General features: G+C 48.9%; 2 protein-coding genes across 2 annotated transcripts; one reads left to right on the top strand and one right to left on the bottom strand.

Moving 5' to 3' along the window:
* Positions 1-2,066: 2,066 nt before the first annotated feature.
* Positions 2,067-17,743, top strand: cdh15 (cadherin 15, type 1, M-cadherin (myotubule)). Its single transcript, XM_076996521.1, has 14 exons — positions 2,067-2,214; positions 10,066-10,227; positions 10,475-10,630; positions 11,050-11,194; positions 11,454-11,635; positions 11,913-12,041; positions 12,137-12,322; positions 12,659-12,903; positions 13,162-13,304; positions 14,466-14,699; positions 15,001-15,243; positions 15,448-15,593; positions 15,976-16,170; positions 16,311-17,743. Exons 1-14 carry the CDS (start codon positions 2,167-2,169, stop codon positions 16,509-16,511), a joined length of 2,415 nt encoding a protein of 804 aa, XP_076852636.1. The 5' UTR covers positions 2,067-2,166; the 3' UTR covers positions 16,512-17,743.
* Positions 17,744-18,768: 1,025 nt separating this feature from the next.
* Positions 18,769-25,146, bottom strand: spg7 (SPG7 matrix AAA peptidase subunit, paraplegin). The gene is made up of 17 exons (XM_076996541.1): positions 24,531-25,146; positions 24,343-24,445; positions 23,836-23,919; positions 23,473-23,714; positions 22,989-23,128; positions 22,784-22,886; positions 22,559-22,684; positions 22,226-22,388; positions 21,815-21,988; positions 21,592-21,716; positions 21,392-21,494; positions 21,088-21,198; positions 20,866-20,981; positions 20,534-20,690; positions 20,172-20,335; positions 19,958-20,035; positions 18,769-19,606 (listed from the first exon to the last, which is right to left on the bottom strand). Exons 1-17 carry the CDS (start codon positions 24,747-24,749, stop codon positions 19,391-19,393), a joined length of 2,424 nt encoding a protein of 807 aa, XP_076852656.1. The 5' UTR covers positions 24,750-25,146; the 3' UTR covers positions 18,769-19,390.
* Positions 25,147-70,827: the final 45,681 nt, after the last annotated feature.

The following is a 70,827-nucleotide window of genomic DNA, read 5'->3' on the forward strand; positions in this document are numbered from 1 at the left end:
GAATTCCATAGTGCTTTAGTGCTATAATGTTGTAGCCCTTTACGGCTGTAATGCTCTAGCAGTGCAATGATTTAATACTGAAATGACATAGTTGTAGTACTGTAATGCCGTAACGTCATTGTACCATAATGCTGCATTGGTGCAGTATCATTTATCCACAAGCTCCGAGATTTAACCTCTGACCTATCACATGGAAAAGTCGTGTGTGTGGTGATGCCACCGACCCCACACCACACCTCTCACTCAACAGAGGGAAAAATAGAGAGAAAAGATCAACCGTCTGGAGGCCCTCAAAGCCACACAGGAGGGAGCACAGTCGCCCCCTCCCCACCACATCAAAGGCCCCGTTAGTACCCAGGGTCACACGGCATGGCAGCTTCCATCACCATGCTTCATACATCCATAATGAGGCTTGGAGTTGTTATACTCATCGCTTACAAAGACCCGACCCCAGAAACAAATGCTCGTTACTCGTTTGCCTTTCGCTGCCGTAGTGAATCTGTCTACGGCGGGTCTCATATTGCGCAAAAGTATGCACATGTGTGCAGTGTGTGTTTACGAGTGTGTGCTAAGGAACCTCGCAAATACAAATCACGAAGAAGCAAAAGGCGTGAGGGACCCTGGGAGACAGGCGTGCATCCCAGCATGCATCTGAATGCATGGACAGTATGTCTCTGTGTGAGACAAACTACAACAGAAAAGAGCTACCCTGTAGGGACCGTGTCCCACCAGAAGCCGGGTTGATCTGGGAGCACTTCATGTGATTTAGGTAGAGGTCCTTCATTAGATGGCATCTGTTTAGATCTTCGTCTCGAGTCACACCATCTTAATTCATCTATGGAAATAACACAAATAATAATTATCAAACTGGTTTCTGCAAATATGATCATGCCTTCATGTATTATCCCGAAATTCTCAAAATTCTCTCATTGGCACTACTGCACCGTAAGCCCTGGTTATCCCGTCTAACATTGGAGCACTTATCAACATTTAAATGTCGGCTAATCATCAATCAATCATCTTCTAGAATTCAAAGCTACTTAGACACATGTTTGCTCAGCTTTGGCCTGTAATAGCAGAGTAGAATCCCATTGGGCTCGCATGTTGCTCTAATGATGCACTTTTTAAAAACCGCTTTACAATTGATGAACACTAAGTTTAAATGCATTGTTTCAATTTTAAAAACGTCAGTCGTGCAACGCCAAATAAATTTATGAAGGTTACGTAAGAAAACCAAAAAGTTATTTTCTTCAATGAAAGAAGAATAACACGTGCTTCTATTTTAACTTTGGAATCCAAAAATAAATCAGTTTATCTTAGCAGCATTTCAGGTGCATTTCAAATGCTTTATTGACATGCTTAAACCTGTAGAGTGATGCTGAGTATTCAGTTATCTGCTTTGTCATAATTCTGATTAGATGGCAGTGTGGACCAGAGATCTATCCAGATCATGTGGATATAAAGAACCCTTACGTGGAGTCGTTTGGGAAAGACAAATAACCACACAGTCTGGAACCACAGGTGCTGCTTGGCAATGAGGAGGTCACAGACAAAAGGGGAGATGTGTGACCAAGAGCATTCTGACCTCTGACCTTCCGCAGGGCACTCGGCACTGCGGCCAGCTGCTCCGTCTCTCTCCGGGTTCTTCAGCGCCGTTTTCTTCTCTTCCTCTCTTTTCTCCTCAAGCTCTTCCACACATCTCCGGTTTGCTAGCTGTTGCGTCTTGTGTTTTGCGGGACATCTTTTACAACACCACCGAGGAGGGGTTGCAAATAATAATTTTTGAAAAAACAAACAATAAAAACATCAGTTCTCAACAATGAGACAGGAATTGTTCATTCACAGAGGTTTTAACTTCCTCCGTGACCAGGGTTCATTGCATGGCCTCTTCTTCCTAGCCTTGAAACTCTGGGATCTGTCAAAGCTTGGGGAGCAGGGGGGGGGGGGGTGTGGTGGGGGGGTAGGATTACAGCCTCATCAGGCAAGCCCAGAAACTGCACATGTGCTGTCACTCATCTCCCTCTACACACGGTCCAGAGAGAGAGAGAGAGAGAGAGACAGAGGCACTCAGGAAGGTTTCCTCATCTTGTTCAGAGAAGCGTCTTTGAGAAGTACTTCAGTCCACGTAAAGCCGGGGGCATACAGTCAGGACAGAACGCTGTACAGATGGTGGTGCTGGTGGGACTGTTGGTGCTGGTGGCGTTTATGGGACAGGTAAGAGACCTTCACCTGCCTTTAAGAGAGTTACCCAGGGGTCCGGTCTTGGGCCTCATGCTTCAGGAAGCTCTACATTTCATTTTGGTTTTGCAAAACACTTTGTGAACTTGAATGCATGCATTTTTAATTTGATTCAGGTTTGAAGTGTCAAACCTGAATGAAATTAAAAATGCACTTTATGGAATTTCAACATTGATTGTAATCTTTACTCAAGTGATTTTCAGATATTTGCAATTGCTGCTCAACTTTCTTACTTTGCTAAGTAAATCCAGCAGTCAGAAAACAGTACTACCTAACGTTATTAATAGGAAACCTGTCTGGCGATACTGACTGTAGAGAGTGCCCTTAGCCTGTGACCCAGGTCACATCTGCTTAGCTCATCTATATACATCAGGGATCGTGTTCAGTAATAGATTGTTAACTTCCTTTGTTTTGAGTTACCCGGATCGACCCTGGTCATTAGTAGAGTACAGCCTCAAACAGTGCACGTGGTCGGTCTAAACATGCGACGCTACTGATTAATTGGATGTTGAAAGCTAATCAGCGATAGGAAAGGCAGACTTCAGATTCATGCTTTTATTCTCATATTGTGGTTTGTTGGCCTTCCAGAATGTCACCATTCCCGCTTTGAAAAAAAATAAATAAACAACAGAAAAAAAGCAGAAATATCAAACATGGGAACATAAATCACAATCACTAATTCACGTTGTTTGTGATCGTAATGAAAAACAGAATAAACAAACGTTTTGACCCTGGGATGCTCTTAGAATTAAAGCCTCCTTCGTTTCTGGAATGAAGATGAGGACATTAACGTTTACGATTGCATCTTTATTGTATCAACAATCAAAATCGGATGTGTTTATCAAGACAATGTTTCATTTTTGATTCCTTGGTAGAAAGTCAAATGCCTGATTTTAATGTACCAGTGAAGAATGATATTCCGGTTAGTCCTTATCAATGCCATTATAGGGTCCTGTAGTCTCCGTGTGATCTGTGGAATTTGCTTAGTGCATATAATGTCAGCAACAGTGCAAAAAGGAATGTGGCCAAAATACATCAAAGCATTCCACCAGTGGGCATGGTGCTATTTGACCCCTCTACATCTTCAAGACATCATTTACATTACTGACCTGTTCTCAGCTTCATTTGTTTTTGTTTTTTTTTTGTAATTTATACATATTAATAATAATAATAATAATAATAATATTCTTATCATCTCATGGTTGGTCATATCAGTCATCTACTCCGCCTTTATGCATTCTTTGATTATGAGGTGTTTTTCGGTCCTGGTTGGGGTATCGGTGTGACACCTTGTTGGAAACCAGCAATTACCCAGTCAGAAACCAGCAGCGTACAACATTGGTCACCAGGCTCCAAGCACGGACTCTTGGGAACGCCGTAAGCTCTGATCCCTGGAGAAGGTGCCATTTCCATGGGAACAGCCCGGGCCGGGGGCTTTGAGAGGCCCTCTGTGCCTCCAGAGTCTCAGCTGTTTTACGGCCAACTCTGACGGCCAGCAGCTGTTCCCAGATGCGCGTTCTCCGTGTGTGCTACGCGGTAAATCCCTGCTGCGGAAAGAGAGGGCCAGCGCCCAGAGACCGTGAAATCACCGACAAATCGCTTCTTAAAGCAGCCGGTGTTGAGCTCATGCTTGTTGGAAACAATCACTCTGGCCAGCTGGAGGGTATCTGATTCATGGGCAAATCCCCCTTCCTCCCAGTTCCTCCCTGGCCGTCCTTCACGTGCTGTGCCAGATATCAAAGGACAGTCAGTATGTCTCTGCTGCTGGGGCAAGGCAGGAAGCTTTAACTGTGACCTACAGTACATCTTTAAAGAGATATATAGAGATATATAGAGATACGTAGAGATAAATAGAGATATGTAGGCCATGTTTGCTGTTCAATTGAAAAAGACACAAAGAAGAACTAAAATAATTTATCAGGAAAGGTTAACTGATCAGGAAAGGTAAATGGCATTTTAGTTATTTCCTGTGATCCTTCCGGGTGTAAGATCAGGGATATATCAGATATGTAGCTTTAGTACTGCCTTACAGACTGAGACCTGCTTCTGCTCTGGCTAAATAGGTGTGAAGAGGGAAATTAGTTGCTTACTAAATTACACCATTTATGAAAAAAACAGTATAGGATTTTGTGGGTAAATGAATAGTATATTGTTTATGTGGAAATGAAAACAGACAAAACTTCTTTACAGTCATGCAGATATGTGATCATTTGATAATATTTGTTTCTGTCTATTCTATACTTTTCTAATTGATTCTACACTATCACTATTCTAATCTATTCAACACCATTCTAATCTATTCTACACTGGTCTAATTTATTCAACACTATCACTATTCTAATCTATTCTACACAATGTAAATCTATTGTATATTATACTAATCTATTCTACACTATTCTAAATTCTAAATTGAATTCACTAATCTAAATTGGCCTATTCTGCATTCCATAACTGTAGCAAACCATAGTACACTAGTCACGCCCCGCCCCGCACCCATGGACAGATGCCCTCAACATATGTGTCTTCTTTGGAATGTCTTACTACTTTTACCCCGCTACCCTTTGCTTAAAAGAGGGTTAGAAATTAGGTTACATATTTGTACGCTCTACAGATTTCCAGAAGCTCAGTTAAACGCAGACATTCTTGGGTGTTTGTGATCTTGTCCAAAGCATATTTTGCATGCTGGGAACAGTGAATAGCGAACAGTAGGCAGAATGTGCTTTGGTAGTTACCACCACCAAAGCTGTGGTTCCCAGCGCCGATACCGGGGACGGTGTCCTCTACACATGTCCATGTTCGGCCTAAACTGACGCCCTCAAACGTTCCTCTCACACTTAGCCAGACGACGAGCTAATAGGCACAGCTGTCCGATGACAGGAGACGCTCCTGTTGAGTGATCCTGATCTTGGGATTTAACTTGCTGAGAAATGCTACTTTATGATACACGTATGCGATTCGGCTCATTGGTTAAGAATCACAAACAGATGTGCACATGGTGGGGACGGAAAGGTCCAAAGCGTAGAAATCACTCAGCTAGAGTGAGTTTCTCTAGGAAGGAGCCTTTATACACCGCGTCCCCTGGGTCACGAAGCGTCCAACATAAACACTGTGATTCGTATGCTGTGTATGGAAATACCACTGAATCATGGTGAGAAAAGCCGAAACAGATCATCACATTATTAGACGTGCATCTACACTGTTTAGAGACACTGCTGGTACATGCTGAATTACATCCTAAATATCAGAGCTCAGAAATTCACCTAGAAAGAGATTTCTTTGAATTCCAGAGGATGTCATATAATGGACAGACATGTGTTTGCCTTGACCACAATTCTTGTCACCTTTCAAGTGTAGTGTGTGCCGTGTACGATTAATCTTTACCAGAAACCCCCAGGAAATGTGTAGTTTCAGAGGTCAGATTCGACTTCATTTTGTGATGCCCATTGTTGCTGAGAAATGTACTAATCTGCTGAACACGCAGGGTCTGGCTGCAGAAATGTATTTGAAGGATAGAATATCATGAATGTCATAAAGGTTAGGGTGAACTTTCTGCTGACTGGCAAGTGCAAACCGACCAGATGCGATCATATTCAGGTCCACAGTAAAATCTTCCAGTAAACGGGCATCCAAATGACCCCCTCCCCCGACAACCTCACCTACAACTGTTCAAACGCTGCTGCTGGTCACAGGGTCAGAGCACAGGCAGCAGTGTGTGTGTAAAACTGGCTCCACAAAGCACTAAAGTCCTGAGCAGAATGAACATGTGTGGGCTGTCACCGGGCCCCAAACTCTGCGAGGTCCATTCACGAGACTGCAAAGTAACCAAGAGATACACTGCTAAAGACATTAGGAGCCTCGGCTGGCGGCCACCCAGACACTGACCAGTGCCTGAGCATGGGACCCAGTGGCCTTGATTCAACCCTGTCAGTTGTGGGTGCAACATGTATCTAAAGAAAACATTTCAACCAATTACTATATATATATATAAATTACTATATATATATAATATATAAAACCTCTTTTCTGGAAAATATTATCATACTAACTACACTGTATGAGATTCGGTGTAGTCATTAAAACTTGTAATTGCTAATCCCAACCGTCCCTGAAAAACACATAGCTAAAAATAGTTAAACAATAAACATAAAGTTTTAGAAGGTTCGTCACAAGTATAAATATGAAGGTCAGATCTTTTTTTGTTCACTGGCAATAGCTCTGACTGCTTCTGATGAAGGGACTGGGAGGTCTGGGAGTGTGATCTGCCTCATGTGGGTGGAGGCCATCGGCAGACGGGGTGTACGAGAGGCCAGGAGTACGGCGGAATGCAGCAGGCGCTAAGATTAGCCGCTCGGGCTGAGACCGCGGGCGTCTGGCAGGCCTGCCATTCCATAGCGGGCTGTTCTCCTGCCGGAGTGCCAGCAGGTCCCCTCTAGCGCCATCAGCCACAGACGAACCAATCAGCTGCCACCCGCGGCCACGGCTCTGGGTTTGTTCCTTTGGACTGGAGCTGAATTAGGGTGAGACTCTTAATAGTGGCGGGAGTTTTACAGTCACACGTCTTTGATTAGGCTGGATGATCACACTTACACCCTATACGGCTGTATGTGCAGTTTGCCCAGAACATCTGCCACGTTAAGAGCTGGTTCTCAGGAGGTTGCCCCAGTACCACACCGTGCCAGATAGAGAAATGGAGCTATAGCATAAGTTAAGTTTGGAAGACTTCTGAAACTCCTTCCTCTTAGCTAATATAACCGGCATGCCAGTAGCAATATAACCTTTCTGTAGCATGTGGTCACCCTCCAAACATATTCTCCACGACACCACTTCATTCTTGTTTTCTGGGGGGGGCGGAGGGACTGCATACAGGCTTCTGGTGCACAGCAGAAGTCACCCTGACCTCCACCTTGACCTCCACCCTAAGTTCTCACGGTTCTTTCCCCCTTCCAAAGCTTTGCATCCACTCCTCAAACAACAATCGTTTGATTAAAAAGAAATATGGTGTGAGGGCAGCGTCTGTTCGAAATATGAGGGACTATTGTGTTTGAATTGAGTGCACAGGATTTTCAGTCAGATGAAGACGGACCTGTGAGAGAACCTGTCTGTGGGGGAGGGTGGAGTGACTCTTCCCTGTAGCAGCTTCTGAGTCTGACCTGGGAAGTCAGTCAGGTGCAGCATGGGACAGAATTGTGTGTGTGTGTGTGTGTGTGTGTGTGTGTGTGTGTGTGTGTGTGTGTGTGTGTGGCAGGGCGTGGGAGGGGAGTGGAGTTCACTGCTCCCGGAGACAGCTGTGCTGTATGAGAACGAATTTGTGTGTGGGTGACTGAGCAGAGATATATGTGACATGCATGTGAGAACGTATGAACGTGTGTGTGTGTGTGTGTGTGTGAATGCATGATTATAAAGCGTGTGTGTGTGTGTGTGTGTGTGTGTGTGTGTGTGTGTGTGTGTGTGAATGCATGAATATAAAGCATCTGTGTGTGTGTGTGTGTGTGTGTGTGTGTGTGTGTGTGTGTGTGTGTGAAGGGGGGTATGCTGTGAAGAAAAGAAAGGAACACCAATAGAGAGGGAGTGTTCCTCTCTCAGAATTCACTGGAGGCTGCTGGGTTGCACATCTGCAGAACTCTTTTTTTAAAGAAGAATTTAAAAATGTTTTTAATTATATTTTACATAAAGTATATATTAGGCCATTTCTTCATAAATAAAGCTGTTATTAAGGCTGAGCAAAAACAGACTCTGTGGGGCATGTATAGACCATGTTTAACAAATATATTTATTAGGCTTACCTACAGGACCAGCAACAGTTGCCTTCAATGCCTGCATGGCCAGAGAATTTTCTTAGAAATAAAATGTATGTTATGTTCATGGGCATAAAAGAACTGAACTGACATCAGTAGTTCTGAAGTAGCCCGGTATACCTTCCTGAAGAAATTCACTTTTGTTATGAATATGCCATTTTAAGAAGGTGTATGTGCAAACCACATGGGAATCTAGTCTAACACACATTTCCACACAGACTCTGGTAATTTCATATCTATAATTATATCAGATTTATTTTTAAATTCTGTTTGATAAGACTTCTAAGCCAAAAAAGTAATTTAATCAGCGCGTAGGTGGTAGTCGGTGAGCATAAGACCCATAAGATTCATTTGGTTACATGCATGCTGTACACAGACAAAATAGATCAAAATCAGAAAAGAAGTTTCAGCTCTACTGGGGTATTTTTAGGCCTCGTTAAGGCATCATACAAAAGATCATATACACCTCGTATAAATTTCACAATTCCTCTCTAGCCATTGGCCTCTCAGAAGCAGCAGGGATGCAGTCTGACCAATGGCAGAATGCAGCTCCTATACATTAGCCACCAGTTGTGCCACCAGCTGTGTGAGGACGTGGGACCCATCAAGAATGGAAACGCAAAGACAGCCACAGTGTGTGAGAACTAACTACAGGAAACATCAGTGTAAAAGGAAAGCCAAAGTGCCAAAGTTCAGACATGTTAGGAATCCCAGACACACACTTTTTTTTTTTTTTTTTTTTTTTTTTTTTTTAAATATTCTTGTTTGTTTTTGGATTTTTCTCCCAAATTTAGTCACATCCAGTCCCCCCCCCTTCGGAAATGTCTCGCCTGTGAGGCGACAGCTGGCGTCCAGGGAGGGTGAGGGCCGTCACCTGCTCCTGTTCTGTAGAGCGATCCTGAGAGTTGGACGTGAGATCTGTGGAGAGCGCGAGTGTTCTTGGGGAGCGATTTATAATCGCAGTCAGGAAACCAAAATATCCTTCAAAAGCCAGACGGTCGAGACCAATGCTAGACATCTTTGGACAAGGCACAGGCTAGGGAAAAGGGCAGAACACCGGCAAAACCAAAACAAGGGAGCACATGGAAAGGAAAACCACGCTGTGGCCATGGAATCCATGACGCCAGGGGAGAGTCAGCTGTGACAGCTTCCTCTAAAGAACAAGCAGCCAATCGCCACATGCTTTCAAACTGCGTCTCCTCCCACATCAGGAGCAGAGTAACATAGGCTGTGTTCGAAATAGATTACTACATACTGGATACTGCATACTGGACTCGGTATATACTGGATACTGCATACTGGTCCTCGTAGTAGTATGCAGTACAGTTTCCAGTATGCGACAAAAGCAAAGCACACTACGGGGTCACGTGATCGTAGCGTTGCATGATGGGATGCAGTACACCACGAAGATAGCTCTGTTCGCGTACTGGAATATTTTGCGGAAGTAGTAGGTCATCCGGGTATGTTTCACGTACTGGAAATTATCATTTTGGTCACATACTGCGTACGGCATACTGATTTGGGGCTCGATCAGTACGCCAGTAGTATGTAGTAGACTATTTCGAACACAGCCATGTTCTCAATAGCACTATCTGCCCCGTTCTGACGCAGAAGCTCGGAGAGCCGTGATTGGCAGAGGAGAAGACGCCTCCCCTCCCTGAGAGGACAGCCAATCCACTCTCACACCCCCCCCCCCCCCCTCAGGAATAATGCTTTTCAGAGATAAGCATTAGTGTGCTAACATCGAGGAGACTCATTTTCCTTACTACATTTTTTTCCATACTATATTTAAGGTCATGCATGTAGACTGTAGACAAAATTCTGAAAACGCATTTGAATTCAGCATGAATACATGTAATAAACAGACATTTTTTGCAGGAAGCAAAATCACGCTTGACCAGCGTTATCGCCATCCATCACTTTTTTTCCTTTTAAATGTAACCAGCAAAATGAATCCCCTGAAGTCAAGGGTGAAACACCGAGCCCGTGGCTGTAGTGACTGATCAGTGTCATACACATGAACTCACTACAGACTCTGAGTGGCCCCCAGCCGAGGCGAGATGGGTTGAACCCAGATGTGCTGAATCCGTGGCGACCAAAGCGTGCCGGTCTGGGTAGGATGAAGAGGGACTGGATCATTCCACCCATCCGGGTGTCGGAAAACAGCAAACACGTCCCCGAGTACCTGGTGCAGGTAATTCACCTCCATGGGACACAATGTATATTGTACATTTAAACTTGCCAAAAAACAAAACAGAAAACATGAAAAGTAGAACTGAGCCTCATTCCAGCATTGTGTCATATTCTGTAAATATCGTTTTTTTTTCACATATTGCACAAGTTTACGTCTACAAACACCTACAAACACATGCAGGTTGTTCTCGTCACGCATTCCTCCAACATTCCGATGTCCTTAACACATTCCACATCTTGTCCTGCAGATTAAATCAGACAAGGTTTTCACTGGAGAAGTGATCTACATGCTGGAGGGCCCCGGGGTCAACCAGGAGCCCAAAGACCTCTTCGAAATAGATGATACAACAGGATGGATAAAGAGCAAGGTGCCCCTGGACAGAGAGAAACACAAGAGCTTCACGGTAAATTGAGAGCCAAGATGTTTCTCCGACCTCCAGAGGTGTAAAAAGGCCACGTAACGTGGCAGCATCTTGTGAACAGATGCTTCACGTCATGTGGTATTTTTATCATGGTAAAGTGTTTTAGACGTAAATGTAATACTGTACTTCAAAGTCTCACATTCCGAACGATGAACTCAATTCAGTAAAGTGGTTGATTAATTTGATTCGTCATTGTGTATGAAATTAAACGACATGTAATGAAATGAGAAGTTACATTTATAGGTAGCGTCTTTCGATATACCCAATGTCACTTTACAATTAACACAGTAATACTGATATGTGAGACATTGGTATCTCATTTGAGCTCGGATCTAATCTGTGAACCTAATCTCTGAACCTATTCTGTGAACCTAATCTGTGAATCTAATCTGTGTGCTCAGCTCAAAGCCTTCGCTCTGTCCCCGAGCGGAGAGCGTCTGGAAAACCCCACCACCATAGAAATCCACATACTGGATCAAAACGACAACAGACCACACTTCATCCAGGAGGAGTTTACAGGCACCGTGTCTGAATTCTCCATCCCAGGTATCAAAACAAATGATAACAGATCGAAGGGGGCGACTCTAAGAGGCAAGGCACACATAATACTGCCTTTTTGTTTTGTTTTGGGGTTTTTTTTTTTTTTAGTAAAACTGCTTTTTGAAAACTCCCTCTTGTTAAGGTCTTGTTAAAGTGCTAAACAAACAAAACTGTAAAGCAGCCTAACTTGGCTCGTAACTTGGCCTGCTCTGAAGCTGTCCTCGTCCCTCTCTGCTGTTTAACAATGCTGTTGTTCGTTGCTCAGGAACGTCGGTGCTCACCGTGTCGGCGACGGACGCCGACGACCCCTCGACAGACAACGCGGCGCTCAGCTACTCTATCGTAGCACAGGACAGCGTCCCGCCTCTCAGCGTCAACAAGACAATGTTTGGCATCAATAATGAAACAGGAGTTATCTATACCCGAGACGTGGGCTTGGACCGAGATGTACGTTGATGTTATTATTTTTAGCAGTAGTAGTATTTAGTTTACTGTTTTTTATAGTATATATTATATAACATTTCAAATACAGATGGTTAGTGCTATTCAGAGGCTTTGATATGCATAAGTTTAGGAACATTTAGGGGGAAAAAAACCCTCTGTCTGACTAAAATCTGTAAGTATGGCTTAATGGCTTAATGAAAAGTGGGTCTGTGCTTCATTGGTCTGGGGACATGCTGTATGAGTGGACACCACTGAAGTCTCCATCTTGTTTTGTCCTCAGGTAGTGCAGTCCTTCCGGCTAACACTGCAGGTGGCGGACATGTCTGGACAGGGCCTGACCAGCACGGGACGAGCCGTCATCCACATACGTGACATTAACAACCACGCCCCGGAGTTCCGTCCCAGCACGGTACCCGCACTGGCCAGCCTGCTGGGGGGGTGTGGGGGGGGTGAGGTCCATGCTGCATCACCATGACCCGAGCTCTCGTTTCTCTCGTGTCGCAGTACAATATGGTAGCTATGGAGAACAAGGTGGGTGAGGACCTGGGCAGAGTGAACGCTACAGACAAGGACGAGAGGAATGGAGAGAACTGGAGGATCACTTATTCCATAACGAGAGGGGATCCCGCTGGGAACTTCGCCGTCCGAACCGACCCCATCACCAACGAGGGGATTATCTCCGTACAGAGGGTCAGTTACATGCAGCGTTGACCACAGCAATTCGGGTATAAATGCATCGTTACAGTAAAAAATGTCCTATTGTGTAATACGTTAAACAACTGACACTGGCTTAATGGCTTAGGCCGAGGCCTTTGACAGGACACATACTGTCAGTCAGCGCTGTATCCAGCTCACAGCGAAGTACTCCACAAAGTTACTTTGTCTCCATCTATTGGTCATTCAAAGAACTGCAGGTTTCAAAATTTTAACTTCCTTGGTCCTCCCAAAAACACTAAAAGACTAAGCACAGCGAGTATTTGATTATCAATTCTGAGGACTACAATTCCCAATGTCCCTCTCTTTCAGCCTCTGGACTTTGAGTCTCGGGCTGAATACCGACTCACAGTGAGAGCAGAGAACAACGTTCCTCTCAGTATCCGAGCGGTGAGCGAAGAGGCCAGCACTGCCACGGTCAACATCAGAGTTCTGAATGAAAACGAGGCACCTCGGTTCTACAGTAACCCCATAGAGGTGGCCATTCCAGAGTCCACAGTCCCGGGCACTGTCCTGGTGTCGGACATCGCCCACGATCCTGACAACGCCAAGCTCAGGTACGCTACCTCAGACCTGCTGCACAATACTGTAATGTCTTCAAAATTTTCAACCAACAGAACTGTTAATTTAAGTGAATTTTTTAAACATATATGTCAAAGTCCGTGTGATAGAAATAGCCTTTATTGGAGAGGTTGACATTTATTTGAATTTTGAATTTTGCTGATTGAACAACAATCAAGATTCCTGACATGCCATTTTGAAGAACGCCTGATGTAATATGAGAGCTTCATAAGAACTGTCATATTTTCATCCAGGTTTGAAATCATCCAGGATCCAGAGAGATGGCTGGTAATCAACCACGAGACAGGAGAGGTGCAGGCCAGGAAGACCTTCAACATCCGCTCTCCATATGTGAGGAACAACAAGTACATGGCAGTAGTGAAGGTCACCGACCTGGGTGAGCATCCTGGGGAACAGGCCACGTCCCAAAGCGCACGCTGTCTTCACGCTGTTTATTAATTAGGTAGAAGACAGAAGTTTTAATATATTTACCAGCAGTACCAATGGAAATACACGAAGGAAGCATGTTTGTGTTGTGTGTGTGTGTGTGTGTGTGTGTGTGTGTGTGTGTGTGTGTGTGTGTGTGTGTGTGTGTGTGTGTGTGTGTGTGTGTGTGTTTGTGTGTTTGAGAGAGAGAGAGAGAGATGAGGACATTTTAATAACATCACATTTCTTTAAATGATTACTAAAACCTCTGAACTTGAATATAAAGATACAGTTGTAGTGAAACGGGTTGTAAACCCTTTGGAAAGAGACTTCTGCTTAAATGGCAAAAACACACACCAAAATCCACAAAAAGCCTTTTACAAATACCATAAACGAAAAGATGGAAGCACAAGATATATAAACCTCCAGGATAATGGAATGTTAGTCATGGGAGCTGTGACTTAATCAATTCAGGTGTGGTTTTGACATGCCCCAACATATCAAATACCACAGAAACCTTTAGCTACCCTCGATATCTCAAAATTCTGTTCATGTGCAGTATGACCAGATCAAAAGAGTTTTCAGTGCATCTTTTTGATGAGAAGCCTTCTCTCAAGAGTGTGTCAGATAGAGGCTGTTCTGTCAGAAATGTGTGTCCAACAGAGATCAGATCAGGGACTTGTTTGAGCCCAAGCTCAAACAAACAGCAAATAAGTCGGGGCTAACAGGAAAGGTTCTGTAGGCATCTTTTCACATTTGAAGAAAGGCCCGTGTTCTTACCATTGTGTAACCCCTTATATAGGTTGTGCAACACATCAATTGACCCAAGAAATTCTACATTTCTCATGATTCCAAAAAGGGTTACTAGTGTCTTATAGGACCTGTAATTAACTCAGAGACACCCATACATCCTCAACATGACTGCAAACACAACAGGGGGAAATGACATTGACATACTAGACAAATACAGTACATGTCACTGACATTGAAATTGAACTAATAATCAAGAAGCGTCACTATTCTTCAGAACAGACTCCTTAATTACTTTAATGATTTTGTTTCAATTCAATATAAGTCTGTATTCTACTGAACTGACCTTCATCACTCATGTGACCTAAACCACGTCTCTCAGACGCAGGCGGAGTTTCTGCCAGTGCCTCTCTGGTGATCACACTCTGGGAGACCAACGACTTCCCCCCGGTCCTGGTTCCTCTGGCCGGCATCGTCTGCAGCGACAGAACCCCGGGCCACATGGGTCTGCTGCTCAGTGCCATAGACCAAGACCTGGCCCCTCACGCTGACCCTTTCACCTTTGACCTTGTTGATACAGATATGGCTGCCAACTGGACCATCATACCATTTAATGGTAAGCAAACACATACAAAAATTACATGGCATGGATGTTCTGTGGACATCTTTACAACTGTAGTCTTTACAACCTTTGAAAGAAGCGTATTTAAGATGAAAAATGTAAAAATGGTTAATAGCAAATGATTGCGTTGATAACCATTATTAAACCGACTTGTGTTATATAGCCATCATTGCCATGTTAGCATTTTAAATATTCTATGTGAACAGTATCTCACGTCTTTACGTCTGTGAGTGTGTCTCTCTCTCTCTCTCATCTCTTCCCAATTCTCTCTCTCTCTCCCTCTCCATCTCTCTAGAGACCCATGCGGTGCTGCAGCCACTGGTAGAGAACTTCTGGGGTGAGTTCTCTGTGCCCATCACGGTGTCGGACTCAGGATCCCCGGCCCGCTCCTCCAACGCCCTGGTCAACGTGACGGTGTGTCCGTGTGACAGGGCGGGAGGGTGTACCACCATGGCGGCCGCCGCTATTTTCGGGACACGAGTGGGCATCAGCTTCATTGCACTCATAATCATCATGGCCAGCGCTGCTCTTCTGATCTGTGAGTGTTCATGGGGCCCCCGCTCCAGGAGAAACATCTCAAACATGTCAAAAGTGCTTGAACTGGAGTTGAAACTAAACCCAAAGCAGCACTGTAGCAGCATGTCTTGGCTGATGTGATTTGTGGAGTTTAATTTTGTGTGTGTGTGTGTGTGTGTGTGTGTGTGTGTGTGTGTGTGTGTGTGTGTGTGTGTGTGTTCCTTAGTGCTACTCCTCTTTGCTGTGGCCATGAGGAGTTGCAACAGGCACAGCGGGAGGAAAGGAGGCGTCCTACTGATCGGCGAATCAGAGGATGACGTGCGAGACAATGTCTTCAATTACGACGAGCAGGGCGGTGGGGAGGAGGACGAGGTGAGAGTGTGATCACACTGCTGTGAAACAAAAGGATGAGTGCAAATGACACACCCCCAGGAGAGGGCTTTTTGTGACTTAATATATAGACTGCGAGTAAACACCAGTCAGTGTGAAATAGAGTCAGCCATGTGTAAGCGGGTGGGGGCGGAGCAGGGGTGGAGCTGGGGCAGGGTGGGCGGGGCTGAGGGCTTCTTGCAGGAGGCGGGGCATGGGGAGTGCTGGGGAAATGAGTGGGACCTCACCCCCCTACTTTGAAGTACATGGATCACATTTGTCAAGTTGTTTTTGTTGTTTTGTCTTTATATATGTATTACACAAATGCAAATGCGATAGTTTCAAAACAGTGCTTCTCCAAAATGAGTGATATTTTGCCTTCCAGAATGCATTCAACATTGATCTCCTGAGGTCTCCCAGTGACATGGCCCCTCCCCCTGGACTTTTCAACCAACCAGGCAGTGGCCTGCCCAAACGGAAACAGCCACTCAGGAAAGACGCGCCGTATGACCTCCCCTCGCCTAGGTGCCCACGGAGACGACCAGCGGATCCCAGCGACATCGAAGACTTCATCAATGACGTGAGTGAGGACAAAACCAGCATGACTAGCTGTAGCTTTTCACCGTGTTGCTCGGTGAACGTGTTACGGGACGTTCCTGCCATCACCGCACTTCCACCACGTCAGTAACAGGCGGTTTGTCTCTTCCTCCGTCGCCATAGGGCTTGGACGCTGCCGACAATGACCTCAACGTGCCACCGTACGACACGGCCCTGATCTACGACTACGAAGGAGACGGTTCCCTGGCCGGCAGCCTGAGCTCCATCGCCTCCATTGGCTCGGACGAGGACCAGGACTACGACTACCTCAACGACTGGGGACCGCGCTTCAAGAAACTGGCCAACATGTACGACCCACGCTAGTGACCAGAGCCCTCCAGTCATGACCCTACAGCTTGCAGTCAAGTTTTGCTGTGATCGTTACCAAAACCTCCAGGAATGTCTTCGTTTCTACATTCCCAATCCAGGGGTTGATATGGGCGAGGATGGGAAGTGTCTGTAGACCATTCATCAGGGTGATGGTAGCTATATTCAGTATTGATCTTCTGAGGTCTCCCAGTAACATGGGCCCTCCTCCTGAATCCTTCAGCCAACCAGGCTCTGGCCTGCACTAATGGAAGTAGTCACTCAGGAAATATAATCCTGGTTTTGATCTCATTACATTCTCCTCGTGTGTTTTCCTGAAAAAGGTCTCCATTGGTATGCAGGAGGCTTTTTGAGTTGTTGTACTCTGCCTGTGCGGTCTCAGATCAGTGAGCTGTTTTACTGGGCTTAAGTGGTTGGGACACTGTACATGTAAACCTCATCTTCCCCCTGAAACAAGGCTGAGGCTGGAAAAGTGCCTCAGGAAATACTAAATGAGAGTCATGGCCTGGTCTTCCAACAAACTATATTACATAAAACAATCCTGAAGCTGTTGCATCATGAGTCCTAATTTGAGTATAATCTCTATGTATGTCCATTTCTAGTATTAGCTCAGGAGAACCCAAACACTTAATCCAAATCATGAAGGCCTTGACAAATTACCAGTAGCACTTTATACTCGCAAAGCCAGTGAAGAGAACCACATGCAATTTGCAAACATCTGTATTTATGAGCATATGAGTCATGAATGGAATATAAAACACTTAGGTGACCTTCAGATGACCTTATTGGAAGATCATTAAATGTAAGATACAAAGACCGTGACTGACAGCTGTCGCTCAACCAGGAACACAGAGCCTCTCTTCAAAGGGTCACGTAACGTCTCCATACCGTTGTGATGTTTTAGGGAGAGTGGAGCTTCACCCTAACGTCACCGGTTCAATATGGAAGATATGCCCCGCAGGAACACAGGAGTGCCTCTCGTTCCGAGATGAGTGGGAAGAGCGTGAATTGTTCGCAAGTTAATTACAGGCTTTCATGATTGCTTTGGCAGGATGTAGGAAACATCAATGAACACAGGGGGATGTGGCATGTGTAGGAATAGCAAAAACTCAAAATGTGCAGTTAGCTGGAGACGCCCATTTAAGTATTGAGAGGCCTGACAAATGGAACATTGTAAGTTGAAATGTATGATCGGTTCGTGGTTTTTTTTATGTGTACAATTGCTTTGTGTGTATATATATATATATATATATATATATATATATATATATATATATATATATATATATATATATATATTAGTGCTGTCAATTCCAGGTGCCGCGATTAAAAGTCCTCACCAGGATTTTGCTCAGGCTTCCTGGATTGTGTTGATTCCACTAATTTTACCTGGATTGCTAATTAGAAAATCTAGCAAGCTTGAGCAAAATCCTGGTGAGGACTTTTAATCGCAGCACCTGGAATTGAATATTGAATAAAATATATATATATATATAATTTATATGTAATATATATATATTACATATAAACATTTTACTTTCTAATTGAGCCAAAGATTCAATCTAAATCTTTACCCAAAGATGACTTGATGCCTTAAATCACTATTCTCATGTGTAAACAAGTGCCCAGAGGTCAAAAGGCCTTTAAACAGTTTATGACCCATTTTTGCTTTTAATAACATTTTAGTCAAAGATTCAGCTCCAGTTGCCTTTATTATAATTTTGAGTTTGAGCCTCTTAATGTTTGTTTTATAAGTACTATTTATTTCATACAAAACTGTTGATGCATTTTGTAAAACTTTTTGATTAAAAATAAAAAGAGCAGAATGATCCTGTCGCACTTTCTGAAAGCTCACCCCCGTTACACTGGTAACCAGCTCACCCCCGTTACACTGGTAACCAGCTCACCCCCGTTACACTGGTAACCAGCTCACCCCCGTTACACTGGTAACCAGCTCTCCCCAGTTACACTGGTAACCAGCTCACCCCCGTTACACTGGTAACCAGCTCACCTCCGTTACACTGGTAACCAGCTCACCCCCGTTACACTGGTAACCAGCTCACCCCAGTTACACTGGTAACCAGCTCACCCCAGTTACACTGGTAACCAGCTCACCCCCGTTACACTGGTAACCAGCTCACCCCCGTTACACTGGTAACCAGCTCTCCCCAGTTACACTGGTAACCAGCTCTCCCCAGTTACACTGGTAACCAGCTCTCACCCGTTACAATGATAAGCCAAAAAACAGAAAAAATAACCAAAATATGAATTTATTTAGCAGTTTCCAAAATTACTTCAACATCAACATGGTCTGACTGCACATGCTCCACCTCACTCTGTTAACAGAAACACTACAGTCTCATATCTGTAGTACTTATTTCTAAATGGGTCAAACCCTGTCATGTTTAATAATGAGCCTAATCACAGAAGATCAGTATCATAAGACACACCAAGTCAAAAACAAAGCCCACGCCTCTATATGCATAAATGAAGACTTAATAAATCACAGTTTAAAAAGTCAAGCTGGCTGTTCCTGTAATTACTATGCTGCTGCTCTCATGTGAAGAGAGACACATCTGGGATTCACGCAAGCTTAGCTGGGACATTCTCCACAGATAGATGTTCATCACTTTGTTGATATGATTTGCAGCTGCAGCAGTGTGGTTGAGAAGGGGATGAACACTCGCTAAAACAGAAGGAGCCTATTGGGTCTTTGGGTCTGAACTTTTTTGGAGAAGTAACCAATAAGCTTCCACCTAATATGCAAAAAAATAAAACCCTGGTGCTTTTGGCTTGAGGCTCACACGCAGTGCTACACAGGTACACATTACCCATAAGTCCTAGCACTTTGATTAGCCGTGTGTTTACTCTGGGCTTCACACTGGCCCCAGGACATCCTCCTCTTCCTCGCTCTTCCTCTGGGGTTTGGGGGGTCTGCCAGGTTCCTCCTCGCCCGTGTCCTGTTGATCCCTCTCGGCTTCGATCCAGCTCTGGGGGGCGATCATCTTCTTGGGCCCGTGTGGAGGGGGGCCCAGGAGAGCCTCGATGTCATCATAGTTCACCACCTCCCGCTCCAGTAGGGTGTTGGCCAACTACAAACAGACAGCAAGAAGGGGCAATGACTCCTCCTCTTAGGGGCGGGCCCCTTAAATCTACACCCACCCACTCTGAGTCTTTCTTTGCTTCTCTCCACTTGACAAACAGGGAAATCAACTTTCCGTGCAGCTGCTTTGTGAAAAGAGAGCAAGAGCAAAATAAGGAGGACCATAATGTCCATGTAGATGGAGAGAATATGTGATTTAATTGCTCACTGTTAAAATGCCACCGACATGATCTCAGCAAGAGTGCACGGTTCATGGGGGAGAACACCACAGACCAGAGAGCAGACACACGCCCGAGTCAGAGAACAAGCGCCCGTGAGCCACAGACGGACCCACACTCACCAGAACCAGCTTATCCCTGTTGTCTAGCAGCAGTTTCTCAGTGTTCCTATACGCCCGGGCGATTAGCATCTTAGCCTCCTGGAAGAGAAAAACAAAGCCAAACTCACACGGAGCACAGGCGTAATTCCGACACAGCCGTCAACAGTCTAGACGAGACCAGAAGACGGCTGTGGTGCAGGGGACTCCCGTGCTCTGCGTGTACGTCTCCACCCACATGATCCATTTGCTGCTGGAGCCCCTGACTGAAGGGCCTCCGTCCGACGGCTCCCTGCTCCTCGGTGTCGGGGAAGGACACCTGGCCCACGGTGGGCGCCATGCCATACTGCTTCACCATGGCGTACGCCACGCGCGTCACCTTCCGCAGGTCGTCCTGAGCACCTGTCCAAGCCCCGCCCCCAGAGGAAGGAAAACTGAGGTGACTGCAAAGCGAAGCCTTTTCATAATCATACAGCCCTGAAGGGGGTGCTAATGAGGAGCTGCCTCAGGCACTCTGGCACTGAGGGAAGTGTGAGTGCAGAATGAACGTTCACCCCGGAGGCCTGGACAACACTGATCCTCAACGTCTATGCCCCATACCTGTGGTGACCTTATTGAACGTGATGGCTTCGGAGGCTCGTCCTCCAAGAGCCATGCACATGCGCTCAAACAGCTGCTCTCTGGTGAACAGAAACTGGTCCCTCGGCAGGATCTGAGCAAACCCGAGAGCTGCGTTGGTCCTGGGAGCTATCGACACCTGAACCAGGGAACACGCATCCTCAGAAACAAAGACTCAAACAACAGACCTAACCTCTAAAAATAACTGTAAAGTATGTACTAAATACACTACCTACAATTATAAAGGCAAAAAAGGGCACTTTTTTTTTTTTTTTTTCACGAATTAAATCTACCAGCCTGAAGCGTTTCCACACCTTCATAACAGCCTCGGTGTGTTCCAGCAGCCAGCCGACGAGGGCGTGGCCAGACTCGTGGAAGGCCACCACCCTCTGCTCCTCTTTGGACAGGATCTTACTCTTTTTCACACTGCCTGCACGTCGCACAAAAAAAATTTCACAAGTCAGCAGTCGGGACCATCTGCTCACACACCGCCACGGCGGGGAGACGCCAGACAGCCCAGAGACTGCCCCGCTGACCTGCGATGACTCTCTCCACGGCGTACTCGAAGTTGAAGGTGTCTATGGATTTGTAGCCTTCCCGTGCGGCGTGGAGGGCCGCTTCGTTGCAGATGTTGGCAATATCAGCTCCTGGGACAAGAACGTTGAATGAACACATTAGAACACCTCTGGCTAAGTATGGACAGATATGAAAAGAAAGCACAGCGTAGGGAAACGAGCAGTTATACAAGCTCCATCTGATGATGGAGTGATCGCAGAGCGGTAGGAGTGAGCCAGGTTTGGGTTTAGTAAGGAGTGAGGAGTGTGCAGGCGTGACACTCACCACTGAAGCCGGGAGTGAGCTCAGCCAGCCGCAGGGAGTAGTAGTCAGCAGGGTGGGAGAGCTTCAGGATCTTCAAGTGCTGCTCAAAGATCTCCTTTCTCTCCTGAAAAACAAGCAGGAGACAGTCAGTTTCAGCATGCACCTCTCCTCACCGTACCGTCTCACACACACACACACACACACACACACAAACACAGTACCTGGAGGGTGGGGAGGTCTATAAATATGTGCCTGTCCAGTCTGCCAGGTCTCATCAGGGCATTATCCAGAATGTCTCCTCGGTTGGTGGACGCCAGCACAATCACATGATCAGTGGTGCCCATTCCTGGACAACAAACAGCAAAGACGTTCCTTTCAAAGAGAACTAAATCCCATGTGAAAAGACACCAAACGGCCGCAATTTTCCCCCCTGCCCGTTCTCACCATCCATCTCCACCAGGAGCTGGTTGAGGGTCTGCTCTTCTTCCGTGTTGGTGAAGCCGGACATGTTTGTGGAGCGTTTTTTGCCAACGGCGTCGATCTCGTCGATGTAGACGATGCAAGGGGCCCGGGCCCGCGCCTCCTTGAACAGGCTCCTCACCCTCGCAGCACCAAGACCTGCGTCACGGAGGTGCGTGGAGGGGAGACCACAGCTGCTTTACAAACCATCAGCAAAAGACCCGACGATAAACCCAACACATGTTAACCGATTTCATCAGTACTGATTGTTCAGGGTACTGAAAGACACCTGAACTCATAAGAGTTCAGGATCGTCCACGCAAACACGCCAGGACGTCTGAACGCCGTGACGGCACGTCTGATGAAACGCAGCAGGGTGCTTGGGCGTGGCCTCACCTCCAATCACCTCCACGAACTCTGAGCCAGCCATGGCGAGAAAGGGCACCTGGGCTTCAGTGGCTACCGCCTTGGCCAGCAGTGTCTTCCCACAGCCAGGAGGCCCGAGCAACAGGGAACCTTTGGGCACCTTTGCCCCCAGCTGAAGGTATCTGTCTGGATTCTGCAAACACACACCTGCTGCTCAGTCTATTCCAATTCCAACCTGGTGGTGTTCAAATAAATCTCTGGTGGCATACGAGGCTGGACACAGGTCCAGGGTAAACTAACAAATATCGACAGTGCGGTCTTATATTAAAAACCCTCTCTGGTCCAAGACTAGTGTGCGATTACCTTCAGGTAGTCCACAAACTCCTTCACCTCCACCTTGGCCTCGTGCATCCCTGCCACGTCTTTGAAGCTCACGCCTTTGCCAGACTTCCCATCCACGATGGTAAACTTGGCCATTTTTAACTGATTCTTCAATAGACAATTAAGAAATTCTATCAATTACTCAATTGATCAATGAACAATGAAAGCAAATCCCCAGAGAGGAGTGTCAGAGGAGGCACAACGTACGAACGCACTGAAGCCGCCCTCCCGGCCCCCTATTCCCGTCAGCCGGAAGACGTACCACAGGATTCCAACCACAATGGCAGCCATGCCGAGAGCGTAGAGGGCACTGTAACGGCAGGGAGCACATGCTCAAAATCACAGTTCTGGCCAAGAACTGTTCCTACAACAATTTCAAGATGGCTTCCTCCTTCCTCCAACAGCTACTCACTTCCCAAAGAAGCTCGTCCGCTTGTAGGACACTGGAATTCTGTCCTTGGAGTCTATATTTAACTGCTCCTCAACGGCTCGAAGTTTCTCCTCAAATTTGTCAATGTTGGCCACCTGCATCCGGTATATTAGGGCAATTCTCTGCAAAACACGATGAGTCACATGAAACACATGGGGTGAACAATCTAACATCAAGATATGATATAAACCTTGTTTTCATGAGTTTTGACTCAGTTACATTTAAGTTGGTTTTGATCTTGAGAATGCAAAGCAATTATTCTGCTCAGCTCTGTGCTCTCAAATGCACTCTAGAGGAGGATTGCTGACTCTGGACTAGTTTGGGTGTGGGTGTGTGTGTGTGTGTGTGTGTGTGTGTGTGTGTGTGTGTGTGTGTGTGTGTGTGTGTGTGTGTGTGTGGTTTGAGCGTGGCCATGTGCGTCTGCCAGGCCACCTTGGCCAGAGCCCAGAGTGAGGAGAACACTCACCGGCCTGCCGAAGATCACAGCCCCAGGGTGGAGGTGAATCTCCACGATGTCACTCTCAGGCACCACCTGCACCCGCGACACCTCCCCTTTGGCCAGCATCTCGTTCACAAAGTCGTTCCAGGATATGTTCCCCCCACTGCCGTTTATGGAGTTCAGGATGCTCATGATGACGGCGATGATGAAGAGGAGACGCAGACGCTCCTTGTATATCTGATTCTCCTGCTCACGTCTCTTTCTCTTCTCTGATGTGAAAGCAAGACAAATAAAGAGCCGATATAAAGAAACGACAAATGTCTCCAGAAAGATAAAGTAGTGCAAGTTGTAATTTTGGTGCCAAATCATCATGTAACCAATCAAAAGCACCTTCATCTTCTTCTGGCGTTCTCCCTTTTGATCCATCCTTATTGTTTTGTCTTCCAGCTGATGTGCTGAAATAATTTATACTGCCTGATTTGGGTGAAAAATGGATGTACATGAATAGACATGGCTTTGTGGTACTAAATGTTTACATACTGTTGGAAAGTCATGTGTGCATACTCCACACGTGTATCTGCTGTAACCTTTCAATATTACAAATGTATTTAGAAAACTAACATTTTTTTAAACTCTAAAAAATTATAGCTTCATTTTTGCTGTATATGTAGGCTTTAGTGCCCACCTGCATCTGGATTTTCCTTTCTAAATTTGATCCAATCCACAGTACATCAGATTTTTATAATCCCTAACCATGATGAATTATATTACAGTGAAAATTAACAGCATTGTGCATAAAATTCATGCAACAAGCATGCAATAGGACCGTAGTCATTTGCCTGGTTACATTAGAGTTTTTAACAACCACCTACATCGTTTAAACATTTAGGAACTTACCAAGAATCTTCCACAGTCGTATTGGATTAGATGTCAAATTGTTTTTACAGAGTGCATTGCTGAATTCCAGAAACTGTGGACTGAGGGGTCTGTTTAGGATTTGCTGTAAAAGTTAACAAAAGAAAGTGTAAAATATTTCAATCCTGTCATTTTCTTTTCGTATTAAGTCGGCTGGATTTCTGACTCACCTGAATGATACCCGATTTTAGACCACGGTTGGGCTGGACTGCAAACGATGATACAGACTGCTGCAATGCACATCTGATGCATTTAAGATCTCTCCTCATGGTGTAAAGTGTCTTCTCGTTCCTCATGTGAACATGAGTGTTCCGGGGGAACAGTAAACACATACTACTGCGGCTCATCTGTTTACTGTAGTTTCTTCCATACTGCAACAGAGCTGCCATGTTCGGCGCCGTGTCAGTGTCCGTTACGCAAAAAAATATAAATATCCTGCGCTAAAATGCCATCCTTAAAAATGTATTCCGGATAAAAATGAGAAATTCCGGATATTAGCTACCTAGCTCACTACATATCTAGTTAGTTAATCGACGTCTGTTGTTTAACAGGACAGTGCCAGTGTTACGTGACGGAGCAACACTCACACCACCATAACGTTTCCCCCCTCTCCCGTGTGAATGTACTTAGAAACCAATATTTTCCTTTGCGATTGTTATAGTAGTCAAAGCTGTATATTATGTCTAGGCCAAATATTTGTTGCAGGAAACTTTTAGAAAATTACGGCTAAGATAGTCACTACTCTAGGTACTCGAAATATCATTCTGTGCCCTTTCACCCACAGTAACAGCCAATCAGAGTGGACGCTCTTGGGCTCTAACGCCAGGGAAATGTAGTTCTGAAAGCAAGTTGGTGTCCTGCCTGGCCTAAATACATATTCACGAGTTGGAAAATTACACGGTGTTTGTATTAATATGCTAATATTTCCTGGCGTTCGATGTAATAATCGCAGGTTTGACCAGCACCGTCTTTTTGTGCTTGTACAGTACAGATCCTATAGCGTGCGTACACTGCGCGCATGCGCAATCCACAGTGGGCAGTCTCGCTGGTCGGGCCATAGATATTCGAGCGTCGGGAAGCCACATCTACCGGAAATCGTATGTTTCTAATACGTTGGAAATAATGACGTGATAAGGCTGCGACTCAAAAGCTGGGGTAGTTGGAAGAGGAAGCGACGCAAATCCTGACGCAAAAAGCCGTCAGTGTGATTCGACAGGTGTTTAGAAACAGGTGTTAGGAAAATAGTCCCATGTGAATCATGGTAAAATCTAACACAGGCCCATTAGTAGTAGTAATAATAGTAATAATACGAAGAAGAAATGTAGTTGTAAAAAAACGATTTCTCAGAATAATAGGCTTACGTGATGTAATCTTAACAAAATAGCGTTTTCAGTGACATTGTTTTTCACTTCTGTTGTTGTTTTTAGATAATTTATGAATAAATTATATTGATTATGATAATGATAATCTTGTTTGTTTTTATAATTCATATAAATCGGTTTAATAACTTTAAATTAAGCCTTATTGAGTGGCATTCAGTTGTACCCTCTGTCCTCAACAAGCCGACCATGCCGTGACTCGGTAGCACTCAGGTGGACCCTACTGAAAACGGCGGAGTGGCCGGGTCCAGGTTCTGTAAAGGAAACGCCATACTAATGCAGATATCTTGGCCTGCAGCGCATGGGCAACGTTGGTAGCATATAAAGTTGTCAGAACTGAACGCAACTTGTGCACTGGTCACCAGGTGGCGCCATTGCTTTGATATTTCATTAAGCGTGCTAATTGTTTTTAGCATTTTTAGCATAAGGTATCCTTAAAAACAACAATTAACAGTAACGGAAATGTACTTTAAGATTTATTAGAATCCCCCTAAAATCATTTTCAACTTTTCTTACTCTGTACAAATATCCTTGAGGTTGATTAATCCTGAATATTCTTACAACACTGCTCAGTTCATTTGCAATGGTAAACTGGGATTAATAAGATCATCAATCAGTTCAATATAACTAGGGATATATCCTAGCCCTAAAACTCATAAAACATTTAACAGCAATGTTTCCAACAGAACAAATCAGTCCTCACTCATACATTCATTTATTCAACATCAAAACCAGTATGTTTCTATGCAATAGTTAGATAAATTGCTGATGCATAAACAATACAAAGAGATGAAGTCAAGTCAGCTTGATCTGTTATTCATTGCAGAACCACAAATACATAACAGTGTCCTAAAATCAATGATTCTTATTGGCTTGGCTCTGTACTGCAGCCCATTCTATGTTGAATGCAACAAAGAGCATGAGTTTGAAGTGCTACACGTCAACTTTAGCCAAACAATAGCTCTGCATGCATACTGCATGAAATATAGAGGAGCCCACATGTTTTTGTATATAACTCCCCTGTCTGAACTTACCGCAAGAAGATGAATAACTGCCTGCTCAGCGCATTCTTGTCCAGCAGGGTTGTTGCATCATTAGTGAATTCACCAGAGAGCTTACTAAAAGTCTGCAAATGACCAACATTTACATCTGGTCCATGTTGCTCTAGTCTCTCAAAATAAGGACCAAACAATGATGTGAATCCCAGTACATGAGCCTATAGTGTTGATAAAAAATCAAAATAAGGTGATCGTGGACATACTGTTATTTCTAATTCAGTCACGCAGTACATTATTGATTAGCAAGAACATACTGGTGATAGGTCTGGAAACTGTGGATGTGTCTAAAACTAGCAGGGAAGGACAAATACATGCCACCATAATCTCATAGTTACTACAAAATTTAAACTATGTTAAAACAAATATTGAATTATTTCCTGGCAAGTCAATCATAGAACCCAATGCATTTAACCTCTGCAAGACAATGCCAAAGAGAAAATTATGTCTTTCTTTCTTGGTTCTGTAATTGAAGGCAGAGGATTCATGCTCTAAACATGTTTAATAACAATATTATTGTCACATATCCATTTACTTGAGGCCCATAGTAATGGGCTATTATGTAGTACTAGGATGTAGTTCATATATTGTTAACCAAATATGAAATTCAAGCTACAATTCTGTACTTGAATTGCATCATTGCTTTACTTTACATGCAATGTAAAGAGCCACAACAAAAATGTCACTTCTATTATTCAGGGATTACTCTTATTAGTGTGTACCAAATTAGGGGCACAAATCATATATTGTGTACTGTATTATTATAAATATTCTAAATTATTTGATCCAACAGCCATCCTTAAGTGTACAATTGATTTAACTGTAATTTGAGTATCATCAATTTATTTTAGCTGTTATAATTGCTCCAGCCATGCCATTGTGGCTCAAGAAATTCAATTGAGATAACGTTAAACGTTCGGCACGTCCGAGCCACAATGGCGTCGGTTTCCTCGTCCTAGGGAGAACAAACAGTGACCGCCCATACGCGGCAGCCTATCGCGGTTACTGTTCCAGCGCGCTGCGTCCTCTCGTCGTCAGCAGTCGAGTCAAAGGCCGCTCGAACGGTTCGGAAGAAGACGGACGTAGGGGATTAACTCGAAGCGGAATTTCACATTTTTAAAATCTTAAAACCAAACGCGCAGCTACCGCTAATAAATAGTCGAATGACACAAAAAAATCATGGAGATTTCGTAATCTTTATTTTTTTGAGTTGTCCGCCGGAGCCCCCGAGACTATTTTTCGTCGCTCGGAATTAGCCGAGGCAGCTAGCTCGCTCTCGAGCGCTGGTTCTGCCGCCGCCGCCGCTCGTCGTGAGTTTTGTGGACTGAAATGTGTGTCGTCCATCTCGGATGTCCGCGGACCGTAGCTCGCTGAATTACACGAAGGCCTCAAATGGGAAAGTCAAGCATCGGGGGGGAATACCGAGTATAATTGTGTAGATGTAGCTCACGTTTGGAAGAAGGTGAGTAAAAAAAGTTACGACCGTTAACGCCTGGCGCGAGCCGCTCTTGTTTTCACGCGCACGCTAACGCGGCTAGCCCGACTTACGTCAGGCGCTCGTGCGTGTTTTGCTAGCTTTCGTGCTAACGTGAAACTAGCGTGTGGAGTTTTGTTTTCCCTCCCTCCCCCCATAACACCGACCGAGTTAGCGATTCACACACACAAAAAAACGGCATGTTTGCCCTCACACTTGCGATAGTATCGCGTTAAATGTTGTACAGGGACGCAGAGAAATGAGTAGTTTACGCTTTTTGTGGGGATAAACCGTCTCGGCCCACGTCAGGGTGGGCTGCGTGTCCGCTGAGGTAGCGGGCTTGGCTAACGCTGCTCCGGGGATTTAACGTGGCTCGCTGGGCCATTCGCACACATTTATTCTCTCAGAAACGTCTAGTTGTCTGTCCGAATAGCTAGTTGGCTGTATAGACGAGCAGAAGGAGCAGTGGCGGGTGTAGGTACACTGGTAGTATCAAAGCAGCTCACTAAATGAGGGGTTTGAATGTTGGCTGGTTGAGCTACGTGGGAGTGAGTCGCTGTGGGACGTGCTGTGTGCTCAAACGTAGCAGTGCATCAGTGTTTCTGCCCATTAACATTAAATCACTGGCAGACTGAACTTAAACATTTTCTATCTAACTGTGGTATTGACAGAAAATTGGTATTTAATAGCATGGTCGTGTGTACAGTATACACACACACACACACACACACACACACGTGTATATATGTGTATGTAGCCTATATATACACACTCAGAGGTTGGCAGAAAAGCCCGATATGTCATGTTTTTGAAGATGTGGTGCAGTGATCCGCAGACCCTCTTCAGCTGAGGACGCTATCTCAAGCGATCGCCAACATTTCAGACGTTTGTTGTTCGTGTTGCACACACACGGATCCCTCGACTGTGGTCACCGCGTGAATCATTTCACGACGGCAGCCGCGTCGGTGCAGCTAGCCGTACACCACGTGAATGATCATTTCGTTTTTTTGACGTTGCAGCTCTTTCGACGCTCGTTCTTTGCACGAGAAATAAGTTTGCACGTTGAGATCGAGGATCGTAGGACGGTTTCCCCGACACGTCCTGGTGTTTCACGGTGCTCGTTAGGTGAATGTTTACTAACACTCCCCGCCACACGAGCCTGGGGAAGATCAGACGATTTGGGGAGATGGAAGACGTGCTGTTGGTGCAGCGAGCTGAGACACTGCAGTGAAGCTACCAGCTGTATTCCTCAGCAGATGCTAAGCCCCTCGACATGTTGGGGCGTTAGCATTAAAATTCACTGCAGGCACAGTACTGCGTCTTGATTTTCATTTCCTTTCGTCCAAATAACCAGACTTCACCTATGTCCTCCTCAGAGCAGACGTATTGCAACATAGTCTTTCCTGTTTTTAGCCCTTCAGGCCTCTCTTGGTGTTGATGACTGTAGTGGCTTCAAAACCTAAAGCTAAATGCCTCCACCGTGGTGTTGTTTTGCAGAGGGTGAGGGGCGGCTCTGGGAATAGTTTTTCTTCAGCTCTGAGCTGATTCTGTTGAGGAGGCGTTTAACACACTAAGTCCAGTACGATGTATGTTGTCTTTGCAGTTATGGTACCTGTTTCTCTTGTTTCTCGGGTGCCTGTTTTGCAGGACCTGATTTATGTCATGTTTAAGACGGTGCTTGCCTTGTTGACTAGTTCCACGGTGTTCGCCAGAGACAGGAAATGGACTTTTGGATGAGGTCATGGGGTCAGCAGAGCTGCTGATTGGAGTTGGACTTTCTCAGAGTGCTTTTCCTGTCTCAGGCTGCTGTGCTGATCCGCCCTACTGTGCAATTCACCCACCTTAAGTCTGTCTATCTGAATGTGAGGCTCGGTGGTGTTTCCAAGACGTAGAAGCTGAGATCTTGTGGCAAAAGTTCTCCTGTTTGCCAGATGACAAAAACCAGGCACATGTTTTTGTTTGTGAATTCGGGACTTTCTATACATGGATAATCTTTTTGTAATATCTTTGTAAGGGGTGAATTGAAGCAGTGCTGAGCTGTTGTCCATGTAGCCTAATTGTGTTTTGGAAACTGAACGTGGCTGCCTACCTCTTTCAGATAGCTATTATTTGCTGGTGTGCTTTCAGGTTGAAACCTGCACAACAGGACAGGCTTTTGTGAAAGTATTCCAGCCTGACTTGTGTAGTCTACTGACATTGCATAACATCATAAAGTCAAACCACCGAAGGTTTTCCCACAAGACCCTGAGTCAGACTGGCCAGGCCTGACTCTTAAGTAATATTCTCTTTATACTGCAAGATCTGTAAATAGCACCTTGTTTTTTTTATTAGTTATGTCATGTTTATGAAAATACAGCTTTAAAAAGCTTTACATAGTACATACCCCAAGAAAATTCTTTGTACGTCATTATACTTCGTGAATAAATAGGTGATAATTTGTGCTGATTGAGAGTGATTTGAGAAGGACAAGGGACAAACAATTATGTAAGAGTGACAACACAAGTATTGATGTGTTGACATATTAGTGGAAAATTGGGGCTGCTAGTGCTACTACTGGTGTTGAGTTATTTCTGGTGGTAGAAGACAGAACCAAAAGCACCACTGTGGAAAAATCATGTTTATATGGTTGTATGAATAATGAGTCCACATTTGAACTGTTTGTGCGAGGGGCATTTCACCGTCACGTGGCTTTAGCTCCCGTGTTGTCTAAGATGCAGTGCTTCAGTGAGGGTTACATTCACCAACACCAAGGCTGCGTGGTTCTCCGAGTCGCCTGCTTGTGAGTTGTCCCCAATTAGACCGCACGCATTACAACATTTGAGCTTTTTCAACCCATTGGTTACGGTCCAGATAACACAGAACGCCTCTACAGCCCTTGCATGTAGACCTATATAAGGGTATCGTCGTGTGTACCTTAGACTTTCTACATTGTCCTTTAGAGTTCCCTGTGTGTTTGCAGTAACTGAATATCAGTTAAAGCAAATACCATGTTGTAGTTGTTAATCACATGCATTGGAGCATTAACTTTGATTTCCCTAATTTTAATTCTGCCATCTTCTCAAATAAAATGTTGATACACCCTGGTTAAGCTCTCTGGCTGGTTGTCTTGGAGGCGATGTTTACTCTGCTGTGGATCCTTGGGTGCTTCTGTGCGCATCATCAGCTGTTGAATGACGCGGTGTACTGACGGTAACGGTATGACTTAACAAAATGTTAATGCTGATTATAAGCAAGATCCACGCTGCATTTTCCCACCAGTTGGTCTGTGGGTTTCATAAGTGTCTCTGTTATATTAGCTTGCACTGTGCAGCAGGGGGATAGCGCACATCGCATGCCTGGACCTCCTCACTCTTGGTTGGGGAGAGTCTCTCTCTCTCTCTGTCTCTGTCTCTCTCTCTCTCTCTCTCTCTCTCTCTCTCTCTCTCTCTCTCTCTCTCTCTCTCTCTCTCTCTCTCTCTCTCTCTCTCTCTGTCTGGGAATGAAACGAGCCAATGGAAGGAGTGTTTTCCTCTCGGCCTCTGTAGGGCTTGTGTGTTGGAGACCAGCTGTGTCTGTATTGGTCAGGGCATTGTTTTTTATCTCAGAAACAAAAGATAGTCAAGTTGTCCGTTTGATATGTGTGTAAAATCACAGGCGGTTTTCTGTGATGTTGATGGAATTCTGGAATTGTGGCTTGAAATTTAACATGGAGAATTTGTAGAGCTTTCTCGTTATAAGTAAAACGTGTGTGTGTGTGTATTATATTATAATAGTTATTGGTCAGTCATATGCATAGAAAAAGCAACTGGTTACTAGCTGACTAAGTGTTCCCAAGTGTTTACATCTATTGATTGGATTTTGACGTACCTTTGTTAAGACAAAAGTATTTGGAGTAATATTCCAGTAGGTATCTGAAACAAATCAAGGTTGTATTTGATGAAAGGCAGCTGTGTTGTAATGCATTGTCTTGTCTGCTTATCCATATAACTTTAATTTAGTTCTCATGATATAATACAAACAGGTGCTCCATATAACTAAAATATTCTTAATAGACTTTATGTATTTAAACAGAAGGAGTAGGGAGAAGTCATTCAGGTTATAGTACAGGTGGAACAGTACAGCCCATGGTGTGGCCAGGAGACAGGCCATCACCGTGTTGGCCAAACGCTTGACGCTGTTGCTCTGGCTACCATCAATAAAGAAGTGGCCTGTGTTTTCATGATCTCCTTGTGCAGCGCGGCCGTCGTGTGTCCTGCGAGACCTTCTCCTTTTCCCTGTCCTGAGTGGCGTTACCTCAGTAAACAGGAACGCTGCCCTCTCTTACGTTTCACTTCTCTGCACTCTAAATGTTTTATAGGCCCCTCCTCACACTCGCAACTCCTTGGAAGCCAAATACCATTTAAACCCCCTTTGACCCCCCCCCCCACCCAAAACCCAACCCACCAGCCTCACTTGGCAACAAACACAGACAAACACAAACGGAGCAGGCCAGGGTCAGCTAACGCAGGAGACTGCCGCTCTCGACACTAGGACAGGGACGCTGGGGCTGCAGGTTTGACGCTTCTCACTGTGCTGCTGCTTCTCGCTTCCACTGCAGTGCTATTGATGACATCTCTCCCCAACTCGTATATCAAAGGAGGCTGCTCTCTCTCTCTCTCTCTCTCTCTCTCTCTCTCTCTCTCTCTCTCTCTCTCTCTCTCCTCCCTTCCCCCTCCTGTGCCGCATTTGTTGCTCGATATACTCCTCCTCCCCCCCCTTCACTTTTGATCTTTTATATCCCCCCCCCCCCCCATTTTTTATGAATCATATCTCCGTGGCTCATAAATGTTCAGCTGAATATAAGATCTGTGACGTAAGGAAAAAGGGGGGGGAGTGTTTGGAGAGCTCGTCTGCATATATTGAGGGGCCGTGTGTCTTAAAGAGACAGAGGTAGCTTTTGTAGCGTTTGGCACGGACCGTTGGCATCCCACCCTCCCATTTATCCTATTTGCTCCGCCGCTCCCGCCACGGCGAGGGAGCAGCTCGCCCCGGCGCTGCGGGCGAAGATGGCAGCTCGTGTTGCGTGGGCTGAGGCGAGGCGAGATCGCGGGGCCGGAGGGGGAGGGGTCAGGAGACAACAGTTGTTTGGATCGGATGCGCCGAAGCGTCCCAGTGATATATTATCTGTGTGTGGAGCGCAGGGGTGTTTACGGCCGGCCGATGACACGCACGAGTGCACGCGAGTGTGCACGCGCACACGGAGGGGGAGAGCGAGAGACGTCGCATTTGGGACGCTGTGTGTTTCGCTGCAGAGGAACAGGTGGCCCTAGCCGCGTCCGTCCCCCACTGCTGCAGTGCAGGCCCGGTTCTCAGACTGGCCGTCCCTCCTCCCTGCTAAATGTTTCATGCTGCCGCCTTCGCCCGGTCAAAAGCCCAGGCGGCAGAACTCCGAACCCAGCTCCTTGTGCGCGGCGCTGTCGGTCCGGTAGCCGGACCCTTCCCCCTCCTTCCTGTTGGTGCTGCAGTCTGGGTGGGTGGGGTGGTGTGGGGGGAGGGGGGGGTTGTGGTGAGACTCCTGGCTCCATCTCAATCACCGGCTTCTTCAGCACCACCATCCTTTTGATAGGGCAGCTGCGGCCATTCACTCGGGGCCCCCATTTACATTGAAATGCAGTGGCGACAGGAAGGGGGTCGGGGGGCCGTGGGGGGGCGGGGCTATGAAAAGCCTGCCCAGCCAGACCAAAGAGAGCAGGGCCAGGGTGGGCCTCTAGCACCTCGTTGTCTTTCGGTGTCTCGGGCCCGGCTGGGGAGCACAAAGCCGTAAAGAGCGGGCCTGCCCGCCTTTCAGACGCACACATCCCAGGCTCTCTTTGTTGTTGTTTAAACGCCCTGCCTTTGGTGATGCCTTTTTGCCATTGGTTAAAGAGGAGGGAAAAAAAAAGAAAGGAAGGGGGGGGGGGGCAGCAGACTATGGATTTTTTTTTTTGTTTTTGTTTATTTGTTTGTTGTTTTTATACGTGCATCATAATGGAGACGGCCCGGTTCGACCTTCTCGCTGTGGCGCAGGAGGAGTCCCGGCCGATCCCATCGAGCGTGGCCGGCGTGCCGAGCGCCACGTCCGTCCCGCCGAAAGGCCTGCCGGGGCAGGGCCCGCCTCGGCCGGGTGTTTTTCCACGGCCGTTCGTTGGGACGGGCGTGGCCGTCTTCCCCTTGGCGCATCGCCAAGGCCCGTGTATTCTGCCTCTGTGGGACGGCCGTGTGGCTGAGTCACGGCTCGTTTTAAGCATCGCCGTTTCCTGGTACGGCAAGAACATCAGCCCTGTTGGTGCTAACAGGGCTTTGTATTTTCTCAACAACATCAACTCTGCACTTACAAGCTCGTTTCTGAAGAGATGCTTGGCAGCTCTGTTCATGGAGAAAAGGCCGTGTGGTAAACCGATAAGGGACCGTCCGTTTTTTACATACCCGCTGCATTTTGATCAGTTGAGAAATTCTTGCTGTGCAGACAATGTTTGTTTGATCAAATATTTATCTTGCTTTCCTTCACTCTCTTTTTAAACGTCTTAAAATCAATATGTGTATTGTGGAGTAGCAGCTGTGAAGAGAACCGAAGGGTGTGCGGCTTATGTTTATGCCCCGCCCCCATCGCCAGAGCGACAGGGGAAAGGCCCGGGCACTCGGGAGACTTGAATGAGGGAGAACAGGATTATTCTCTCTCGCAAGACTCATGGAGGCTATTATTTGCTGATTACAGAGGTCTTTGTTTGTGCTGTGGGATGTCTGCCATCCACACAGACCTGCAAGTGAGCAGCAAATTTTTTATCAGCAGGGTGTGTGTATATGACCATTGAATATGAAACCCGTAATGTGGCCCACGCATTCGATCTGTGATCACCCGCACCTCTGTTGCTTTGAATAGAAATGTCCCCATGTTCTCAAAGGGGACAACGTTTAAATAGAAATGTCCCCTGTTTATAAAGGGGACACTGCTTAAATACAAATGTTCCCTATTTATGAAGGGGACATCGTTTAAATAGGAATGTCCCCTGTTTATGAAGGGGACATCGTTTAAATAGGAATGTCCCCCGTTTATGAAGGGGACATCGTTTAAATAGAAATGTCGCCTATTTATGAAGGGGACATCGTTTAAATAGAAATGTCCCGTTTATCAAGGGGACACCACTTAAATTGAAATGTCCCCTGTTTATTAATCATCTTTTTTTCCCCCTCCACTTTACGCCACGCTGCTCATGGCTTTACGTTGGCAGCACAGTCTAAAATTCAAAAGCTCTGCTGGAAAAATGTCATCAGTTTTTATTGAAATTCCCACTGCTGAGTGAGAGTTGAATGTCATTAGGGGTGTAATCAGGGCTGCCAGATGATGACAGGACTTGGGTTTCTTTTGAGCGATATTATGATTGAGATTATTATTTGTGATTAGATGTGATTAGGACATTACAACACATCAGCACACACACTGCGGGATCCCTTATAATTTGTCAGGAGGCACGAACACCTGTGATTCGCCACATCAGGGTCCACACACACACACACACACACACACACACACACACACAATACTAAATGCATCTCCACACTGGCAGCTCCTTATGATCAACTGGTTGGGGTGGTTGCGATGCCCGCGGGCGTCTGGGCAGCTAGTCACTTGGTGCTTTTATGTTATTGCAAATGCAAAATGGGTTTTTTTTTGTCATTAATTTAAGCAACCACATCCTGAAATTACCTCAGATTAAAATGTAGTCCACGCTGTCTGGGATGAATGAGTAATCCCTATCAGGAGTGTACAAAAGCCCTTTGACTCCGTTTTGGGCAGTGGTTACAACAGGTAGCTGCTTGGGTTGCAGGTTGGCCAGTGTGAGATTCAGTGTGAGGCACTCGTGTCTGTCAGTATATGTATGTGTAACGTGGACATGTGGACACTAAACCTTCATCTGCCATCTGATGGGAGCATTGGTGGTTTCACGTTAGGATTGGACAGATCAGTATTTCTTAGGAGCAGTGACTCCAGTACTAGCCAGTACTAAACTTGGTGTCCTGTTACAAAACTCTGATGCATTGTAGTTTACACGGCACTGTTGTGTGTATACAAAAACCTCACGTGAACGAGTTGGACTCGGGGGCAAGCTGCTGAAGTCATGTAAGTGCGCTGTAGCAGACACCAGTGTTTGTCGCTAAGCTTCCTCCCACGAGGTTCTCATGTTTGCGTGCGCGTTTAGCCTATTTCTCTTGATTTCACCTCTAAACTGGTTTGGCTGCAGACATGAAACCCAGAGTCATGGCAACGTCATTGTCATTCTTCCTTTCCTCTGAACACAGCAACCCGGGAGAACCTGTTTCTTATCTGCTGTGCTGGTCGGGCAAACTCTAGCAGGGGCAGAATGCAATCGTTGAATTTTCATTTTAGATATATGAAATTTAAAACTGAAAGGACGGAACGTCATTTGTATTCATGAAGTTATAGGGAGATTTGGCACGCACGGTTTGCAGTAGACGTCATCTCTCAGTAGGAACATCCCTTATCACCAATCTTGATTTGAAACAGGACTTGCCACTTTTTATAACTGATTATAACTGCTGAAGATGACTATCCGATCAGCACATATGAGCACTTTGAGCAGGTCCGTCTTCCTCATAACTCCTGTGAATGCTGCAGTCTCCTGTTTAATTATGCCACCCTGCAGTTCAGTAAGTCGGCTAATGCACGTGCTTTGGAAAGTGTCGAACACGATGTTTGGGAAATCTCCTCATACGTGGAATACGTACCCTGCATCCCGCCTGAAAAGCTTGAGTTAAAGCCGCATTCTGCCGTGTTGAATTCTGAGTTGTGGCATTTTCCCAGATGGAACTGTTGTCTTGGTTTTAGATGGACCGCAGGACTGAAATGAAAAGCTATTTAAAGCACCAGGCGTTCCATTATGAATGTTTTACGTGCTGAATAATTCAGGCGTGTGTAGCGAGGTTATGTTTGGTGCACTGTTGCTTTTAAGGCGTTGTTTCACGCCGATCGGACTCTGTTCGGGCCGTTTGTCTGGGCGTGTGTGGGAGTAGCCCGAGCTAATCCAGCAGAACGTGGACCAAATGCTGTGACATGCTGCAATTGCCATCATGATATAGGAGGATATTAAAAACCACATCGGCCCGTTTGATGTTACGTGGATCCCGGTTAGTTTGTCAAATTATTTAGGCTGTTGTACCATGAAAATATATATATACAAATCAGAAATGACTAGAGACTCGTTTGCATGCTGTCTTTTCGTTTTGGTGATGCGTCAATATCGCAAAGGCCATTACTGTGCTGATGATCAGAGTGGGCAGAAGGCCTCCAGTGACATTGGTTAAAAAGGGGCAGCGTATCGTCGTTGGTGCTTGGGAGTGTAAAAAGCTTGGGGTGGATTTGCTCATCACCTGGTTCGTGCATTTTTTGCAAGAAGCGAAAGCAGAAAATAGCCCGGCACAGGCCAGAGCTGCAGCCCGCGAGACGCTTGGCGGGGAGACCCGGGCAGGCCTATGGAGAGGGGCCTGCACCAGGAGCCTTTACATGCACTCGCTCGCATTGTTTTGCTTCAGTGCCCAGAAGAAGCTCGACACACGTTTTTTGCTGTTCTCTGCTAGCGTTAGTCACTAATTTGCCACTTCCTACTCTCAGTCTGCCTTGCGAAGCTTCCTGGTGCAAGTAGGGGTTTTTGGTCACGTGATGTGTGTATTTTTATCCCTGCCTGCACCCTTTGGTCTTGGAGGAAGCAGCCTGCCAACACCACCGCTGGGTAGTAATACCGAGTTTCATTAAAGATTTTCCACACTTGTCTGTGCGAAATGGTCCTTAATGCCACGTTCGGCGTGGTGTCTCCATACGTCCCAGACCCCTCCTAGCGCATTAGGGGCCCCGGGGGTGAGAGGATGCCACTCCTCGCCTCCCTCGTAGCAGACTGGCCCCTCTGTACAGCCAGCGTGACAAATCTGTGTGTCGGTGTCTCATCTCCATGCTGGTGTCATCGCGGCTAAAACGATAAACCCCCATCATGCTGTTTGGGGGCTAGCTTGCGCATGGTTGCTCTGGGTCGGCGGCACAGTTTAATTTCCTACATTTGAGAACGTTTTTGACGCTTTTTTTTTTTAAACTTCATTTCTACTCCGCACACGTGGTATGTGGCGGCGAGGTGGATTCAAGCGTACCGCACAGCTGCCGCCCAGAAGCCTCTGTACGAATTCATCTCGGACTCATTTTAATTCCAGCGTGCTGGATACGTCCTCCAGGGAGGGCAGGATCCCAGAGGTCAGGCTGGTGATTCCGTATGCATGGATTCAGAGGAAATTACCACTTGCTTCTAGTTGGTGGGGGTTGGGGTGGGGTGAGGGGTGTCGTCAGGACGTGCGATTGAGGGGCGGTTGAGCATACGCACCAGTTATTCTTCATTACAATATTAAGGATAATTTAACTTGTACAGGGGTGGATAGTTTTAGGAATCCAGTTTTGTCTATTACTTTTGATTAATTTGATGTGAATTTAGCTTTTTAAAAATGCAATAATAAATGCACAAAAGGGAACGCCAGGATTCTTAAAATGAATAACTAATTGATTTATTTTTCTTAAAAAAAAATAAACATCTTTATTGCTTTTATTGTATACAGTATCTGTCAAAAGTAAACTCAGTGCATTTAAGTGCCATATGACATTCTGGGTTTTAAATAAAGCATTTTCTTAAAAGCAAAAGCAAACAATTTCAGTTTACTTTTTTAAAAAGGTGTCCATGATGTTTTCACATGTATTTAATTATATGTGGGGAATATCCATTTATTAATGGAAGAGTAGTTCAATATTTTGCCGAAACTATTGTAGCTATACCAGGTAACTGTTGATCACAAAAAACACTGGTAGCGACGCACTGGTTATATGAGTGGCACACACACAACATACTTTGGTTTACACACATGACAAATATGAATTGAGTGAAAGGGACAGGCCGTTTGGTGCTTTCCGATACCTGTACATGGCACTCAGTGGGCTGCAACATTTGGCTGAAAGCAGAAAGAGTTTTTGAAAACTGCAGCAGTAGATTCTTTGTAGACTTGTTAGTTGCGTCCCCAGTGTGCTGAAGGGGATTTCCTCGCAGTATTTGTTGCTTCATTCAGTTCATTGGTAATTGTAACATTTAACAAATTCTATGTAACACAACATACTAATAGATATAGTCTATTATATCTAATAATTGCTATAGTACAGGTCCAAAAATGTAAACGACATGAGAAATGATTGTTCAATTGTCATTTCAACAATCTTCCATAGCTAGCGAACTAGCTACCCAGCCGGCAGCGTTGTCGTGCGACGTCCGGAGCGCCCTGCTGTGTGAACGCTCCCGTCTCTGCGGTAACAACCAAGCGTGATGGTGCGGACCCCCAGGGTCTCGTCTGCTTTTAAGTAACCGAATTCGTGTGTTGTCTTCACTAGAACCTGCTTGACCTTACTGTCGCCAAGATACTGGATATTCATAGCCTCTCCGTCACTTGCTAACGATTCAAAAAAATGTACAAAAATACTTCAAAGAAGTCACTTTTGGCTTCATATTATCCTTCCGTCCTTCTGTGATAGAAGTAATACAATATCACCTCGCGCTAACGTTGTTTTGGTGTGCTTCCACATCTTTTTGTGTTTTTGGTGTTTAGCTCCTGAATCTGTTTTTGGCTTAAAGGATGTTTTGTACGTATTTCACACAAGGTGTCCATTTTGGTATAACGTGACCCTTTGACCTCTCGTCCGTCTTTCGAAGGCTCTTCTCTAACTCTTCCTTTGACAGGAAGCCAGAGACTGCACACGCTGCCGTCAGCGAGCTTCCTGTGCACGTGCACGTGCTGGTGAGAGCATGCCCCATGGCGCTTAGCAGAGCGGCGTGTCCGGCTGCGAGAATCAGGAAATGCAGCTTTTGTGCCAGCGAACCCCCGGTGGGGAAAATGAGGTCACGCATGTTCGGCTCAGCGGCCTGGCAGGGCAGAGCGACGATACGGAGCCTCCGCCGCGGTGAAGTTCGGTGCTCTCGGCACCGGGGCTTTGCCGCCTGTGACGGTCTTCTGTGCTGTAGTCCGGTGTCAGTGCGGATTGAAGCACTTGCTGAAAGATTTTGTAGAGGAGTCCCAAGATTAGCAATGAAACTGGTCATTTTACATTAGTCTGGGCTCACCTCATTGTAAGGCTTGGTTAGAGAGAAATGGACTGTCCGGCTATGAAGTGCTGCGTCAGATGCCACTTTCTGTTCTCGGGTCAGTTTGTTAAGTGTCCGACCAGCTTTGGGGTTTAGAAACCCTTGTCGATACTGGAGTAGGGAAAATCACTGAATGGGCCTACTGATGCATCTGCCAATATTTTGATTCTGAAAGCCAGGATAAATAGTTGACCTTTTCATGCATGGATTATTTCATTGATTAGAAAATGGGAAACATTTTACAGAGAACATGTGTAACAAAAGGCAAAAAATAACACCCCAAGTCATTTATGTGTGTGTTTTGGGGAATAATGGCCAAGCACTCTTGAATGGAACCAAATGTTTTAACTGTAGTCATGGTTACCATTGACCCACTTTCAATATTTGTTCTTGCTTCTTAAGTCTGTCAGTTTATCAGAGATACTCGTGTCATATGACATGCGATGGCCGGCGGCCAAATCGACCGCTTAAAATGCTAGCGAGCGCGAGGCGGTTGTTGCTAACTGTTACAAGTTGCATCTAAATTGGCTTTACTCTTAGGTACAGGGTAAAGCGGAATGCAAGGACAACGTTGTTGGTTGTGAAAGCGTGGCGGGGATGAGAGGGTTAACGTTTCATCTTTCAGCTAATGGAATTTTGAGGGGGCAAAAACAGCGTGCTTCCAAGCAGCGGAGACGAGTGGATTACATCAGCTGAAGTATTTAGGCAATCTCATCACTTCCATAGCATTTACGTTCAACATGACACTGCTGGATTGTCATTCGTCCGTTAAACCGAGCCGCTCGACTGAAATGTGTACGTCCATTATGCATAAATGAAATGTGTTTAGCCATCGCGTGAAATTGTATTAAGAGGAAACCCAGTTTGTGCAAGTTTCCTGTTAGTCGGACGTGTCTTTTCCCATTTTCTTTAGTGTGTCATTTTCTACAAGCTGCCTGCACATTAAACTGGTATTTTCTGTTAGCCGTTAGCTTTCTGTTAGTTGAGAAGCATAATATCACTGTAAGGCTCCTGGTTGTGGCCTAAATATAAACGACACAGAAGAAGAAATACCGTACTTTGCCATTACTGTCGACGGCGGATATAAAGTTTAGTCATAAATTCAATGTCATATCGGTGGTGGCTGTTTATTTTTCATGGTATATTTTGATAATTTGGCCATTGGCTGCCAAACGGCATTATGGCTGTCACAACAAACTGCTCACATTATCAGAGTGGATCAAGACTTCTGTATTAACATCCCGGTATTAAATAACCGTATCTATATATTGGCCAAGCACTGTCTGTCTTATCTACCCCAAGCTGGTTCCTTCGTCTGCTTTGCCATAGTCCCACGCCTTTTTGGTTAATGCTTCTTTAGCATTCGTTGTTGAGCTGTTGGAGAACCAGTGTGACCAGCCATGCTGCACCGACGTCTCACAGAAACTGCATTTCCATTTTTGGAGAAATGGTTCCATGACGTCGTCGTTTCAGTACCGCGTTCGTCAATCTTGTATCTGCGGCATTCGCCCCGTGGTCCATGCGGCCACGTGGTTAACGTTTGATTTGCACCCCTCAGGTTTGGTGCCTTGGGGTTTTGTTAAAACGCACATCACAGCTCGCAACTCTTCCAGTGAGGTTGATGCCATCCATAGTTTGTCCATAGATTTGATCTGGTTTCAGTGGATCATTTTATGGCTTGGTGGTCTTTTGTGATCGTACGCTAGGTTTCATGTCGTTCCCTGGGGCGAGATTTAGCCGGGTTGGCCGGTGTCGCCCCGCTGCACTGAGAGGCTGCGTGTTCCATGCTCATGGCCCCCCCCCACCAGGACGAGACCCTTGCGTAGGTTTCTTGTGGCTGCCAGTTTTTGTGCAGCAGGGGGGAGTGACTGTCTTCTTCCAAAAGTGCTTTAACACACACACACTCACTCACTCTCCCTCATTTCTGCTGCCAGACTCATTTTCCTAGTCCCTTGCATTAACTCGGTCGTAATTCTTCCCAGCTTTAATTCATGCATATCCACTTCTCCTGGGCAGACAGGTTTCCGATGAAGAGAAAATGAGAAGGGGTCGTTCAGAGTGGGTGGTGGTGGTGGTGGGGGTGATGGGGGTGGGGGTTGCGGCTGCCAGCGTGACGTGGGGCTCACGCTGCAAGATTGGAAGTGACATGAGGGCCAGCCTGTAGACAAGGTCTCTTGCCTAGGCAACTTGCCCCCCCAAACACACACACACACACACACACACACACACACGCACGGCACCCTTCTTTTGCCCTTCTGATCAGCTTCCATTACGCTGAGACCCTGGTAGGCTCTCGGGTGGCCCTCACTGCGATAGAATTAGAAACCCCAGTCTGACACAATTACTCTGGGCCCTAGCCGCCTGTGCGGAGACCAGAGGGCTGATGGAGGGCGATTAGCTTCTCCAGAGACGTGTGTGTGTGTGTGTGTGTGTGTGTGTGTGTGTGTGGCATGTCCGCCCCTCCCCAACACCCCTCCTGATTTGTAGCGCACTCAGTCTGGCTAAATGGGTGCATGTGTAGGCTGTTCAATACTCAACTGCACCCTCTCCCCAAACACACACACACACACACTTCCACCAACACCCACTGCTGGCCATCACCACAGTGCCTTCCTTCGTTGGCATGGAAACGGACGATGGTAAACAAATGCCCTTTACGAGTGTGAAGGATTCCGGAGCTCCAGCTGTGTTGAAGCTCCTGTTCCTTTTGCTGTTCCCATCGTCCCCTCCCCCGTCTGCGTCCTGCTGAAGCCTCAAGCCACGCCCCCCCCCCCCCCTGCCTCCCAGAAGCCAGTTCCCCAGCTGCGGCCAAATTTCTGGCTTATTTTCAAAGATTTTTTTTGGTGTGAAAGGTGCCTGGATGGTTCAAAAGTTCATGCATCTCAACACCCCGATGATTCATGACTGCTTAAAAAAAAAAAAGCTGTAGTTGTCCCGTATCTGCCTCCATGTTATTTTTGTGTGTGTGTGTGTGTGTGTGTGTGTGTGAGAGAGAGAGGGAGGCAGGGGGGTGTTTGTGTGCATGTGAAAATGGAACCAGGTCCCTGATTGGTGCTGAGCGTCTAAGTCTAAGCGTCAGTAATAAGTGCTGGCCTGATTCTGGAGGCTGGATGTGTTCTTGCGCAGGGCTCTCTCCCTCTCTCTCTCTCTCTCTCTCTCTCTCTCTCTCTCTCTCTCTCTCTCTCTCTCTCTCTCTCTCTCTCTCTCTCTCTCTCTCTCTCTCTCCCCCTCCCTCCCCCCCGCCTGGGGACAGTGCTGCTAACTGCTGCCGTATGTGTCGTGGCTAAAGGGTAGAGACTCGTATTTTCTTCCTCCTTTACCCACATCCCCGCCATACAGGGGCGTCACTCTTGAAACGAACATGAACTCCTACCGCTGCCTTCTCGTACCTCCCTTCATTACCAAGTCCACGTTTTAAAGCAGCCGTGTTAAATGTCACGGCTAAACCAGCAGAGACAACACGGCTCCACTCGGGCCGCGTATGATGGCGACGCGTAAGAACCCGCTGTAAATATTGCTATGGTGACGGTGACACGGTTGCACTGCCCACGTGTAGGTTGAGTAGAGGCGGGGCCGTCTGGTTGCGTAAGAGAAGCTCTTGGCATCGGAACCGCTTTGGGAAATATAGGTGTGTTCCGCCCCTCCGCCAGCGCTTAAAAACACTTAGCTGCATCTCTAAATCTGTCCCTGCTCAGAAATATCCCTCCGTGCTAAAAGGGTTGAAACTGTGTCAAAAACTGCCTCCTACCACGTGAAGCAGGAAGATATAAAGCCGTCTCCTAACTGCCTCTTAATAATAAGAGCTGCTGTAGAGTTTACATAACACCTCCGTTATATAAACACAGCCCCTTTAAACTAAATCAGGGTTACGCTTCGGAATGCTCGTTGGATAACGCCCGTGTTTTTTGATTAGACTAAGCTTTTTGAAAATTTCGGAATGTGTTGGGTGTTTTTCGTGGTGGTTTGTTTATTTTTATTTTTTTTCCAATCCCGAGCGACGGTTACCTTGACAACTGGAGAAAGGCGGGTGTTGGGAGAGCGTTCAAGCTGGGCTGAATAAACACGGCTGGGAAGTGTGTCAGCAGCGGTCCAGATTCCCAGGGCGGCAAGGGCTCCTCAGACCCACACCCTGTCGTTTCACCACGCTTCCACGCCGCTTTTTCCCGCCTCCCGCACTCGGCCGCGGCGGGACTCGGATACCCTCAACAAAACCGCTGCGCTTACGCAACTCCAGCGCATAGGGACTCGCGGTGATTTCCAAACGCGGGGTTTTTGACGACATGGCTTTTTTTGGGATGGCGCAAATTGAACAACAACATGGTCTCATTTATGTTGTGGGCGGCACTCGCAACCCTATTAGCCAGACTCCGTTGATTTCCTCAGCTTCCTGCTACCACAGCAGACATTCAGGGCATGGCGTTTTACACCCAGGCGCACATTTTCACGCCCCTGAATCTGTGTCACCTTGACTGCGGTCTGCACCGAGGGCGACCTCCGCCATGGCACCTCGGTAGGCCGATCCCACAGCCCCGCACAGCTCCGCCCCACCGTTCTCGTACACGCAGGAGAGAGCCGCCTTCGTGGTCCTCCGAGGTCATTTAAATCACAAAGCGGTGTGGTGTTGTTGTTTTTTCTCTTGCTTAATTAATAGAGCTATTATTGCTGAGTCAAATGAAGGCATTGGAGTGTAATGAAGAGGGAATATACCCAGAATAAAGGATGGCCCCGTGCGTGTGGTCATCGCTAGCATACCATGCTTCATATTTGATTCAACAACAAAAGATGAAAGCAATTTCTCTCCTGATTTTTCTTCTTTTCAATTTCTCTTGTTGAAGTCTGCCCGGCTGATTTTGAAGCCTTGGGTTAGGGAGGGGCTCGGCCCACCCAGCCTACTGATGTCCCTAAAGAGTCAGTCCTGATCAATAATGGAGATGTTTTTGAAGGAGGGCAGTGAGCAGCTCATTCTTTCTTCTACACACACACACAAACACACACACACACACACTTAAAGGGCCCCCTCCTCCTCTGTAAGGAGGTAGTGTCGAGTTCCTCTCCCCTGTGCAGGACAGATAGGAGGGCAGAGTTTATTTAGCCTTGGTAAGATATTACAATAAGCAAGCTGCTGTCGTTGATACTCGATGCCTGAAATACAGCAGCCTCGACTCTCTGGTTTCTGTCATATTGAATTGCCCCTGTTGAAAGCGCTAACTTATTACACAGCCTTTCAAATGTAGATGGTAGACATTGGAGAAGCTGCTCTGGGGGGGCAGCAGAGGGGGGATGTCTATCCTACACTTTCAGCTTTTTAGGGTGTGTGTGTGTGTGTGTGTGTGTGTGTGTGTGTGTGTGTGTGTGTGTGTGTGTGTGTGTGTGTGTGTGCGCGCGCGCGCGCGCACTTGTGTCTTTGTATGTCTGGTAACACACAGCGTGTTTATTTTTCTGTCTTGTGCGTGTCCCCTCTTGCCTGAGCTGCCTGTGTTCTGAGTGGAGTTGGGCGGGCGGCCGTGCTGTGTGATACGGGCAGGCAGACGTGGCCTCCTGTTTGGCGCTGCAGGGCGGGGCCGGAGTGGGCGGGGCTGAAGTGGGCATCTCTGGACCCCCCCCCCCCCCCGAGACACTGCCTGGGCTGTGGAAATGGTGGAGCTTCCTGTAATCTGAAGCCCAGGGGGACTGGGATGGAGGTGTAGAGGGGGAGCGAGGTGATGGGAAGCATGAAGAAAGGAGGAGGGGGAGGGGCTAAGGGCAGGATAAAGGATAAAGGACGGCTGTCTTCTGGGCCAGCGTTAGAGTGCCTGTCCAGTTAATCCCATGATGCTCTGTGAAGCACACAAACCTGCATGTTTACAAAACCCACACTCCAGTTTTCATGAGCTCACACACACACACACACTGTGGCGGTCTGGACTAAAACCTCAGTCCACAACTGCTCTCCTTTCTCTCTGCAGAGTCCCCCAGCAGCCAGGTGTGTGTGTGTGTGTGTGTGTGTGTGTGTGTCCCTATCTGTCCATCTCTTTCTCTTCTGCTCTCCGTCTGTCTTCTCTCTGTCCTTCAGTCGTTTTCTGGACTGCTTCCTGTTGGAACAACCTGGCATATTGAACCCACCCTGTCTGGAGGGGGGTGTGAGGGGTGTGACTATCCCCCCCCCCACCAACCTCCCGAGCTGGACGCAGGGCCGGTGTTCGGTGGGCTCAGGCTGCGTGCGCGTTGGCCACGTCCTTTCCCCGACCTCTCCACCTGGACGCCAGGCTTGTGTGACCCCCCCTCCCCTGGCTGCTTCTTGCTTGCGTAGGTCGGACCGCACGTGAAGGCAGTGCGACCGCTCCGAGCGTTCGAAGGACTCGCAAACAAAACCCTGTTCAGCTCCGTTACCCAGACTGCACCTCTGACCGTGGCGTAATTTACGACGGGGGATTTGGGTGAAAACCGGCCCTGCAGCTTTTCCAGTCCAGACACAGAGCTGGCCTTATGTGGTCTTGAGCAAGTTGGAGGTTGGGGTTAAAGCCATTACAGACACAACCGGCATGCAGACGAGGGGGGGGGGGGGTGGATTGATGCCGAAGGGGTTTGGGGCGTGTGTTTGTCAAAAAGGGCCTTCAGCACGAGCTATTTCTGTTTAATAGAAATCCTTCCTGCAGCTTGCACAAGAGGACTTGCAGTTTTGTGACGTCTGTGACCGTGGGAGGGCAAGATGGGGGGAGGGGGGACATTAGGACATTTCCGTCCTCCTCGTCCCTCTGTCGTTCTGGCATCGCCTGTTTCGTCCCGTTAAATTTTTCACCTCCAGTGCGGAGATTGACCCGAGTAGTCGGAGTGTCCTCGCTGGAGGACGGCCTGGTGGCGGTCTCTCTGGGGCCCTCCACCGTAACCAGCGCTGGACAGGAGCTGTCCCCGCCCTGCTCCACACCCCTGAGACAGGCGGAGACGAGACAGGGACTTTTTTGTTTCCCCTGACGTTTACAAATTGCAATATGTCCACATCACAGATGCTGCAAACTGTTGAACTATCGCGGCTCCTGGCAGGTTTAACAAACTGTGTTTTAATCTCCTTCCTCAGAAGCTTCTCTCCCTCTGGCTTCTCCATCTCCACTCATGCCGAGCAGGGGAGTTAGCCGTGTTAGCCGTGTTAGCCGCACACTGTAAGGAGCTAGCTGGAATATTGCTGGTAAAACAAAAAAACCTAACAAACCCAAAACCCTGGCATTTAGCACAGCTGTACTGTCTGAATAAATATAAAAATAAATGCAGCCTCTTTCAAAAGTAAGTAAATGTTCCTAGTCCTCTAGAGCTTCTCTGTGGAGTCAAATACATATCCAGGCCTGAAGTCTGAGTCCACAGCTGGTATTTCTGCACACACAGTAGGCCCTCTCCCTCCCTCCCTCCCTCTTTCTCTTTCCCCCTCCCTCTGTCTCTCCCTTCCTCTCCCTTTGTCTATCTGTGCTGTGATGTGGTATAATGATATAACATCCCTGGTATAGTCCAAAGACTCCTGTCTCTTCCGTTGCCCCGCCCCCCGCCCCTCCCCCACTTGCCCTCACACTTCGTCTCAGAGCGTTAAGAGGTGTTTCAAGCCATGCCGAGTTTTCTGGAGACGTTTGTAGTTGGGCGGCCAGGATGTGGGCAGCGTGTGTGTGTCGTCTCCACCCCCACCCCCCCCCCCCCCCCCCCCACCCCCCCCCCCCGATGCCACCTCACCCCCTTCTGCAGAAGAGAATTGTGAAAGCATCCTCTTTGGGCAGGGAAAATAAACAGGCCTTTGACTGGTAATTCAGGGTGCTGCAGAGCTCTTCCCCGGGCCCGGAGTTTCCCTTTTAAGGTCCGTGGTGCATGCAGTGTGTGCGGGGAGGGGGAGATTAAAGGCCCCGGCTCCGTTTCTCCCCACACAAGCGTCGCATGCACACAGCCCGCTGGGCTTGTGAGCGCTTATCCGGGAAGGAACCCACCAGGTCCAGCTGGTGTTGGGACCGGCCCGCCGAGCTGTATGTAAAAAGTAAAGAAACCAATTAGATTACAAATGAATAGCAATAAGTCTGTTTCTTTTGTTTGTTTCTTTTCTGCCGCATGGGATGTTATGCGTAATGCCTCCTGACGCACTTGTGAACGTTTTCTGAGAAAGTGCGAGGCGCGTTTGTGGTGATTTGGCCGTGACCCTGTCCTCCGAGCCCGTGAAAGGTCAGCTCGGCTCGTGTGGGACCTTATCGAAGCTTAATACCTTTACCGCTCCCACAGACTCCTCTCCGTGTCCGTGGGTTTGGACGCGCGGTTGCTCGGGTATAGCGGAGGCTCTCGGGATCCCCTCTGCAGTTGGAGGTGGCCCCCAGAACCAGCAGGTCCACCATTCCTCCTCGACCCCCCCCCCCCCCCAACCACGTCACACTCTCGGTGCGCTTCTTCAGGGTCTCGCCGTGGCCCAAGTGTTGCTGCTGGTGTTGACATGGAAACAAACATTTTATTTTGTGTTGCCCCAACTGGCAACTCTGAAAGTTGATATTGTTGATACATTACACACAACTGTCCATGGTAACAGTGGTGCCCTTGAGCTGAATGGCCTGCCTGGCAGCGTCTCCGCTGTAATACTTGTGTTCTCGTCGGGCCTTTCTAGCCCTTAACAGAAGAGGAAACATGGAAGGGAGAAAGGAAAAAATAAGAACATATGTCATAAAGTAAAATGTATACCATTAGCCTGCTCCTAAGGGCTACTTTACATATTCTTGGTGACTCTTTCCTAGAGTGGTACTCATCAAAACTGCTCATTAGTCTGGCTACAGAGACTCATCTCTGTGTGCGTGCCTACACGGCCCCTTCTGGTGATATTCTGAAGGATTTTGTAATGAAAGCCTATTACCAAAATGACAGGAGAACTGACCAATGAATGGGGGAGGGGGTGTAGCTGGCTGGCCTATGCCGGCCTGGCTTTTGTCAGCGTTCTGTCCAGTACATGCTTCCTCAGCCAGCTACGCAGGACCAGCAGTGACAAGTGTGAGAGACCCTGGACATGCCTGATTGAAAAGCCTCTTCAAGGTTACCTTGCAATGAAAATCTCACAATAATTCAGTGGAGTCGACTGACTCCGTCTAATGAATCTTGGCCAGAAGGGAGAAAGTTATGTACTCTGTTTAAGTAAGATGAGCTGTGAGAGATATTCCAGGAATATAACAGCTAGCCTGCAGCCCTACATGCTACTTCTGGGGTTTTCAACGGTATGAGTATTTGCACTCCATTTTGAGAACTGCTGAGATGTATTTTGGAAGTCAAGCAATTATTTAAGGTAGCGCACAGTCTGTTGGGGACACAGGCATGTGTAGAAGGCAAGCCTGTTTCATGCTCCGCGTGCCACTGGATTTCAACAGCATTGTCTTGTAATGGAAGTGTTTCCCCATTTACACGGGCGCTGTTCAGATCTGTAATATCTGCCGTATCTCCTGATGAGACGGGACGTCTGTGTTCACAGCAAGAATATTAAGGATGAGGCTTGTTGTGTGTGTGTGTGTGTGTGTGTGTGTGTGTGTGTGTGTGTGTGTGTGTGTGTGTCTGCCTTTAATCTGCCCTGGCCCAGAACCAGGCCGCTAGGGCCCTTCGGTCTGGAAAAAGCCTCACTGTCTGCGCTCTGCAAGACGTTCCTCTGTCTCGAACATTTGAAGCATCTGCAGGGTTTCTGAATCATCAGGACACGTTCACTTCTCACACCAGTGTTGTTCATTTCACTTGGTGTCCTGCTTCTTTTTAACGAGTGTTCTTTGTAATTACGGCATTCGAGTTATTAGATTTATCCTTTCCTAGTACGTGTGCGTATCCTGTTCTATACGTGCGTGTCCTGTACGTGAACCTACACGCGGCACTTTCTAGACAAACGTGATGTGGGAAACCCAGCACTTTTATCCCAACTTAGCAAGACCTCTGAAGCCAGAACTGCACTTCTGCGGGGCGGGCCTGTCCTAAATCCCGCCCCTGAAGTGATCAGAGGAAGTGACGTGAACCACGTCTGTGTCCTTCACGTCTGTGGTACCGCTCAGGCGGTTTGAGCATAAACACGTTGGCAGGGGTGGACTGTTGATGAAATGATGGGTGTGTCTGCTGATGATGGTGGGCCAGAACCCAAACGCCCACCCCACCCAGGCAGGAGGCTACTGCGGTTCTTTCCGTAGTCCACGGATGGACGGGCCTTAGCCGCAGGGTACATCGAGCCGAACCAGAGTGGGAAGATGGGGGGGTCTCCGGATGCCAGATCTTGTTAGGAATGTCAAGCAACTGCGATCCTGGAGCTAACTCTCTCTCTCTCTTCTTGTTTTTATTTTTATACGTTGCAGGGTTCCTTGGATTTTACGGCCACATCCCACCCCCCTCTCCCCCCTTTTTCTTTTATTTCCTCCTCCCCTTCCCCCACCCCACCCCCTTGGATTTGAACCTTTTCATCTCTGAAGACAGCCATGGAATCGGTAAATATGAACCTCCTTCTTTAGTGAACACAGGCCTGCTGGCTGAGTTGAGCTGTGCTGTTTGCCCGGGCCCTTTCTGCGCTGGGAAAGCAGTGTTGGTGTTGAGCTTGTGGTTTGGTTAAGCATTAGAGCTTTTTCTCGCAGACTCAAGCACCCCACGTCTGATATCCTGTTTACCAGAATCGTTAGAAAAACCTGCTTAAGGTGGAGATTTCTGAGACTTTTGAATGAGTTACATTTGCCCCCTGCAGCTTGATTTCAGTGGCCAAAAGAGGTGTGTGTGTGTGTGTGTGTGTGTGTGTGTGTGTGTGTGTGTGTGTGTGTGTGTGTGTGTGTGTGTGTGTGTGTGTGTGTGCGCGCGCGCGTGCGCGTGTGTGTGTGTGCTAGTCCGGGCACTAGTTTGAACAGGCAGATCTGAAGGGCTGGAATGTGTGTGTTGAAGCAGGGTTTAGTGCATGTCCAGGCCCTGTCTGTCTCTGATGTGGGCTTTCTTTCTGGGTGGTTTTTTTTTTTTTTTTTTTTTTTTTTTTTTTTGTTTTTTTTTCTTACCTGGTGTGTTCGTGGATTTTGGTGTGCGTGCGTGGGTTTATGTGTGCTGTAGACTGTAGGGGAAAAGAAATACTAAAATAAATACTAAAATATTAGTAAAAGTTAGTCATTTCTCTAGCTTGGAGCTCTGTTGTTGATGAGAATCCATCCTGTGTTTGGTTCATGCTTTGCCTTCAACACACACACACACACACACACCCCCATGTAGCTCCTCTTCCCCAAGTACACACACTCTGACTTACCTCACACTGCTCTCCTGCTTATGCTTGTTTAGGTTTGCGTGTCTGTGCTGTTTATGGTTCTGGTTGGTGTGTGTGCTGTGTTTGGTTTTTAACCTCTCTGCGGATGAATTCCAGTGTTTTGGGTTGAGTGCTGGGTATCTGATTCAGTTGATTTTACAGGCATTAGCCTGCTTACTTTTGTGATTAATACTTTGGCACAATCTGATTCATTTGATACAATATCACATTTCACATGAACCCTATAACTGCTATGTGGCTTCTGTGAGACTAGCACTGTGTAGCGTTGTCTCTGTGAGACTAGCACTGTGTGGCGTTGTCTCTGTGAGACTAGCACTGTGTGGCGCTGTCTCTGTGAGACTAGCACTGTGTGGCGCTGTCTCTGTGAGACTAGCACTGTGTGGCGCTGTCTCTGTGAGACTAGCACTGTGTGGCGCTGTCTCTGTGAGACTAGCACTGTGTGGCGCGCTGTCTCTGTGAGACTAGCACTGTGTGGCGCGTTGTCTCTGTGAGACTAGCACTGTGTGGCGCGTTGTCTCTGTGAGACTAGCACTGTGTGGCGCGTTGTCTCTGTGAGACTAGCACTGTGTGGCGCTGTGAGACTAGCACTGTGTAGCGCTATGTGTCTCTGTAAGACTAGCGCTGTCTGAGACTAGCACTGTGTAGCGCTGTGAGACTAGCACTGTGTAGCGCTGTGAGACTAGCACTGTGTAGCGCTATGTGTCTCTGTAAGACTAGCGCTGTCTGAGACTAGCACTGTGTAGCGCTGTCTCTGAGACTAGCACTGTGTAGCGCTGTGTGTCTCTGAGACTAGCACTGTGTAGCGCTGTGTGTCTCTGTGAGACTAGCACTGTGTAGCGCTGTCTCTGAGACTAGCACTGTGTAGCGCTGTGTGTCTCTGTGAGACTAGCACTGTGTAGCGCTGTGTGTCTCTGTGAGACTAGCACTGTGTAGCGCTGTGTGTCTCTGTGAGACTAGCACTGTGTAGCGCTGTGTGTCTCTGTGAGACTAGCGCTGTGAGACTAGCACTGTCTAGCGCTATGTGTCTCTGTAAGACTAGCGCTGTCTGAGACTAGCACTGTGTAGCGCTGTGTGTCTCTGTGAGACTAGCACTGTGTGGCGTTGTCTCTGTGAGACTAGCACTGTGTGGCGTTGTCTCTGTGAGACTAGCACTGTGTGGCGCGTTGTCTCTGTGAGACTAGCACTGTGTGGCGCGTTGTCTCTGTGAGACTAGCACTGTGTGGCGCGTTGTCTCTGTGAGACTAGCACTGTGTGGCGCTGTGAGACTAGCACTGTGTAGCGCTGTGAGACTAGCACTGTGTAGCGCTATGTGTCTCTGTAAGACTAGCGCTGTCTGAGACTAGCACTGTGTAGCGCTGTCTGAGACTAGCACTGTGTAGCGCTGTCTCTGAGACTAGCACTGTGTAGCGCTGTGTGTCTCTGTGAGACTAGCACTGTGTAGCACTGTGTGTCTCTGTGAGACTAGCACTGTGTAGCGCTGTGTGTCTCTGTGAGACTAGCGCTGTGTGTCTCTGTGAGACTAGCACTGTGTAGCGCTGTGTGTCTCTGTGAGACTAGCGCTGTGTGTCTCTGTGAGACTAGCACTGTGAGACTAGCACTGTGTAGCGCTATGTGTCTCTGTAAGACTAGCGCTGTCTGAGACTAGCACTGTGTAGCGCTGTGTGTCTCTGTGAGACTAGCACTGTGTGGCGCGTTGTCTCTGTGAGACTAGCACTGTGTGGCGCGTTGTCTCTGTGAGACTAGCACTGTGTGGCGCGTTGTCTCTGTGAGACTAGCACTGTGTGGCGCGTTGTCTCTGTGAGACTAGCACTGTGTGGCGCGTTGTCTCTGTGAGACTAGCACTGTGTGGCGCTGTGAGACTAGCACTGTGTAGCGCTGTGAGACTAGCACTGTGTAGCGCTATGTGTCTCTGTAAGACTAGCGCTGTCTGAGACTAGCACTGTGTAGCGCTGTCTGAGACTAGCACTGTGTAGCGCTGTCTCTGAGACTAGCACTGTGTAGCGCTGTGTGTCTCTGAGACTAGCACTGTGTAGCGCTGTGTGTCTCTGTGAGACTAGCACTGTGTAGCGCTGTGTGTCTCTGTGAGACTAGCACTGTGTAGCGCTGTGTGTCTCTGTGAGACTAGCGCTGTGTGTCTCTGTGAGACTAGCACTGTGTAGCGCTGTGTGTCTCTGTGAGACTAGCGCTGTGTGTCTCTGTGAGACTAGCACTGTGAGACTAGCACTGTGTAGCGCTATGTGTCTCTGTAAGACTAGCGCTGTCTGAGACTAGCACTGTGTAGCGCTGTGTGTCTCTGTGAGACTAGCACTGTGTGGCGCGTTGTCTCTGTGAGACTAGCACTGTGTGGCGCGTTGTCTCTGTGAGACTAGCACTGTGTGGCGCGTTGTCTCTGTGAGACTAGCACTGTGTGGCGCGTTGTCTCTGTGAGACTAGCACTGTGTGGCGCTGTGAGACTAGCACTGTGTAGCGCTGTGAGACTAGCACTGTGTAGCGCTATGTGTCTCTGTAAGACTAGCGCTGTCTGAGACTAGCACTGTGTAGCGCTGTCTGAGACTAGCACTGTGTAGCGCTGTCTCTGAGACTAGCACTGTGTAGCGCTGTGTGTCTCTGAGACTAGCACTGTGTAGCGCTGTGTGTCTCTGTGAGACTAGCACTGTGTAGCGCTGTGTGTCTCTGTGAGACTAGCACTGTGTAGCGCTGTGTGTCTCTGTGAGACTAGCGCTGTGTGTCTCTGTGAGACTAGCACTGTGTAGCGCTGTGTGTCTCTGTGAGACTAGCGCTGTGTGTCTCTGTGAGACTAGCACTGTGAGACTAGCACTGTGTAGCGCTATGTGTCTCTGTAAGACTAGCGCTGTCTGAGACTAGCACTGTGTAGCGCTGTGTGTCTCTGTGAGACTAGCACTGTGTTGCGTTGTGTGTCTGAGACTAGCGCTGTGTAGCGTTCTGTGTCTCTGTGAGACTAGCGCTGTGTGGTGTGATGCAGCCCTTCCTCAGTCCCCCGTGGCCCATTTATTATGGACAAAAATGTATCACACATTGAAGAGTCCCTTTACAAATACAGCGTGTGATGTTCACTTGTGTCGAGTTAGTTAACATCTGCTCTCTGGGCGTTGCTTCGGCACCACGTCCAGAAGATATCCAAGGTAGGCTTTGGAGAAGAACGACGGAAGGCATTTTGAGAGGATTTTGAAACGGTGTTCCAGCCTCTCTCCGCCTCCCCCACCAGTTCCCTCCATCCCCCGTGCTTCACTAGATGAAGCTGCTGCTGTTTACCTCCCAAATCACACCATATCTGCTTACCATCAGTGGAAACCAGGGAGACTGATCACAAAGCGAGTGTATGCGTGTGCGCGCGTGCACATGTGCTTGTGTTTTTGCCCCCCCCCTTTCATGTGATGCCAGTCACATGGTTTCCAGGCATCCAGTACAGTAAATCAGAATCAGATTTTATTTTTAACCGCTCTAAATCCTACGCCGTGTTGATGGGGAGCAGAGGCGGCTGCTAGCAGAGGTGCCTGCATATGCGCCTCTCTCTCCCTCCCCCCCTCTCTCTTTCCCCCCCCCCCCCTCTCTCTCAGCGTCTCTCTCCCTCCCCCTCTCTCTCTCTCTTCCCCCCCCCTCTCTCTCTCTCTCTCTCAGCGTCTCTCTTCCTCCCCCTCCCCCTTGAAGCGCGAGCACTCCACACTCCTGGACACGTATTATTTGCAGTGTTATCTGTTGGCAGTGGGGCCAGTAGTTACAGATGAAAGGAAGCTCTCTCCTGTGATCGCCCGCCCTGCACAGCACCGCCTCAGCTCATTACAAGCATGCTTCTCTCTCTCTCTCTCTGTCTCTCTCTCTCTCTCTCTCTCTCTCTCTCTGTCTCTCTCTGTCTCTCTCTGTCTCTCTCTGTCTCTCTCTGTCTCTCTCTCTCTCTCTCTCTCTCTCTCTCTCTCTCTCTCTCTCTCTCTCCCTCCCTCCCTCCCCCACCTCTGTCCTAAACAGGGCCCGTCCCTCAACAGGATTAGCCTGCACTACTTTGAGTAAGGAAGTGGGCCTTGCCAGTCATATTACATAAGTCGTATAGCTCGGCCTGAGACGACTGTGGTGGCTTTGTTCGAAACCCCCCCCCCCCCCACCGCTCTGCACGTCCCTCACTCCTCCACTCCTCCACTCCTGCCAGACCACATGCCGGCGCTCCTTTTGAAAGGCTCTGTGTGCTCCGCACAGGCCCGGCTCTGTGGCGCGCGCGGGAGCAGGGGAAAAAAAAACCCTCATCGTTAGCCCGCAAAATGGCATCTCGCTCACGTCTCGGGCTCAGAGCACCGGCCCGGAAGAGCCCGGCAGAGAGAGGGAGAAAACGTTCCGCCTGCCAGATTCTGTCATACGGGCCATGCGAAGGACTGGAGGCTGAAGGAGGAGAATTGTGTGTGTGTGTGTGTGTGTGTGTGTGTGTGTGTGTGTGTGTGTGTGTGTGTGTTTTTATGGCCCTCGAGTCTCTTGTTGCTCTAAAATACCGGTGGCATGTTGGCGTGAGCAGATAATGTCCTCAAGATCACTGTTCCTGCTCTTGTTGTGATGTGAGTATCGTACGCGGCGCTGGTGCTGATAGGTTGGTAATAATTAGCCCGTGGTGCAGGAGGGCAGAATTCACGGTTCTTCTCCAGGTGAACTTGAGTCAGTAACGGAGCCACGTGTTGGTTCTGATCGCAGAACTGCCAAACATGTTCATTTTGTTTCAGCATCACCAGTGCTGGTGCACACACACAGAGTCCCACGTCTGGCTCTTCTGGTGCTTACATAAGCAGGAAGTGCTGGTGAACCAGGAGTGCTGGTACATAATCTCCGTGATTCACAGGCCTGAGGTGTCGGGCTGACCAGAGGGTCACGCTTGGACCCGCTACTGCAGCCGGGCACTCGCCAGTCGTTAAAGGCACCGGAGAACGTGCTCTTAAGATCATTATCCAGAAGAATGATGTCACTGCTCCATTCATCATCGTGGCAGGCTATTGGCCGCGATACAGCCCTTCTCCCCCGGCGACCTTCACGCGGTCACCTTATTCCAGCAACGGTGCCCGATGTGGACCGTGCGGGTTTTTGTGGGTGGGGACGGTTGCTGTGGAGAGGTGGAGAGATGGATGCAGATGCGGTGGAGAGGTGGAGGCTGCTGTGCTTTTCTAGCCGGATCTCTCTCTCTCTCTCTCTCTCTCTCTCTCTCTCTCTCTCTCTCTCTCTCTCTCTCTTCCTCATCGATGAAACAAATTCAGGAGCCGCCCGAAAAGCAGCCATGTTGGGGTTGGAGTTCTAGGCCAGAAGCTGCTGACGAGTTCAGCGTTGGTCTTCATTCCTGCTCTCCTCCTCCTCCTCGCACGTGGGAAGGGAGCGTGAGGAACGTGGACCGTGACCCCTCCCCACACCGTGGTGGCCACAGAAGCTCGCAGAAGGTCGTGGTATTTGAGGTCGGAGTCTGCGTGCTGGCCTCATGGTTGCTACTTCGGGAGAGAAGACTTTCCCTCTCTCTCTCTCTCTCTGTGTGTTTTTATTAAGACGTCTGCCAAACGTCCTACCGTCCCAGGTCCCCCCCCCGCCCGTCTAAATTTGGATCCCACCTTCCCAGATTTGTTCCGTTAATGCGCGGTGAGTCACGGCAGCTCGGCGCACTCCTTCGTCCCGGTGCTGAGAACCTGCTTGTTTGGTGGCGCCTGCACTGCTACCAAGGGCTCTTTCATCTGCCTCCAGCCGTCGCGGGACCGTCCCGCCCCTCCTGCTGTCCCGTCCCCGCTGCCGGTGCCAGTGTACCGCCGGGTCGGTGGCCAGCAGCGCTCTCAAACTCCCGCCCTCTGATTTGGGACCTGGGCATTGGAAGAAATGACGGTTCCTGGAGGGCATCTTGGAAGAACTGGACACGTGTGCCGTGCTGGACACGTCGGGCATTCTGGCACGGTGATGGGACACGCAGGGGTTTGGGGAGACAGTATTGTTTTTCGCAGAAGCCGTTTCACCTCGACCCGCAAGCTGTAATTGGGTTCTTTGTGAGTGGGGCGTGTGTTTATCTTTCCCTTGACGGTTGAGCGGAGGGGGGGGGGTCTTCTGCTCCCGCCGATACGGGGCGCCGTGTCAGACGTCAAACGCTGGCGTCCACATCTCAAAAGAATAAAACACAACAAGGAGCCGCAGAACAGTGGAAAAGCATGTTTGACGTCGATGATGAAAAAAACGAAACAAGTAATACCCAGAGCTGATAAATCCCCTCCCCCATTTGTAGGTTTCTTGCCGCTTCTTTATCGTGGTGTTGGGTGGGCTGATCCTGGGTCAGTGGAGTCCTCGTTGTAGCATGGATGTGACTCACAGACACTCTATATGCTAATGAAGGTCAATGTGGAGCAGGGCTGTGTTGCAGATATGTTGTGGAGGTGGGAGGGGTGTGTGTGTGTGTGTGTGTGTGTGTGTGTGTGTGTGTGTGTGTGTGTGTGTGTGTGTGTGTGTGTGTGTGTGTGTGTGTGTGTGTGTGTGTGTGTGTGTGTGTGTATTCGTTCCCCGCCCCTACATCTTTTCATTCCAGAGTGACGTTTGGGTTTTTCCCCTTGCTCTTTCCACTTTCACTCTCTCTCTTGTCCCTCATTTCTCTCTTTCCCCAACCCCACTCTCATTTCTCTCTCTCTCCCTCCCTCCCCTGTCTGTTCCCTCTCTTTCCTGGCTGTGTCTGGATCATGATGACTGTGCTGTTTTCAGAGCTGGAGCTGAGATGGCAAACCCAGCGTCTGATCACAGGGCCTGGAGATGCAGCACTTGAGAGCGTATATGAACCCTGACCTTTCTCCCTTCACATGCACGCCTGACTGAGGCGGTCTCACCGCTGTGGCACTATGTAAATAAGGTTGTGGGGAATAATGGCCCTAGTTAAGATGACAAGATGTTGTACTGTACTCAGTGACGTGATCTCGCAGCTGATCTGGGAGCTGTGGTAGTAGCAGAGCCTATTTTGGGGAGATGCTTATTAAGGCTTGAAAGAGATGAGTGCTCCTTCCCGGGTCTCCGGTTTCTGACCATAATGGCCTTAATAATGGACCCTGTTTTTGATTGTTTGTGTCAGCGGGGTTCTGGTTTCAGGAAACTGTGCACTTAACATTTTTTCCAGTAATCTGAAATCCCATGAAAGGGGGTGTGAGCCATGTTCGCCAGACCTGTAACATGAGGGGCCTGGCCCACCAGCAAACCTAACCCCCCCGCCCCACACACACACACACACACACACACGCACCCCACCTCCAGCCAGCACGCTGTGACCTTGGTATCGGGTGTCTGTTGCCTGGTAGCAAGCCAATAGCACCCCCGGGATGGTGCGTCCTTCCCCGCGACCCCACAGCGGGTGCGCACGCCGCTAACTCCCCGTAGCTCTCCGCCCTCCACCACAACTCAGTGGGGAAAGGCGCCCCCCCGGTATTAACAGCACTGGCCGTAATACGGAGCAGAGCCGGGCTCTCTGGTGTCTGCAGGCCTCCACGGTGATGGCATGAGCGGACTTTTCTGCTGACCTTTGATTGGCCGGGAGTATCTGGGGAGGATTAAGCGAACCTCATCTTTCTCATTTTCCAGCTAATGGATGAAGCGAGGCTTGTTTACGCTGCACGTTGGCCGGAGTCCGCTCTGGCTACGCCGCTCGGAAGGTTTCGGCCGGAGTTACTGCGATGCGGTGGAAGCATCGTTTGGCCCGTGTAGCCGATTCGGAGCCCTAAATTAGCCACACAGCTCAGATCTATCGCTGATCACTCGGGCCGGGTTGCTGACCCCTTCGCTTATATTATACACGCTTTCGGAGGCTTTTCTGGGAGCATGTGAAATAGCACCAGTTTGCTAACTTAACCAGCCCGAGTTTGGGAGTCTGTGACCGTACTTAACTAAAGAAATGTTTGATATTTAGCTACATAATAAAAATACATAATTAAAAGTGTCCTCCCTGCGGCTTTCTGTGTAGCAGTTGTGTGATTCCTTTTAGAAACAATTGCTACTTGAATGCAGGTTACAGATGCACTGTCTCCATATTCTGTCTTCTGCCCTGTCAGGACTGTTTGATCCTAGTGTTTTTCATGTCCTGTTGTCCTCTGGTACTTTTAACTGAAGACTGAAAATGCTACATCATATTTCAAAACTTGTGCGTGTGTGTGCGTTAAAGCTTGACTGGAACTGTAAAGGGATGGATGTCTTTTGTCACGTCTCTGTGGCGTGCGGTGTTGAGGGGGGGCCACGGGTGGCTCACCGGATCCAGGTGTGTTCCTCCATTACTGAGATCCAAGTGGCAGCAGCCGCTGCATCTGGGCCTTTTCTGTGCCCCCCAACCCCCCCAGCGCCACTCCCGGCTTTTGAGGGCCTCCAGCTGGCCGGCTGGATCCACCGCAGAGCGGGTCTGGGCTTGTGTTCTGCGGAGGACTCGTGCTTGGAACGGGGGTGGTTTGTTCTCATTTTGCCCCGCCCCCTCCCCACCCGGGCCCCTCCCACTCCTGCTATTCGCCTTCTGTTGTTACGTTTTCAAATCCGACACAGGAGCACGAGGAGCGCTGCGTCTTCACCCGACCCCGATACTCGAGTCCCAGAATCCGTTTCTGGGTTTGATCTCTGGTAAACGTGGGGAGGGTGGTGGGGGTTTTGCCATGTCGTTGCTGCCCCACACGCATGAGGGTCAGACCCAGTCTCTCGAGCCCGGTTAGGACTGACGCGTAGACCTCGAGGAAGGCCCTGGATCTTTTACGGCCGGGCCGTGCCGGTCAGGTGCGGGGAGAGGAAGAGGCATGGCCCGTGCTCAAGAGAGCGTCCCGTGTGTCCGGCGCCAAGCTGGGGCCAGCAGCCAGCCAACAGAACAGACGAGGCAGCAGATGGGGCCTCCACAGACTTAACCCTTCCCACGCCACACATGCCCCATCTGTCCAGGCAAACGGGCTCGGGCCGCCATCTTGTTCCTCCTCCTCCTCCTCCTCCATGCTGTCTTGCCGTCCGTCCCGACTCCCCGGGAGCACACGGGGGGCCCCTGATTAACCACGGGCCGTCACGGGGCACATATGGTCACCTCCAAGAGGCGTCTACCGTTCCTCCGCTTCTCTCTCCCTCTTTTCTTATTTACTCTTCTCTCTGTCTGTCTCTCTCTCTCGTCTTGCTCGCGGTGTTACAAAGCCGAGTTGCACCATCTCTGTGTACTTTCCTGCCCCACCCCTGTGATAGCGGCCAGCAGCGTGCCATCTGGGTCAGGTGACCGTCTGTGTGTGAATGGCCAGGCACCGTCTTTTACACAAACAGGGCAGTAAAGGCCTGTTCCTGGCGGCCCCCCTCTAATGTGCACGTGACGCGGGCTTTTCTCGTGAACCGTTTACGGCCGCAATAGACACTCCATTGTCTCCGTTGAACTCTGCTCTTTCCTGGGTGTGGGTTTACCAAGCCGCTGGTTAAACACAGATCAGTCTTCAATGTGCAAACTTTATGGATACTTCCCTACAACTCTCATAATAGAAGGCCTTTGGGAGGATCTATGGGGACCTGGGGGGGGCTGGTTTGAATTGTTGATGGGGCGTGGTCCGTCTGGTGACCTGTTGCGGTGTGGGGATCTGTGGAGACACGAAGGTGTGACGTTCCTCGGGAACAGCCAGGCCCGGAGAACCTTCTGCCTCCACGCTCTACTGCCAGGGCTGCACAGGCTGCGTGGCCGGCGTGTGGTTTCTCTCCGAGCTCGTGGTGGGTCCCTCCTCTTGGCTCTCTGTTCAGCAACTGGTCAGAGTCCCCCATCTGCCATTTTGTTGAGCCGTGAACATGGCGCTGCCTGTCCTCACTGTTGCTCCCCTCCCCTTTCATACCCTGCGTTTGTACTTTACCCTCTCTTGTTTGGTCTTGCCCCTCTAAGTCCCTCCCCCCCTTCCATGCCCCCACGGGTCTCCAAAGAATAAGACAAAGTTATGTCATTGCAGACAATGGCAGGCAACGTTCCCCTCCCCTTTTTTGAACCCCGCTCGCCCCCTTGGCCCTGTTCAACCCGGCCCAGTGGAGGCCCGCGTAGAGGAGGCTGAGGGGTTGGTGGAGGGAGGGGGTGGGGGGTTGAGCCCCCAGCTCTTTTCAGCCTGCGCACATTGTGAAGGGCTGGCCTCTCTTTGTGGCTATGAAAGAGAGCTCTGTGCGCTCTAGGCTCCAACAGCCTGACCTTTGTCCAAAAAGGAGATCCAGGGGTTTGGCCAGTGTCATGTTGCCACCCCCCTCCTCTCTCTCTCTCCCTCTCTCTCCCTCTCTAGGCGACACTCTTCCCTTCGACATTCCGTTCGCTTTCATTCTAATTTCATTCATCCCCTCGAACCCGCCCTCCCCCCATGACCTCTGACCGGGGTGCGATGACCTCCGAGCGGTAGCCAGGGAAGGTTTTACGTGCTCATTTCTCCGCTGGTATTCTTTCATTGGCGCTCGTGTGAAACCCAGCTGCAGTAAGGCTGACCGAGATTACCCCGCCAGCTGATGACGCCATTCGCGTTGCCGACGCCCCCTCGGAGCACGGAAAAACCTGGAACCGGAGCCAAAATGTCCGACCCTCTACAGGAGAAGTGGCTTAGGAAGGCTTGGGAGGGCTTTGTACGGAAGCCTTTCTTCTCCTCCTCCTCTTTTGTGCGGTTTACTTTGCAGATTAAGCTGTCTGCTTCCATACAGCGGAGGCTGCCAGCCTTGGACAGGATCCGCTCTTCTCGTCACCGGTTCTTGTTTGACTTGGACTCTGCGTATAAAAGATTTGGCTCCTGAATGAGAATCTTGACCAGCTAGACTTGCGCCTGATGCTTTTTCTTCCATCGAAAGCGCCCTGCGGTTTTCTCCGAGCATGGCCGTCGAGCCGCGGCACGACGTGGGAGCGCAGACGTGGGGCCCTCGTGCAGGGGAGGTTCGTTTTTGCACCTCGCACCTTTCTCCGTGTCGAGCTCAACCTCCAGCGCGTATACAAATGTCGGCGTGTTTACGGCTCAGCCGACGCGGTATCGGCCGTTATTTTCAATAGCGGACTCTTCCCGCTCACAGGCCTGTGCCGGGTCTCCCAGCCGTAGTCTTCCCGAGGAGAAAGCCCATCTATTAGACTGCCGTTCAATGCTCGTAGTGTTACGTCGTGGAAAACTGGTGTCGTGTTTCGTTTTCAATACGTATCGGAGACGGAGGAGGAAAGGCCGACTGGAGCGTGTGTGCTGGGGACGTGAAGGCAGGAGACCGGGACGTGTCCCCGACGTTAAACTGGGAGGCGTCCTCGAACGCCACGCCACGGTCATGAGCTCTGAAGCTCAGGGAGCCTGTCGCCGTGCGTGTGTGCGTGCGCGTGTGTTTGTGCATGCGAGAGTTTCCATTGAGAAAGCACTAATGGTGTATCAGTCTCCCTCCCTCTCCCCCTCTCCCCAGGGTGGGAGCATTATCCTTCCCCACTGTAAGAACTCCATTATTTACCGAGCGCTGAGCCCATCCTAACACAATGTTCCATTAGATTGCATTAGCCAGATTTATAGCTCTTTCTCCCTCTTTGTCTGTCTGTCTCCGCCTGTCTCCCTCACTCAGTCTTCCTCTCACCCCTGCCCGTGGCCCCGCAGCGTGGCGGAGTGCCGGGGGAGTGGGGCGAGACGGGTGTGGGTGCGGGACGTGCTCCTGAGGCCTGTAGGCGTGAAGAGAAACCCCGCCGATGGAGAGTTAAAGGGAGGGGTGTCTGAATGATGGAGGTCTCAGAGGGGTGTGTGTGTGTGTGGCAGGTCAATGATTGCTCACGTCCATTGTCGTCTCCGCCCCCCTGTGCCTGACCGCACCCCTAGTCTACCCTGCCACTCTCTGCTACTGTTTGGTTTTTGTTTGTTTCCTCAAGCTCCGCCCACAGCTTCTATCCACTCCCCCTCACATTATGATCCCTTCCCTTGTCCTCCTTGAGTCCGCTCATGAGTCCGGAGGACCGGCGGGTCACCTACCGGCCACCGGCCAGGGAAGAGCCCGAGGGAACCGCACATACTGTAACACTTCAGCTGTCTGCCTCCAGCTCCAGATCACTCCTCTACATCCAGTGTGTGCTGTTCTCTCTCTCTCTCTCTCTCTCTCTCTCTCCTCTCCTCCGCTGTTCTCCACTAGTGCCAGCCCACTTCCTTATTTATCCCTTTCCTTGTGCCCGGCTTCCATATCTGTTCATTTCTATCCTGTGCCCCTCCCCCCGTTGCCATGGTGTTTGAGAGCCCCAGTCGGGCTACAGCGAGGAGGCAGCGTAAAGCCTGGTTTATACTTAACGTGTTGCGAGCGGCGCGAGGGTCCGCGCGGCGAAAATGACGTAATCGCTGTGGCTCCGCCCATGCGCGAGGGCCTCGCGTGGTGTCGATTCGTGCACCTCTCGAATTTTCTAACTTTGCGCGCCATGAACCAAGTCATGTTTGCAGGGTTCATACACCTTTACAAGGTGGAATTAAAGCACTTGTACGTCACTTTCAAGGTCCAGTTCAATATTTCCCAGCACGATAAACTTTAATAAGTTAAATATTTATACATATACTCGAAATGATTTGAAATAATTTGCTTATTTATCACATTATTTAATGGTTGTTTATTTTCAAAACACCCAATCGTAACGTCTTCACGTTCTCTCATGTTTCATCCTGGAATTACAAGAGGCTCGTATTTGTTAACGTAAAGAGAACTATTCAGTCAGATAGCTATTTGTTGTGAAACCAAGTAGTTACAAGTTCAAGCAAGTACTTTAGCCTAAATTCCAGCATTTTTCAAACCTGAAACACAAAGCAACATTAAAATTCGTCAGGTAAATGTTCATTCCCCTGTTTTTGAGGGGTGTTTCTTTATACTACCACATATCGTTTTGGAGAACACTGCACACAGAAAATATAAATGTTTCCACCATTCGTGCAGGGTCGCGCGAGGTGGGCGCAGTCGCGCTACGGTCACTCGCGAAAGTATGAACCAGGCTTTAGCCAGCTACTGTCGCCGTGACTGCTGCCACAGATCGTAACTGTAGCTCCTACTGTAGCTCTCTGTGTGGTTTTAGCTGTACTGCACCAAAGAGCTGAGGACGTTAGAAGGCCCTGCTGTCCATTAGCACAGTGTATAGCAGGGGGGCGGGGTCATTTGGGTTCGGGTCAGAAATAGAACCGAAATTGGGGACCAGACGAAGGAGGGAGGGGAGGAGTGAGATAAAGAGACGCGTCTATCATGTCCATGACCCTACAGTAATGTGTCTATCTGTCTTCAGTGGGGAGGGAGGGAGGGGTTTTGGCGGGACACACATGTAGCCAGCGGGGTGGAGAGTCCTGTCAGGCTGCCGTCCCGCGCTAGAGCGGCTCAGACCACTAAGAAAGGCTAGCCAAGGTGCTAGCAGTGCTAGTGTTTGTGCTAGCAGGGCTAGTGTTTGTGCTAGCAGGGCTAATGTTTGTGCTAGCAGGGTTAGTGTTTGTGCTAGCAGTGCTAGTGTTTGTGCTAGCAGGGCTAATGTTTGTGCTAGCAGGGTTAGTGTTTGTGCTAGCAGTGCTAGTGTTTGTGCTAGCAGGGCTAATGTTTGTGCTAGCAGGGTTAGTGTTTGTGCTAGCAGTGCTAGTGTTTGCTAGCCACATTAGCGGTTAACATGGGCGTGTAAGGGTTACACGTCTGCTGTCTCTCAGTGTACCAGCTGCACGTTGGAAGCTGTCGGGTTTCTGTGCCTGGCAGTGGTCGATGCATATTCAGTTTCAGAGCGGTAAAGGTTAAAAGGGCCCCGTGTGTGTGTGTGTGTGTGTGTGTCACACACACACACACACACACACACACACACACACACACACACACACACACACACACTGCTCCTCCTCCCGCCCTTCCCCCGTCTCCAGGGCATTCACGCTGGTCTTGAGCTGGACGAGCGGCTTGTCTATGGCGGCCGCTGCATCTTCCTCCTCCTCCTCTTCCTCTGTAGCTATTTTGATCAGCACTGTTTTCACAGAGCGCAGCACAGTGATATTTATATAGGCGGCGTGTTCTGAGTGAAGATATAACCCTCTCCTCCCTCATCTCCCTCTCTCCCTCTCTGGAGCTGTTTACAGTAATGGGCCCAGGCTTCCTCAGCCCGCACGCTTCCCCTGACGGGGCTAGCCATTTGCAGTTACCTTGGCAACGGCCTAGCGGACCGCACGGTTGGTGCGGGAGGCGCAAGCGGCCGCACACTGTGAGATCAGGGGAGGGGCCGGGAGCAGGAGGAGGCGGGGCCAGGAGGGGGAGGGATGAGCTGGATCTGCTGATCACCTGCCCCTGCTGACACACACACACACACACACACACTTGCAGCAGTAGAGCTCCTCTCTCCTGATCCTGGCCCAGATAATCTGCCCGAGCTCTCAGCCGAATGCGCCCGCACCTGTTCCCCAGCCCCACCAACACGTCACAGCCAGAGAAGGGCCAGCTGGTGTGGGGGGGGGCGGGGCCTAACGGGAAGGACCCAGGGAGAAGGTCAACTTGAAAACGCTGGCGTGCCGGTCTCATGGCACCACGGCTGAACAGCACAGCTGGTTCTGAGTTTTCGTTTGGACTCCAGTTTCATGCGTCGTTTCTTGGATTCTTGGCAAGCTGCGTGTTTTGTGTTTAAGCACCAGGGATTGGCGTATATGGCATCTGTCTGGTGCTGACATTTCCTGAGTCTAAGCACAAATGTGGGTGAGGACTCAATTAGTCCAGTAGCCTCTCTGTGAGAATAAACATTGCAAACTAAAAAGTGTGTCAGTGTGTCGACCGATTTCAAAGCCTGGGCTAAATAATCATATCAGATCAGCACTGAATATCAATTTGGAGTGTCCTCAGTGCTGGAGGTTCCCCTGTTCGGGTCGGTCCGTGACCCCCTATGGGGCCAGGCTGTTGCACCACAGCTGAGCTGTGCTCCCTGGTTGGCCCTGCTGTCTCTGGGATGCCTGGCCTGTAGCGCTGCCTGGCCCTTAGGGCAGTGGCAGGAGTGAAGTGCCTGCTTGGTTCGGGTCCACCACTCTCAGCCTGTGCGCTGTGCAGCGTGGGTATTCCAGGGTCTCTGGCTGAGATTTTTCCATTTGGTGATCGTTGGTCGGAGATCGTCTTGGAAAACCTGCAACGCAGAGCATCTGTTGCAGCTTGCTGCATGCTTCTGTAACTAGCCTCATGCCCATAAGGCTGATGGGTAATTAGACACTTGTCTCATCCAGGTCAGCAGGCTTCTGTTGACATTTAGGCAGCCGTGCAGAAGCCAGCAGAACGGGCCGGAATGGGTAGAACCGCCGTGGTGGATGTGAGAGGCCTGTGAAATAATGTAATAAGCAAATGAATGCAGCCAAACCCGACATGAGGAAAGGGAGAATGTGGCCCTGGGATCATCTCACTGTTCTTCATCAGAGTCGTGCCACTTCGTCCCTTCCACATGGCCCAGGGCCAGTTACAGCCCCCCCACACACACACACACACACACACACACACACTACCCAACACAAATACTGAGCATTATTTTCATGCTAAAATATGTTTGTAAATCATCCTCATTCAGATGTCCTGCTACAGCATGCCGTAGCTCGTTCAGACGTCCTGCCGTAGCTCGTTCAGACGTCCTGCCGTAGCTCGGTCAGACGCTCGGTCAGACGTCCTGCCGTAGCTCGGTCAGACGTCCTGCCGTAGCTCGGTCAGACGTCCTGCCGTAGCTCAGTCAGACGTCCTGCCGTAGCTCAGTCAGACGGGAGAGGTGGCAGTGAAAAGGCCCACGTGTGTGAGCGCAACCAAGGCCTGTGTGTCTTTGTACGTGTATGTTTGCTGCTGAGGCCTGCGAGTGTGAGTGAGTGTGAGTGTGTGTGTGTGTGTGTGTGTGTGTAGTTCAGTGTGCACACACACACACACAGTGTGTTGGGCTGCTGAGCGTGTTGCTGTAAGCCTGCTCACTGTCTCCATCACTTCCTCCTCCGCGCGTGTTTCACACTCGCCTGTAACGTGATCCTGAATAAATTGTCACACTTGCGCAGATTAGCCGGCCAGGATGTTTTTTCTGTGCTGGGAGGACGTTTGGCATGCCAGTCACACACACGCACATCCTCCACTCGTGATTCTCTCCTCCATCTCTCTTGCTTTCTGTCTCCTTTCTATCCTCCTTCTCCACTGCCCTCTCTCTCCCCCCCCCCCTCTCTCTCTCTCGCTCTCGCTGTTCTCTCCCCTCTGCTGTCCTGTCTTCACTCCTTCTCCCTCTCTCTGTGCTTTCTCTCCTCCCCCTCGTGCAGCAGGCAGACCGTTTGCGCTACAGAGATGGAGGGAGGGAGGGAGAGAGGGAGAGGGGGAGTCGTCCTGCATGCACTCAGCCACAGTGAGGCTTTCTCGGAGGGGGAGGTGGGGGAGGCGCTGGCTGCATGTGGGGGCGGGTTCCAATTTACGGCATTATTACCCGGGCCATCTCAGCAGCCTCACTTCACTTCCTCCCCCTCCTCCTCCTCCTCCTCCTCTCCTCTCCTTTCTTCCTCCCCTCCCCCCATTCTCTTGTTCTCTTTACGAGTGGCCATTTCCCACCTCCCCTCCCTCTTTGCACGGAGCGATGATCCATGGGAGGAGAGGGAGGAGGCGTCTGGGCAGGGCGCTGACGGAGTGCTCCGAGGCACGGAGGGCCAAGCAAGCTGGGACGGAGGGGAGGGGCTGAGGGGAGGGGCGGAGCAGCTAAATATAGAGCCGCTCCAGAGGAGTGATGTCATGGGACTGTGGCGGAGGAGGAGGTTGGAGGTGCGCCTTTGGGCCAGGCCTGAGTTTCGAGAGCCCGGGCAGACGCCCTGCGTGCACGACATGCACGCGCCAGACGGGGTAACCTCCGCACGGAGCCCGCGGCTGTGACCAGCACCCCGGTGTCTGCTAGCACCGCGTTCCTCTTTAGCAACGTTACTCCCACTTGAAGGCATTTTTGGAGCTGGGTGTGCCGGTGGGTACGGTAGTCCAAAGCTGTATTTTTTTAAAGCCTGATCTCAGAAGGCTTCCTGTAGGGCTCTATTAAATATTAAACCCTGTTCAGCTCTTGTGGATTCATCGGGTTTTCTTGCCGTACGGCGCAGCGGTGCCGGAATAAACCGCCGGCATCCGGTTTCGCCCGCTAGACGATGTCCTGGTGCGGTCTGGCTCTTCACGGCGGTAGTCTGCGGATCGCCTCCCGGCGTGGCGTTCGCCGCACGTAGCAGCCCTTCGGACTATCGGCTCAAAGGCTTTTTTACGGGACAGAAGCGTGTTTAGATGCTACTGTGGTCTCTTGCGTTGTGGAAGGCGCCCTGCGTGGATTTGCAGATGTTTTTGATTTTGAAGTCATGGGGAGAAGCGCAGCATCCGCCTTCCTGAGGGTGGAGGCCGGGGGAGGCCAAGCTCCGCCCATTTCCCCCCTCCGCCCTCACGGCTTTGCCGAGGGAGCCCGTACTCGCTCCGCGGTGGAATCGGACACCCTGGTTCACCGCTCGGCCCACTGCCACGCAGCCTGGCCTCGCCCCAGAAGTCTCCTTGGCAAGGCCTTGGCCGGGACCCGTGCTAGTGGCGCTGTGCGTTAGCTGGTGTGCGGTCTTTTGGGGGCGGAGCTGCCCCGGGGGGTGGGGGGGGGGGGGGGGTGAAGCACGCAGAGCAGCTGTGGCTGGGAGCAGGTGCTGGTTGCGTCCTGCCCTGCCCTGCCCAGCCCAGCTTGGCTTTCATGCCCCGTGAGCGTTCATTTGAGAGCGTTCTCGCACAACTGAGAGAGACGGAGGGAACGGGTAGCGAAGAGGCGCCCATTGCACCATCCTTCCGCTGCTCCTGCTCCTGTTTTTTAATTATTTTCCCACGTTTCCGCCAGCTGTGCTCCAGAGCTGGTTTCATCTCGAGCTCTGACGTCTCCGAGCTTAGCGCAGGGGAGTAGAGTTGGTCCAGAGGATTGCTGCTCACCACTGGACGCCTGGTCTTGCCTCAGGCGTTGCCGTAGCAGCTGACACACCTACACCCCCCCCACGAGCTAATTTAAGGCAGTGGCAGCTAGGCCTACAGCATTCAGCAATGTGCGTGTGCGCTTGTGTGTGCGTGTGTGTGTGTGTGTGTGTGTGTGTGTGTGTGTGTGTGTGTGTGTGCGCGCTCTGTGCAGGCTTGTGCAACGTTTGTGTGCTCACGCGTGAGTGGGAAGAGAGGGAGAAACGTGGATTGTAATAAGCGTAAGGATCTGAAGTGTGTGTGATGAGGCGTGTGAAGGACTCGCTTGTGTGTGCCTGGAACGGGAGGCTTTGGCTCTGCTGGAGTTTTTCGGGAACGTTTTATATAACCACTGTTACAATGTAAATACGCCATGAATTACGGTGGCCGAATGGCTGTGGGTAAGAACACTGCGAAACGCGGTGCTCATCCTGTACCGACTCTGGCGTAGTGATACGCTGTTTTCCATTATGGAAGGACAGAGCTTCAGTGTGCTGGTACACCTATTCTGTATACTGCACTGTAATGAATGGTACAGTTGTTGTAACGGCCTAATGTTACATGTAATGTTACCGTTTTTTGTGGCCATTTAAAGGTTTTTTAATTCTAATCAGGTATATGTTTGTTGATGCATGATTGCAAACATATTTCTTTTATTTTAAGATATTTGGTGGACTCGATGTTGAGGTAGCATGCTCTAGCGTTAGCATGCGCTAGAGTTTTGTGCTAGTGAGTTCTGAGTCTGTCACCACTTCTGTGGCCCTTCTGATGCATCATTCCTCACTCATTGGACATCCCGCGTGTGTGCGCGCTACAGTAGCAGTGAAGCTAATGATGAAAGATGTGCCGCGGATATTTAAAAAGTCTTAAATTAGATTTTGTGTCCAAGTTAGCTCACTGATTTCATGGCAGAGAGAGCTCGGCTGGCCCTGCGGCCGTGTTTTACGTTGCTGAGGTGGGCCTGTTTCAGGTACCTTCCCAGATTTGGTTTTAGCTAGCGTGAATGTTCGTACTGTATGCATGCAAAGTGGTTCACAATAATCAATAATAATTGCTGCTTGGTGCAGTGGGAATGCCCCACACATGCCCAATGTTGACCAGTACTGTTGTCCCAAAGAGCACCGCTCCACCCCACACACCAGCACCAGCGACGGCAGGTCCCCGGGCCTCTTGGACTCCTCTGGACCGACACAGTTTCTCAGATCCTTTGGCATACTTCACCAGATTGGGATTGGCGCCTTGCATCACTAAACTC

This window comes from Brachyhypopomus gauderio, chromosome 1 (assembly GCF_052324685.1).
Source record: "Brachyhypopomus gauderio isolate BG-103 chromosome 1, BGAUD_0.2, whole genome shotgun sequence".
NCBI classification, from domain to species: Eukaryota; Metazoa; Chordata; class Actinopteri; order Gymnotiformes; family Hypopomidae; genus Brachyhypopomus; species Brachyhypopomus gauderio.

Coding starts and splice junctions, on each gene's coding strand:
- cdh15 (XM_076996521.1), top strand. CDS start 2,167: ATGGTGGTGCTGGTGGGACTGTTGGTGCTGGTGGCGTTTATGGGACAG. Junction 11,195..11,453: donor GTCTGAATTCTCCATCCCAG/GTATCAAAACAA, acceptor TTCGTTGCTCAG/GAACGTCGGTGCTCACCGTG. Junction 12,323..12,658: donor GGATTATCTCCGTACAGAGG/GTCAGTTACATG, acceptor CCTCTCTTTCAG/CCTCTGGACTTTGAGTCTCG.
- spg7 (XM_076996541.1), bottom strand. CDS start 24,749: ATGGCAGCTCTGTTGCAGTATGGAAGAAACTACAGTAAACAGATGAGC. Junction 23,920..24,342: donor ACGACTGTGGAAGATTCTTG/GTAAGTTCCTAA, acceptor CACCCAAATCAG/GCAGTATAAATTATTTCAGC. Junction 21,199..21,391: donor GCTCACTCCCGGCTTCAGTG/GTGAGTGTCACG, acceptor TTCTTGTCCCAG/GAGCTGATATTGCCAACATC.